A 72,089-nucleotide genomic window follows, 5' to 3' on the forward strand; every position below is an offset into this window, starting at 1 on the left:
AGAAAGAGTGCAAATAAATTCCTTAATGATAGAACTCAAGAGTCTGGAAAAACAATAACAAAGTGAGACCAAATCTAGTTGATGGCATTAATTGATTAATTAATTATTAAAATCAAAGATTAAATTAATGAAATAGAAAACACTATTTAATAAGCAATCTAAGATCTGGTTCTTTGAGAAGATGAACAAGATCAGTAGACCCTTGGCTCAGTTACCCAAAAGAAAGTGATGACCCAAATTAACATGATCAGAAATGAGAAAGGTTACAAGAGTTGTGAAAAAAATGCAGACTATTATAAGGGAATACTTTTAAAGCCTGTACTCTTTAAGTTAGAAAGCTTAGAAGAAACAGGCCTAATTTCTAAATATACCCAAGCCACAGATATTTTTTTTTATTAACTTGAGTATTTCTTATATACATTTCAAGTGTTATTCCCTTTCCCGGTTTCTGGGCAAACATCCCCCTCCCCACTCCCCTTCTTTATGGGTGTTCCCCTCCCCATCCTCCCCCCCCCTTGCCGCACTCCCCCCAACAATCTAGTTCACTGGGGGTTCAGTCTTAGCAGGACCCAGGGCTTCTCCTTCCACTGGTGCTCTTACTAGGATATTCATTGCTACCTATGAGGTCAGAGTCCAGGGTCAGTCCATGTATAGTCTTTAGGTAGCCAAGACACAGATATTAAATCAAGACAGGATAGCAATTTAAAGACTTCATTAGAAATACATATATTGAGACTGTTAAAAAGTCACCAGATCAAGGAAAGTCCACCCCTAGATGGGTTTGTATTATAAGAGAATCCTTTCAGACTTTCAACAAAGATCTACAATGAATATTTAAGTTGTGGTTGTTGTGTGTGTGTGTTTCAAAGAAAGAAAGCAATAGAAGGAGCTCTCATAAACTCTTTCCACAAAGTCAGTGTTACTCAAATAACAAAAGCATTACATACACACACAGACACAGACACAGACACAGACACAGACACACACACACACACACACACACACACACACGAGAGAGAGAGAGAGAGAGAGAGAGAGAGAGAGAGAGAGAGAGAGAAAGGTGAGGAGGAGGAGGAGGAGGAGGAGGAGGAGGAGGAGGAGGAAAGGAAAGGCAACACAGGAAAGACTAATATCCATGAGAAACATGAGTGACTTAATCTAGGGTTAATCTGAAGGGCTAGTTCAACAAAGACATGATAAATGTAACAAATTATATAAATGAACTTAAAGACAAAAATCACATGATCATCTCAGTAGGACAGAAAACATCTTTGTCAAATTCCATATGCTTTCATGAAAAACAGTTGTAGAATGTGAGTTTGACTGGAGGGAACATGCCTCATGATGATGATAAAGGCTATGTGTTATAAAAATAAAGCCAACATCACCCAAGATGGAGAAAAACTTGAAGCAATCTCATTAAAATAAGTAATGAGTCAGGGATGTCTACTAGTTCCAATCCTTCTTAATAGAATAGTCAAAGCACTAGTTAGAGCAACAAAATATTAGAAAGAAAGTATAGGTATACAAATAAGAAATCAAATTATCCTATTTTCCAGATGTTGCAATATCATATTTGGGAGATCTCAAAAGTTTCAGTAGAAAACATCTAAAAAAATGATCAAAGATTTAAGCAAATTGCAGGATACAAAATCAACTTACAAAACTCAGTTTCTGTATACCAATACAAATGAAAATGAGCATGGACACATTATTAGTCATTACAAAAACATATATACCTAGGAAATGCCAGGACATGCAAGATCTACAGTGAAAACTTTAAACATCTGAGAGAAGAGGCTGGAGACATTGACTGAAAAATGAAAAAACTCCCACCATCATGGTTTCATAGAAAAATAAAATAATAATTAAAATTTGGAGGTAAATGGATACAACTAAAAAGCATAATATCCTGTCTGAGTAACCCAAATCTAAAAGGACAAATAGTGTATGTTTTCTTTTATTTTACATGCTAGCATTGAATGACTGCTGATACAAAGAAAGTAAACTGAATCCATGTGAAAGGAACAATAGAGAAGAGAAGAGGTGACACAATTATTATAAAGAGCAAAACAGGAAAGAAATGTAGAGAAGTATTTACCTGGGGAGGTGGTAATGAAGACAACAATGAGGGAGAAGGAAAAAGGATAAATACCACTAAGTATCTTTTAACAAGCAACAGGGAATTGTATTGTTATTTAAACTAACACATAATATAAATTTGTTTGTGTTTATGTTTATGTGAATTTACACCATTCAGGACAGAATGAATGCTTCCCCAGAAAACTATAGAGTATGGACATAGAACTATCTGAGGACCCAGTTATACCACTCCTGAGCATATAACCAAAAGATGCTCTAACATATAACAAGAACACATGCTCTTCTATGCTCATAGCAGCCTTTTTTTATAATAGCCAGATGTCCCTCGATAGAGGAATAGATACAGAAAATGTGGTACGTTTACACAATGGAGTACTACTCAGGCATTAAAAACAAGACTTCGTGAAATTCATAAGCAAATGGACAGAACTAGAAAATATCATGCTGAGTGAGGTAACCCAGTACACAAAAGAACACACATGGTATGCACTCACTGGTAAGTGGATAGTAGCCCAAAAGCTCAGAATACCCAAGAAACAATTCACAGACCATATGAAGCTCAAGAACAAGGAAGACCAAAGTGTAGATGCTTTAGTCCTTCTTAGAAGGGGGAACAAAATACTCACTCACTGGAGGAAGTACAGGGACAAAGAGTTGAGCAGGGACTGAAGGAAAGGTCATCCAGAGACTACCCCACCTAGGTATCCATCCCATATACAGACACCAAACCTAGACACTACTGCTGATGCCAAGAAGGGCTTGTTGACAGCCTGATATGGATGTTTCCTGAGAGGCTCTGTCGGAGCCTTACTGATACAGATGAGGATGCTTGCATCTGACCATCACACTGAACACGGGGACCCCAATGGAGGAGTTAGAGAAAGGACTGAAGGACCTGAAGGTGTTTGCAATCCCATAGGGAGAACAACAATATCAACCAACCCCCCCCCCCCCCAGAGCTCCCAGGGACTAAACCACAAACCAAAGAGTACACATGGACAGACCCATGGGTCCAGCCACACATATAGCAGAGGATGGCACTGTCTGGCATCAACAGGAGGAGTAGCCCTTGGTCCTGTAAAGGCTAGTTTCCCCAGTATAGGGGAATGTCAGGGTGTTGATGTGGGAGTAGGTGGGTAGGAGTATGTGGGTGGGAGTGAGAGCATCTTCATAGAAGCAGGGGGAGGAAGAGGGGGAAATGGGATAACATTTGAAATGTAAATACATAATATCCAATTAAAAGAGAAACACACTAACAAAAACCCTAGTGTAGATCAAGAGGATACCTCATTTCAAGCTAGGAGAATTCAAAGTACCCCAAACAATTAGGTTATTGACATTGTCTTTTGTGTCTTCTAGAAAAAGAAGATAAGCCCCTATATTTCTGAAGACATTGCATACCAGATACAGGATTTAGAAGAATAGATCCATGTCTGACCCTGAAGCCTCTGCACTGAGGGCTAACTCCCAAATTATCTGTGGGAAACTGCCAAGGAAGAAAAGAAAACAGTAGTCCTGTCCATTTGGATCAGCAAGGAACCCAAAGAGTGACCAGCACAGGCACATATTGCAAAAGGTGCAGGTAGCAACACTTAAATTCTGAAGTAACCAACAGCCATTTAATTGGACTTAAATTTCATTCCTGACAGTGTAAACTTAACCAACCACCCATGAATAACGTGAGGTAATGGTTTCTAAAGAAGAATTTATTACTGCCAGTTTCCTAAACCAGCATACTTTCTATTTTGTCTTTTTTTCCCCCAGAGCTGAGGACATAACCCAGGGCCTTGTGCTTGCTAGGCAAGCTCTTTACCACTGAGCTAAATCCCCAACTCCCAGCATACTTTCTAAATGCATCTAAATACTTATCCTTATATTCTCAGATAAGTGCTGTTCTTTCCCCTCCATCAAAGGACCTTTTTTTTTTCTCAGCAGACAAGCATCTTCACAGAAAGGCACAACTGCTCAAAATTAAAAGATCAACAGACCATAGAGCTCTGGTCCCTAATTAAGATCTTTAGAACACTTACATTTAATGCTGAGGGAATATTATTAAAGAGGAGAGGGAAAACTGAAAATGGTAAAGTACCAGGACACTTGATATGATATAGACTTTCTTCAAAATAAGAAAAAGTAAGGTTGGAAGGAGGGAGGGAAGAAGGGGGGTTTGGAGGGAGGGAAAGAAGGAAGGAAGAAGTAAACAAGAGGTTAAGAAGGAGATTGATAGTTGAGATAAATTGGAGGGAGTTGGCTGTAGAAGTGGGGTGCACATGATGAAAATGTACTGTGTATTTATGTCAAAGTATTAATAAAATGTGTTGTTAAAATCATAAAACTATAAAACTTTTAGAGTTTCTATAGGTTTTGTTTTCCAAAACATTTCTAATATTTTGAAAGTTTATGGTATCCCTGTAAATCCAAAGCCCTATAAAATAAAAACTAAATTATATACTTCCTTATTCTATAGGGAAAATCTTGGCATACAAATCCAGAATCAAGTTATGTGGGTTCGGAGCCTGTAGCTCAATGTTGAGCATCTGCAACTTACTCGTTGTATAACATTTGTGCTCAAAATGACTTCAGACAATCCCATGTCAGTAGCTCTCCCTTCTGCAGCATACATAGTTGTCTCACGCTTCGGCCAGCTCCACTTCCCACTTGCTTCTATCCTGGGTGTACATCTCACTGTTCTGGCATTTCCAATATCCTGGGTTCTTCATTGTAACTGTGAATTCACCTCCATCAATATTCTTTAAGGACTTCCCTACCAGTACTTAGCCTTGGTCTCCTACTGGGTGCTTACCCTAATGAAATACTTCCCAGAAGATGTTTTCCTCCATGTTGCTAATCTCTTAGTAATCACAGCAGGTTTTTGATCAGCATCCATTGTCCCAAAGATACACAGGTTGCACTTTAATAATAATAATGCACTTTAATGACCTCTTGTTAGGACAGCTTTTTCTTTAGCTCCAGCTCATCAGCAACCACAGATTGTTAATCCAAAATATCACAAAAATAGGCCCAATAAATCTTTGTCCTCCCCACCCCGAAGCCTCATAACTAAGGCCTCTTCAGTTCACATTTTTTCTCATACAATAGCTCATTAAACTCCAAGCATCTGATTTTCTTTTACTGCCAAAACCTCCAAATATCCTTCACAATTCAACAAAATAGTCCAAAGGATTAAAAAGCCACATGGCCAGGTCCATCACAGCATTAGCACCATTTCCTGGTGAAAAATTCTATTCTAGTTTGATTTCTGTTGTTGTGATAAAAGCATTTGATCAAAAGCAACTTACAGACTTAAGGCTTTATTTCAGTTTATCATCAGTCCATCACTCAGACATCTCAAGTTCTGAACTCAGTGCAGGATTCTGGATTCCAGAACCATGGCCAGATCTTCCTTGATGCTTACTGCCTGGCTGTCTCACAGCCTAATGCTTTGGTAGCTTTCTTTGTTTTTATAGATGTATTATACTTTAATTATATGTGTTTTTGTGTATCTGCCGGGAGGTATGTACATGTGAGTACCGCTACCTGTGCAAGTCCTAAGTGTCAGAACCTCCACAACTGTAATTACCTGAAGTTCATGCTGAGAATCAAACTTGTGATTTCTGTAAGAACAATATGCTGTCAAAAGGGTTGAGCTAGGACCATTATACAGAACTTTGTGTCAATGAAAGTGGGTGTGCCCTCTTACAATCAATGATCAGGACAATGCTCACAGACTTGTCCATGTAAGATGGCCTCAACTTATTGTAGCTAGCTTTTAATTTGCAATAAGAGGCCACAAGCAAAGAAATGTTGGCAACCTTCAGAAGCTTGAAATGGTAAGGAAATCGGTTTTCTCTCAAGCCCGCAAAAGGGAATGCAACTTAACAATTTTATCTTAGCAGAGTAACAGTTGTCTGACTTTTGAAAACTAGAAATGAAAGATAGTAAACTTGATTAAATATTTAATTGCATTGTTTATGCTGTTAAGTCCATATGGGTTTGTTATACCAACAATAACAGACTCACACTATAATGATAAAATGATGTTTAATAACATTTACTATATACCTACAATAAGCCAAGTACTATTCTATACCTAGAGACAATAACTATATAATGATAATAATCAATTTTTAGTAATGTTTTAAAATATGCCACACATTTGTATTGGTTACTTTTCTATTACTGTTGTAGAACACCTTGACCAAAAGTAACTTAGAGGACTTAGGGAAGACATTATTTTAGTTTATGGTTTCAGATGGATAAGAGTTAAGCATGGTGCAGACAATGGCAGCTGGTGGAAAGTTTGCACAGGAAGCTGAGAACTAATATCTTCAATTTCAAGCAGAAATTATGGATATATGAAGATTCAAAGGCTGCCTCCAGTGATAGACTTCCTGCATCACAGTCACACCTCCTAAACACCCCCAAACAGAGCTATCAGGGAGCCAAGTATTCAAATCACCAAGCCTATAGTGGGCATTTCTTATTCAAGCCATTACAGCATAATTCTAAAGTTTTCACATAGCCTGTTTTACTTCACCATTACCATAACCTGATAAAAGTGATATCATTATTGGTATTTTATGATTATAGATACTGATTCAAAACAAAAAAAATTGTAAAGGATCACAAACCAGTGAGAAAAAAAGGGTGTAATTAGATTCCAGCCACTCTTTTCAATATTAGATATTATAAAAAATAGAATTTATTTTTGAGGACTTTATATACAAGTACTATATTCACATCATTTCCATCTCATCCTTTCTCTCTCTAGTTCAACTCCTCCTATACTCCCCACACTCTCTCATGCTCATGACCTTTTCTTCTATAATTATTATAAAAACCTACTCCCTTTTTACCTTTGTAATTGTATTATTTTAAAATATTAAGTCATGGGGTATTATTATAGTAACAATAGAAGACCAATACTATGGTGTGTGTGTGTGTGTGTGTGTGTGTAACCTACAAGTCACTTTAGTGTTGATTGTATGTACTACTGACCTTTTGTCAACTAGACACACAAATGCATAACTATTAAGCCTCAACCCTGACTTCCTTGTTCATCCTCAAGATCTAAATAACTTTAAAAGCCCCACAGTCTTTACAAATTCTTACATATTACAATTTCAGTCTCTTTAAAATATCCAATCTATTTTAGAATTCAAAGACTTTTTTACAATTTAAAGTTTCTTAACTGTGGGCTCCACTAAAATATTTTCTTACTTCAAGAGAAAAAAGTATCAGGGCACAGTCACAATCAAAAGCAAAATCAAACTAACTGTCTAATGCCTGGAATCCACTCACAATCCTCTGGGCTGCTCCAAGGGCTTGGGTCACTTCTCCAGCTCTGCCCTTTGTAGCACACACCTTGTCTTCTAGGCTCCTCCAGCTGCCTGTCCTCCACTGCTACTGCTGTTCTTGGTGGCCGTCTCATGGTACTGGCATCTCCAAAACACTGCTGTTTTCTGTTGAAACTGGACTGCACTTTCACAAATAGCCTCTCATAGGTTCTTTTCAGGGTGCTAAGTTTCAACTTCTCTGCATGACACCTTCAGTCCTGGGCCTTCAATTGTCACTGAGGCTGCACCTTCAACAATGGCCTCTCCTGGCCTCTCACAGTGTCAAGCATCAGCAGCCACCCCTTCATGTTTTAAAACCGGAACCACTTGGGTGACTCTTACATGCTACTAAGTCTGGCTGCCAACATGAGGTACAACTGTAGCTGCCTCTGGAACATAGCCTCTCTGTGCTCTCAGGAAACACTTCACAAAAGATTTCACCTTAGTGATGCTGGTCTCTTCTTCATCACTGTTAATTTCTTAGCTCCAGCTAACCAGCATCAATCATCCCTGTAATGCAAAGGTTTTGCTTTAGTAGTTCTAGTATCTTGTTAATCACAGCCGATTTTTCAGCCTCAGCTAACTAACCAAAACCACAGAATCTTCACAATTAAAACAGCAACAGCCATTATCAGTTTTTAATCTTCCCTCTGAAATTTCACAAACTAGGCCTCCATTGTTTGCACTCTTCTCAGCATTATCTTCAAGCTCCTACAGAACATCCAGCAGAGTTCTTAACACTGAATGGTTCTTCTATCCCAAAGTTCCAAAGTCCTTCCACAGCCCTCCCTCAAACATGGTCAGGTTGTCACAAGAACACCCCATTATGTTGGTATCAATTTTTCTTAGTCAGGGTTTCTATTTTTGGACAAAACAATTTAATCAAGAAGCAAGTTGGGAGGAAAGGATTTAGTCAACTTACACTTCCACATTGCTGTTCATCACTAAAGGAAGTCAGGAATAGAACTCAAACAGGTCAGGAAGCAGGAGCTGATGCAGAGGCCATGGACGGATGTTTCTTACTGGCTTGCTTGGTTCCCCTTGATTGCTCAGCCTGCTTTCTTATAGAACCCATGACTACCAGCCCAGGGATGGCACTACCTACCATGAGCCCTCCCACCCTTGATCACTAAATGAGAAAATGCCGTACAGCTGCTTTTCATGGAGGCATTTCCTCAAGGAAGGCTCCTTTCTTTGTGATAATCAAGTTGACACACAAGCCAGCCAGTATAATCATTATGAATGAAAAATTATATTTTTATCTCCATGATTTTAATCTTGAATATGTTGGATATCTACATTTCAAATATGCAGTATCTAGGTCTGGTTATTGGGGTTCTGAGTCCTCTTGGCCACAGGGCTCAGGCCCCTCGGGGAGGTAAGATGCGGGAAGATGACTGCACTTACCCTGTCACCTGGCTGGTGTCAGGCCATAGGGCAGCCATGGGACACCGCTCTGGTGGTGGGAAAGTGCAATCTGGGAGCAGGTCACAGCTGGAGCTGGCTCGGAGGTTCTCAGGCTGGCAAAGAGGCTGGGGTGTCAGTTTCTCAGTCTCTTGGGCATCCAGGCACTGCTGGGATGGCGTAGAATAACTGAGAATGGAGTGGGGGGGGGCATGGGGCTGGATCTAGCCCAGGGCTGAGGGGGAAAAGGGGGGATTCTGGTTTGTCCCATGGGGAATAGATTTTTGGCTGCATGGTGGCAGTCTTGAGATTGGTGGTCCCTGCTGGGAGTGCAGGGAGGCCTTCTTAGGGAGATTAGATAGTGGCTCTGTAGGCAAAGGCTTTCTCTGTGGCTCCCCATAGCTGATCCTGATAAAAAGAGACAATCCATGGTTTTAAGGCATTTATTGTCATGGCAGAAAGTGGATGAATAAAACCGAACTCCACTTCTCAGGGTGGGGCTGAGATTGAACACCTTTTGCAGGGAGGAATGTCTGGGAAGAAAAGGTGATTGGCTAAGCCTCCAGGCCTTTAGTTACCTCATTATAATGGAGATCTGTCTTGTCACATCCTCTACCCGTGGAGGGGCAATGGATGTCGGTGGGTTAGTGACCTGCCTGGTTTCCTGGGAGTCAGGCGAAATGTCTATCGTCCCCTTTCAGGATTTCCAGGGTTCCATCATCCTCAACCGGGAACCAGGGTGCCTTTCACTGTCCCACATCTAGGAAATGTGAGACTTACATAAAACAGAAAGATGAGTCCAATAATATAAGTTAAGAACTCAATTTTGTTGGGCATCGTGGAACATGTTTATAATCCTAGTACTTTGTAAACTAGGATAAGAGGCTCAACAGTTCAAGACGATCCTTGTTTACATAGTGAGACCCTGTTGAGTTATGTGGGAGGCAACAATTAGATATTATAGTCCTAGAGGCACATCAGACCTGGGGCCACCACTGCAAGCTGACCTCAGCTTAGTCATTCGTTGTCATTATGGCAAATATTGATAGAGCATGTACAATATGCCTCTGTTATAATAAGTGCAAGGATGTGAGTCATCTTATGAACAGTTTTTATTTTTGTTTTACTAAGGTACAAACAGGAAAACTGATGTGAGTTTTAAACACAGGTTTATATATAGCAGCCAGAGACAGGACTGAAAATGAGTCCATTGATTTCTCATGTCTGTGTTCTATCTCCTGAATAACAGACAGTTGCCGTATTGGTAGATTCTGGAAGGGAACGCGGCAAAGACTGAAGAGTAGTCAGCAGTCTTTAAATATTGCTTTATGAACATGTTATATCATTATGTTCCTAACACTTCCATGCTGCGTAACATAAGGATAGCTGTTTAACTATTCTCCTTTATGACTAACCACTTAAAAATGAATGCAGTTCTCTCTGTCTTCTCATTTACTTCAATTAGAAATCAAACATGAAAGGTTATCTATGGAAAAATGAGATGATGCTAAAGGAAAGATACTAGACAAATGAGGTTAGTGTTAGTGTATTTAGGGTTTGTCTTGGAGTTTATTTGTGTCTAGAATGGCATCTGTCAAACTTGTTTGCATTAAGAAACATTTTGTTGCCAATGCAGAGACTCGGGGCTGGTAAAATTGCTGTGGATTATTGTCTATGAATGTTCATTCTTAAATGGTCCATCTATATCAAGGTTCCACAATGTTCAGAAAACATCCTAGAAGAAAAAGTAGAAAGAATTGAAGAGCTATATAGGATGGGAAGAGAGGGCGATGGCATGAAATGTTATCTTCTGGTTATGACATGGCTCTTTCACTCATGAGCTCACAGCAGCTGCAGTTATCTGCCCAAGAGTCAGATTAAGCCGATTAAGATTCCAGCATGGGTGGGAGAGAAGCTCACAAGACTCATTCCTAACTACAAAGCTCTCAGCAGTTGGTACTTGCTGGAAGAGTGGGCCCAGGTAAAGTAAATTGCCAATGTCTTAGGAGATGGCTCCATACCTATGCATAGATGGGCAACACTATGTGGATTTAGTAGGTTAAAAAACTTAAAAAATTAAAAGTAACAGAAAGAAAAGAGTGCAATGCTGGGAGGGAGATGTGTTTGATCCTAGGGAGTGTGTAATAGATGAGAACAAGATATATCTCTATATCTATCTATCTATCTATCTATCTATCTATCTATCTATCTATCTATCTATCTATCTATCTGTCTACCTGTATCTATCATCTCTCTATCTATCTCTCTATCTATCTCTCTATCTATCTCTCCATCTATCTATCTATCTATCTATCTATCTATCTATCTATCTATCTATCTATCTATCTATCTGTAGGAGAAACACTATTTGAGATGCAAGAAAATCAGGAAAGCCTTTTTTAAATTGGTAACATTTAAGAAGAAACTTGGAACATAATAATAACAGCAGACTTCATTGTACATAGAGGGAATGGTAATTCTAAAGGCCCCAAGGTGAGAAGCATGCTTGAGATGATTCATAGATAGGCGAAAGTGGCCAGGATGGTTGTCACAGTAACTTAAGGTAGAAGAATTGCAAGTAAAAAAGGTTACAAGGAACCTGACACCACAGCAATTGAAGGACATGACTCACCCTGTTATTACTGCCAGCTGCTGCTGGTAGTGTCAAAATGTTTCCCTCAGTCTCTCATTATTCCCCTGAGGTGAGAGACCCCTCTGTGGTCTTTAGTAACCTGAAAATTTTAGTTCATTTTGAGATAACTATAGATACTAACCTTGTCAGAGAAAGGGTACTATATTAATGTTTCCCAGATAACTACCACTGATATCTTTGAATAGGGAAGATACTTTGTTACTTCAGCATGGTAGTAAATGTTCTGTTTTTTTTTCCCACATAACTTTCACTGAATCTGACAGGGCAAGAAGTGAGAAGAATGCGCTTTAGCTACCCACCAAGATGAAATCCCAGCCTCCACTGATACCTTAGTGATATTCTTAATGCAATGTAATTAGTGACAAGTTTCCAGATTACATTTGGCCTTGTCTGGCAGCAGCCTGGTAGGAAGGAAAAGTGTATGTCATTTTAGGAGTAAGGATATAAGGTTAGACTCTCACATCACACTCTTACTGGCAAGGGTAGGTTACAATAAGAGCATTCTCAATTTGGCTTAGGTCATAGAAAAATAGCTTATGATGATGCTATTTGCCCCTTTCTTTACATTTTCCCATGAACAAACAAACAAACAAACAAAAAAACAAACAAACAAACACCAGGCTTTCCTTGATAGCTTTTAGAGTCTGTCCTCATTGAAATTTGTATTGTTAACTTTTCTCCTACCCAATCTTTACCTTATAATCAGCATGGATGGATTAACTGGATAAAAACTATCTTTCCTAATGGCTGACATTGGAATATTTCTGTGGAATATGTTTAACCCTCGGGGGCATACAGGCTTGAGTTAGAGTCTCAGAACATCTCTTAAAGTATAATCATCAGAAATTCATCCCGTTGAAGGAATCAGAGAAAGAACTGGAAGAGCTTGAAGGGGCTCGCGACCCCAAAAGTACAACAATGTCAAGCAACCAGAGCTTCCAGGGACTAAGCCACTACCTAAAGACTATACATGGACTGACCCTGGACTCTGACCCCATAGCTAGCAATGAATATCCTAGTAAGAGCACCAGTGGAAGGGGAAGCCCTGGGTCCTGCTAAGACTGAACCCCCAGTGAACTAGACTATGGGGGGAGGGCGGCAATGGGGGGAGGGTTGGGAGGGGAACACCCATAAGGAAGGGGAGGGGGAGGGGGAAGTTTGCCCGGAAACCGGGAAAGGGAATAACACTTGAAATGTATATAAGAAATACTCAAGTTAATAAAAAAATAAATAAATAAATAAAAGAAATTCATTCAGTCTGTAAGAATTTAAGGTTCTTTTCTTTGTAAGATGAAGATTATCAAGGGCAAGTACTAGCTAGAACTCTCATGAGGTTTTTGTGTAATAAAATACATGGTATGGATGAATAAGACGGTGTCAACTCAGGTAAGAGAGCCTTACTGGTTGTTTGGATTTTTTTTTCCTTCTCTTTTTTTAAATCTCTGTGGAAAGCACCATGACTAAAAGGATCTTTTTAAGGAAAGGGTTTGTTTGACTCAATGTTCAGATCTATCATTGAGGAAAATCAAGGCAGGAGTAAGTAGAAACCTGGAGGTAGAAATTGAAGCAGAGAACATGGAGGATAGCTTTTTATTGATGAGTTCTCCATGCCTTACTCAGTTTGCCTTCTTCTACACCCTGGACCTCTTGCCCAGGAGCAGCACCACCCATGGTGAGCTAGGCCCTTTTACCTCAACCATTAATCAAGAAAATGTCCCACAGTGTTCTCAAAGTCCAATCTGAGGGAGAGGCTTTTTCTCAATTGTGGTTCCTCATAAACTGTCTAGACTGGGTCAAGTTGACAAAAAATCAATCAGTATGCCAATCGGCACATAGTAATGTTCCATCCTCCTCCACTGTCACTGTACTACTACTTACAAAGGAATGGAATCGGCTACCACTAGAAACCACAGGACAAAAGTCATGCAGTTGAACAAGTTCCCTAAATAGGAAGCCATTTTGTTCAGACAAACAGCATCTGAAATCCCAATACTCACATACACATGATTTCTCAGTCCCTAAAAGGCTAACTTTTAGGTATACAGAAACTTACCAGTCACACTGTGGACATAACTAAGGAGTGTTACTAGTCCAGAAAAATGCAAGTGTCCCTAGCCACTAATAAAATGATTAAGAACCTTCTAAAAACTCCGTTTGATGCCGTGATGACTTTATCGCTGATCCATCTGTTCAGAGATCTAGTTTCATCCGTGTCCTTCTAAGGTAGTGTGGGAGTTCGTTGCCCTGTGAGTAGCACAAGCACACAGTGACCTCAACTCCAGAGCAGACAAGGCTACTGTTTACATATTAACCATTTCTGTGCCTCCATCACTATGCATAAACTTATTGATTTACTCTTCCTCACTATAACAGTATTCCTAACTTTAACCAAGTGAGAACTTAAGACCTGGTAAGTCTTATCACACCCTGAAACAGAAGAATCTCATCACAGTACCATTTAACTACTTGTAATTGCCAACCAATCAATAGTTTGTCCATTGATCATGCTAATATGCCTTACTGTAGTCTATACTGGGAGTTCCTTTGCCTAACATCTCTTTTCATTGTTCAATCCTGAGATTGTAGTGACTTCCCCTGCTATTCCTCCTTTGCTCTGAGTGATCTGCTTAACTCATCTTCCTCTAAGTTCTTTCAACATACTCCCCCTTTGTCCTTCTCTCTGGCTATGTTGATAGTTCAAAAAGAATAGAACTGAACAAGTCCCTTTTTACCCTGAAGTCAGTAACTAATGTAGAAAAGATAGAAGATGAAGGGAGGTAAGGAAAGAGAGAGACAGGAAGAGGAGGAGGAGGAAGAGAGAGAGACGGGGGGGGGGAGGGAGAGAGAGAGAGAGAGAGAGAGAGAGAGAGAGAGAGAGAGAGAGAATAGTTATACACTCATGCCAAGCAATGAAGGAATATGGAAAGTGTTTAATTTGACCAATCACAAAGTGAGCTCAGAGATCAGTGATCAAGAAATATATTTTAACAGCTTTATTGAATATTTTTATATAATAAAATTCATTCATTTCCAGTATGCCTGTCAGCAGTTTTTAATAAATTTACTGAGAATTGCAACTATCATCATAACAGTTTTTCTTCTAAACAAGATCACATATGACTGCTAACATTAGTTGTTTCTCTTGTACTCAGTACCAAGAGACCACTAATTTACATTCTGTCACTATTTGCTTACATTCTGTAAACATTTACTATGACTGCAACTATACAAGATGTGCTTTCAGGTACCTGGATTCGACAACTTAGTATGATTTGAGCTTGAACTCTGACATATCAAGTATCATAACTTCAATTATTTTAATTGTTTAATATCTTATGTTTTATTACAACTGGTTTATTCATCAATCAGTTGATGACAATGGGTTGCAACTGTAAACAACTGATTATTATAAACACTGTTTTAAAGAGTATAAATGTTCATGTTTTTAATTATCTTCATCATATATTGATGAGTAGAATTATTGAACCATATGTCAACTGAAGCTTTAAATTTTATAAGAACTGCCAGACTGTTTCAAAAAGGTCATGCCATTTTACAATCCCACCGACACTGTATGAATTTTCTTTTTTTTTCACATCCTCGTCAGTATGTATGTCTATTACGATTAGCCAACATTTGAGATAGGAAGAAATTTAATTTGCCTGGTTTTAAATAAAATTATAGTAGTGAAGAACATTTCAAATCAAATGTTGTCCCTTGAATCTAATAACACCATAAACAAAAATACAGATCAAACAATGGCAAAGCAATGTTCTTAAGAGGCAATCCTACAGATTCTCTAGTTTGTATATGTATGTGTGTATGTGTGCAGGCATGCATGCATGTGTGCATCTATTCTTAAAATAGTATGGTCAAATGGAAATGTGCACATATAAATTACAAGAGATTGGTTCATACCTTTAAACATATGCACACAGTCTGAAGACTTTACAACCCTCCTTAAGAATTGTAAATTTAGGCCTGGGAGTGGAAGCACAACACCTTTAATCCCAGCACTTGGGAGTCAGAGTCAGACAGATCTCTGTGAGTTTGCAGCCAGCATGGTCTACAAATCGAGACCAGGACACCTAAGGCTGTATCACACAGAGAAACCTTGTCTCAAAACAAAACAAAACAACAGAAAAAGAAAAGGATTATACATTCAGAATACAAAAATGTCTGGTGGGTCTGTAACCAGACAAGATACTAAATGTCATAAACAATTGAAAGCAGGAGAATGTAGACTATAACTCAGATCTCCTGGGTGACTAGTCGGAATTGCCATAGCCCTGGTGCTACACCCAATGATTAGAAACACATTTCTTTCTGTACTGACTAAGCAGACATACAAAACAACTGAATGAGTCACACCAGTTCTCTGAAAGCAGAGGAATAAACAAAGCATCTGGATGTACTTCTGTTTATTGATTAATATGAATTGTTTGCAGATTATCATAAACCAAACACAACTTGTCAGGATCCACTCATGCATATGGCTCAAAATTTAACAAAATCTCTATAAATAGCTCATTTTAAGGAAAACAATAATTAAAACCTGCCTCCATTAAACAAAAAACATCAAAGACCTTGGCAATAAATTGAATGAGGGGAATGAGGGTGACATCTCAGTGTGCCAGGACTATGTGTTGGTAAAAGTGGTGTAGTGTTGACATTTTTACTTAATCTAATATTAACGACCTTAGGGAAGAAAGTTGATCTCTCATACTACATACCACCTTTCAAAATTCCAGTGACATTTTTAAGTGGAGGAAAAAGTGAACCCTGAAGCCTGACTCACCTCCACTAAATACCTACCTCTCCCTTGTAAACAAAATATTTTCTGTTGCTAGTTCAAATATGTAAAACACAACTACTGTCCAGGCTCAGAGTTATGTTATATATATTTCTCAAGATATCTTCAAATAGAAGACACATAAAAGCATAGTACCCAAAGTGATTCCACTTTAAAAGGACACTACTTGAGCAAATATGCAAATGTAAAGTAAGCCAAGGCCACATACCAATTACAAAGAAAAAAGAAAACCAGTCTTCACTTTGATTATTCCCAAGATGCCATAGAAAGCAAAGCAAAGCAAAAGTTCACCTTCCTTGAATTACCAACTCAAACTGGTCAATTCAAGAAAACTGGAAGCAAAGCCATTCTCAGTATGAATGTAGAATGACCTTGCTATGTATAGGCACAGTGAAGCAGGGTGCCTAGGTCATTTAATCACTTTGTTTTTGCTGTCGTATCATCACAGTCCTTTTCACTGAGAAGCGGTGGTGTACTGGAGTTTGAAGCAGTGCCAGGCACACGGTGACCTTTCTGCAGCTGGAACCTACTTAAGCTGAATCCACCTCAGATTGGGTGCTAGTTCTTCTCCACCCAAGTATAGATATGACTAATTAAAGTTGGTGAGATAAGCATAAACTGTCCCAGAAAAAAGTACAGAGAGCCCAAAGACCAAGGTCTAAACCTTGGCTCACACATATTTGCTAATGCTTGCATGAGACCAGGTTGCCTGGTACAGACTTGTGATTCAATTGCTTCTAATCCCCTGCCAAGTACAATGGGACCTTTTAGCATTTTGTAATTTTGTGCTTTTAATACTTATCAGTGGTTTGACCTTAAGGCCCTTAATCAGTGTTTGTGGATGAGCCGTTATTAAAGATACACTTAACAGAATCTTGTGGAGAATACTCTCTGTTAAGGATAAGTCCCCGTGATGAAGTCCACATTTTACATAACCCACCAATCACTTATAGGATAGAAACTGGCTGAGAAGCTTCATAAAGACTTGGAGATAAAAAAGAATAATAGAATCTCTAAGGAGATTCCTGTTTTCTTTGCTCTTGAGATGTACAGGTAAGAGCTAAAGGCAAAATGAATTTTCAAAAAGAACCAAATGGACAATAAAGTATGCATCGAACCGACATGTCAAAGAAATACCCATACCTTGGGGGACCCTTCACATCCTCACTTAGCTAACTTGAAAAATGCTGTGGGTAACTTTGAAGGCGTGGTGCACGGTTGCTTGGGGAGCCCAGACATAGGAAAGGAAAAATTGGCTCAAAAATGTACTGTAGGGTCCTGAAAGATCAAACTTTTGTCTGGCTTTCTGCTGGGGGTAGAGAAAAAGAACGTCAAATATTAGATAAGGCCCGGGAGACCCATATTAAAATTGTTTATGTGTTACACTACAACTCAGAACCACTGCTCTTCGAACATCCATCAGACCTTCCAGCAAACTCACAGAGTGCTATGAGTCTAGGGAATCAAGAAACAAACAGAAAATTATTATAAGCAGTGTTTAAGAGCTAAAGGCAAGAAAAACCTTTTAATATAAGATGACCTCGTGTGATATTTTCCAATGGAAAACTCCACGACAGCCTCAGTAGCACTTAGCCAATTATGGAATCTGGTACATTTCTTGGTGGTGGAAATGTTTTATTTTCTTCTTTACTTCCTTTCTTTTCCCCCCTCATCCACCCATCTCTTTATTTTGCAATGCTAGGATGGATATAATACCTTGATCATGCTAAATGCAAGTACTCCAACACTATCTAAATCCCTATCCCTTGTGTTTCTGAGAGTCTTACAATGCAAGGGCAGTTTGCTTCCAAATTCCATTACTTCTGCTTCTGCTACCTTGATATGAGAAGAATACATGCCCTGCGCTTCTACCTTTTAAGAGTCGGCAGTGTCAAATGAGGAAAAATGACTAAAACCATTCAAGCCTTTCTATGCACTCCTACTGCACTGAGCAACCCCTGCACTACCTATATCAAAGTTTGTGCACTGAGTCATGGAGAGGACATCTATAATGTGAATAATGCAAAGTGCAGCACGGACAGCTTTAGTGCATCTTTACATCTTTGACCCACAATAACTGTGTGTGTCTTCAATTTGTTTTTTAATAAGCTAAATCACACCAGCATTCAGGATAGTATATATAACTCCCAAGATCCAGTTGCTTTACTCATTTAAGGACTTTTTCCCATTGAAACCTGAACCACGATGAGGGACTAGGCATCAATCCTAGTGGCTCACTTTGAACATGCAGGCATAAGTAAAGCCAATACGGGATAGTCACATCTAAGTCCTTAGGATCACATCTGACATGTTCCACAAAAAGAAAAAAAAGGAAGAAAAAGGTTTCAATTCATGCTGAGAAGCATGTAAAACTGGAGGTTTAGGCTTAAGAGAAATAGAAAGACTATTCTCTAAGCCAAGAAAGCACCAAATGGTCCCCGCAGTTCCACAGGGCACTACTCCTGCACCTGAGAAACTTCACAGTCAGCACCTGACTATGAAGGGGGAAAAGGTAAGAATATTGTAGTAATAAAAATGAAAAGAAGTTAAGGAAACAACAATCTAAAAAAAATCTAGGAGACACTAATTTGTATCCCCACTAGAGAGTATTGATAGCCTGTCTCTGAGAATGAAAGGTCTAAGAAATATACTGGCTGGACAGTGTCATAGCTGTAGAAGTCTAGGATATGATTTGTAAAACCCAGGCTTCAGGCCTGTCCTTGATATCTTCCTCATTATCCCCTCATTCTGTGTACATGTTTGTGTGTGTGTGTGTGTGTGTGTGTGTGTGTGTGTGTGTGTGTGTGTGTGTGTGTGTATAGGGGAGGGAGCGAGTCAAAACAGAAGGCTAAAGGGGGAAGTATTTCATTTTTCTCTTCAAGGTGGTAGGTAAATGCCAACATAGTTCTGTGTACTCCTTTTTGTAAATCAACTTGTTAAAAAATATAGGCAGGAAACATACAGGCAGGAGAACTCTACCTCACTCATTGTTATCCCCCTCATTTCTATAATTAATTAAAGAGAAAGAACAGACCCAGTAGTCCCATGGCTACGGAATCTGGATCCCCAGACTAGAATAAGAAAACAAAAAGTGTTCAAAGTCAGTCATTGGGGAATCAATCCTCTCGTAGTGTGGGGCTCTGTATACCCCATTTCGAGTGCTGGTTATTGCAGGACCTACATCCCAGGCTCCTGCTACTGTTGTTGAATAAAAGAGGAGCAGGAAAGCCCAGCAACAAGCACTGGCAAGCTTGTCAAGAGTGAAAGAGACCTAGAAAGAGAGCAGACAAGTTAGAATCCTACGATACAAACTCATCACCCTCCTCTTCCTTTTCTCTAAAGGTTAATGGATAGACCAGTAAAGATTAACATGTAATAGCAGAAATACCTCATCCAGCTACAGAGATGACAAATCTATAGTATTACAAACTAGTAAGTTTTTAAAAAAAATTGGATTACGTTATAAGCACCATGATTAAAAACAAACAAACAAACAAACAAAAAACCACACAAAAAAGTGGTATTTTCCAGACAGATGTTGTCTTCAGTTTTCTCAGAAGGCAGAGGAATCAGAATAAAACCAGAACCCATAAATGAGTATGAGATACAATTATTCTTTTTACAGTTGTGAGCTCCTGTTCACTGCAACATATGAAAAAGAACTGCATAGTTTTTAAATGAAGAAATAGATTGAGAATCCTTAATCCAAAATTGAAAAATTCAAAGTCCCAAAAATTTTCAAAAATTTATAACTATTTCAGGCTCTATATGTGTTCTTCTTTCCTCAAAGATATTTCACCATATATGTGTGTGTGTATATATATTTTTTTGTGTGTGTGTATGTATACATATACACATGCACACATATATGTTATGAGACATATATTGAGATATATACATATATATTCATATTCAGTGATGAAGTTGAACGAGTTCTATAATGGGACTGCTAATCCTGGGTTCTCGTTTATTTCTGAGATTGGGTTGTTCTGTGATTTTAAGCAAATCTCGTTTCATCTCTGTTGCTTGATTCCTGTTTCTTAAAATGAGGTTAACGTATTTCTTATTTGTCTACAACAGAGGGATGACATTATGAAGTTCAGAATCAAATGTAACCAATATAAAAGGGATTTCTAATTTGTGACTATGCACGGGTAAAGAAAAAAAAGGGCCTAACATGCAGACACTATAAAGGGCACTTGCATATGCTTTCAATCAATCCTCAAGAAAACGTATGAGTGGAAGGCTCTGTGTCTGAAAGAAGTAAAATGATTTGCACAAGTTCAGAAAGCTATTCAGGAATTGATATTTCTCAGAATATGGAGCTGCGTACCTTTACAGCGTTGTTCTACTTGTACACACAAAAGGAGAAACCTGAATATGATTAGTTGATAGTGGGATCTGAAATTGGCCTCATGTCATCCTGCCTGGTTTGCAGACAATTGTCCTAGAAGTCCAATGTAAACTTAGCTCAAAATTTAGTGCCCCAACTGTTGCCTCTCCAACCTGGTTTCCTGATGTTCTTCCATCCAAACCTTATGGAACAATAGAACCCGGTTTGGAAATTTCCTGAGGGTGGCCCACACCTTCTGGACCTTTAGCCCTATCTTTTCAGCTCACCTTGGTAGAGTTAAAGGCTGGGAACTTCAAAAGGTACATAGAGGTCCAGCCTGTCTCCTGAGTGTTCAGCTGTGTTCTCTCTCAAGGTTTCAGCTCCAGGACAGGGGACAGAGCTGGAAAACTTTTGCAGGTCCAGCTCTGTACATTCAATGGGGGTATGGACCCACTGAGAATGGCTCTCTGAGGCGCAGGAAGCCATGGTGAAGGATTCCTGAGTGGGGAAGCCGCGAGTGGAGCTGCAGTCATCATCCAGGATGGAGTTAAGGGGCTTGATCTCAAAGATGCTCCCATTTGCTGGAAACTCAGGACTGGTCTCCTGGCCAGGTGGTGTGGTTAAAAGAGAATCCTCCTGCACTGCCTTTTCAGCCTCATATTGCAATGAACCTCCTGCAACTCAAAGCAGAAAGCCACTGAGTCATCCAAAGTCAGGGTCTCTTTTCAACAAGTTACCTTTTACTGAGCACAAAATAGGGAGCGGGTGAGAGGATGTAGGAGACAGAGTTTCTGTTCTCCTCCTGGAGAACCAGAGCACCTAAAAGTGAGCTAAAATGACACATTTCAAAAACGTATTTTCATTGGGGTATCACATTAAACTTTAAATGCTGGATTAGAGAAGACGAATGTGTTCAGATAGAGATAAATGCTTGGAAAAGAGATTGTAACACGTCCCATTCTTCCATGATCTATGGATTTTATGAAATATAGTAAAGGGACCAGACAGAATTAAGGTAGTACATGTCAAAATAGGAACATTATCTTGAATTATGCACATGGGTTCATACACCTCTTAAAGCTAAATCATAATATTTTTATTCCATGCTTAATGATAAATATTTTAATTTACTTTCATTTTTTCTAGTTACTAGATGTATTCTTAGAAGATTTAGAAAGCAGAAATGACACTAGAGAGACGTGGCACAAAACAAAATCAATATACCATCCCTAGTTTTAGAATTAGAAGAGAGCTATGAGCCAAAGGAGATGATCGTCCTCTAGAGCAGTGGTTCTCAGCTTTCCTAATGCCATGACCCTTTAATACAGTTCCTCATGCTGTGGTGACCCCAACCATAACATTACTTTCATTGCTTTGTCATAGCTAATATTGCACTGCTGAATCATAATGTAAATACCCATGTTTTCTGATGGTCCTGCGTAATCCCTGTGAAAAGGTCATTTGACCCCCAAAGTGATCGCAACCTACAGGTTGAGAACCACTGCTCTAGAAGCTGTAAATGACCTTCAGCAAGAAAATAGACCTTTAATCTTATAAATACACGAGGAAACAGACTCACATATAGTGTATGGAAAGAAACACAGTCCTGCTAAGTTTTTGATTCAGGCAGTGTGAAGACCCAGGGAAGCCTGCTAAATTTCTGAGCTATGGTAACTGAGATAAGCCATTAAATATGTGACAATTTGCTAAATCAGTGATAAGTAACACCTACATAAGTCTGATTCAATATGAGGTTACAACCTGAGTGTGTATTCATGATTTCTCCACTGTGGATATGGTTCTGCTGTTTGTTCAAATTATTTGTGAGTTAATAACAAAGTTTCATCCAAAATTAGAAAGTTCTGGATTCTTTGAAAATGTGGAAGGTTTTGCAGTGCTAACAATAAGGAAGAATTGAGTAATGGAGTTTTGATTAGATAGGAGATGGTCTTTCTAGTATGCCACAATCTTATTCATTTTTTCTGTATCTACATGATTTAATTCACACCAACATGACCTTCAATTACACAGCCCTAGCAAGTGTGTGTAAGTCAATGAGTACTGATAAATGGTTTTCTCATATGAAAATCAATGGGAAACTACCTGTCCTCATGCTCCCGGAAGGGTACTACAATTGTATCTTTAGTCTAGAGAGAGCTTCTCATTTCTTCTTTCCCAAGGAAGGAATATGGAGACAGGCAGTTGCCAGATGTTTCATCACATTCACATTCTGGGACCCAAACATTTCATTACCCATGATCCAGGACCAGGCAAGAGTTCTTATTTCATACACCACCTTTGAAAGTCTGCATGGTTAATGAAACAGAGATACTGCAGTCCACCATTATCTTAAATGTCTGAGCTTTCAGTTTAGTCCTAAGGAAATTGAAGTAGAGTTGAAGAAGAGTCATTTAGAATCAGAAGGGGGAATACTACACCTCATGAAATTCTAGATTCATCTTTGCTTAAACAGAGTACACACAAATAAGCTATTGATAGGCTCTAGAATGAAACTAAGCAAGCTCCTCCATCTAAGGATCTTTTCAGCATTGAGTAAAGCTAAAATAAACAGTGTTGCTTCAGTCCCAGTATCCATTAAATTAAGGAATCCTGAGAGTCCTTGTATCTAGTAAACTCTATCCTTTCCTTTACTAACATAGATCTACTTGTTAGTCTGAGTTAGGTTTTTTTTTCTTTGTTTTGGTGGTGTTTGTCTTTATTTTGCTTTGTTGTTGTTGCTCTACCTGCTTAGTTCACAGTTCTCTTAATTGCACGGACACTGCATTGGACACAGGTATTCTTGTCTGGAATTATAATGTCTTAGTCTTGATGATCTCACCTCTTTCATATTTGTCCCTTAGTGAACTGTACTTTCTGCCTTACATTATTGGTTGGTAGATGAAGTTGAAAACAAGTAAAAGTGTTGTCAAAACTTTAAACATGATCATATCTCTTTATTTTCTCTATATAGCCATTTCACATGACTTTGTCTGGATTTCCTTGGGCAGCAGCATTTTGGATAACAGAAAAGTATAAGAATTTTAAGTAAACACTATGCTTTCTGTTATCCTATTTTGGGAAATTACTATATTGACAGAATTTATTGTAAGCCTCATCAACTTTTATTCCTCATGTTTTAGGTATAGCTAAATCCTCTTCAACTCTGATGTTTCAGAATCTATTTGTATATACATATATACACATATATTTATATATATGTAATATGTGTAAATATATATAAAATAAACAATGTATTTAATCTCATCCATAATTTTGAAGATTAAAAATAAGTAAACCTAAGAATCTAGATAACTTGTGTTAGACGATGATTTAATAGTAATCTGGATGTTCAGTCTTAGTTTCCTTTACCAAGTGATTTCCCCTAAAGGGAAATGCTCCATGAACACTTAATACCCAATAAACTTGTCCATTCTACTTCTAGGTAGACTCTAGCCCTTTTGGCTTCCTATATTTTTTATAGCATCCCCGATAGTTCCCATAGGACAACAGAGCATCGTGGCTGGGATTGTCCAGTGTGGCAGGGAAGGCACTTTATTATGCAATCTCAGAAAAATTTCCCTTTTACCAAAAACAAACAAACAAACAAACAAACAAACAAACAAATACACATTTTAAAAAGGTGTCTTACTTCTGATTCATGTCAATAGACATACTTACCACACTGACAATGTCTGTTGAATATTTGCTTGCAATAAAGGAAGAAGAGTCCAAGGAAGGCCAGGGCAAAGACCACTAGCAGACTTCCTACCAGTGCGACAAGTGTGGCTTCCTTAGGAGGAAGAGTGTGTGTGTCTACCTTCACTAAGCTCAGCTGGAAGGTACCTGTGGAACCACAACAACAAAATAATGGGTAAGGCCGGTCAAAGTAGACAATTAACTGTCATTCTGACAAGGGCCCTAAAGTTCTGTAGGCCACATCTTTTCCTTTAGGCCATCTGTATCAGGCCTCCTATCTTCATATTTGAGAATAGGTAAAATTATAATAAAATAAAGCAGAGGTCATATGCTGCAGGCATGGTATATGTTAGCATCACTAACCAAAAAATTCCATATTGTGCTTCACTCATGCTCTGTTTGGTAGTATAACCTAAAAACAAAGATTACTCGATTAAAATGCTCATCAGTGAACACTGGATCAGTAAATCGTGATTTTTCTAAGACGTCATAAAAGACCTTTCATTGATTAATATAAATAACCCAGTGGAGCAAAACAAAGTGAAGAAAGGATAGCTTATGACCTTTATAGAAAATGTTGTAAAACACAAAGTAATAACAAATATTGTCTAACAATATGAATAGATGTGAAGTAATACAAACATTTAAATAGTAGCGGAAAATAAGGCAGAGAAATATGCCAATGAATTCACCACACTCTGTATACAGGTTTACAGTAAAGCTAACGACATCCACAAAGTCCCAATGCACTTTGAGTAAAAGCAATGCCTGTCACTTTCACACTGAGTCAGTTAAGAGCTGATACATCTTAACCACTTCTCTCTGTGATAAGGAACTGGACACTAAGTGGCCTAGCAATCATAGGACCATGATGGGAGAAGGCCTTTTCCTTATGAAAAGGAGCATGGGATTTATTTTTTTTAACCATAGGATAGCCTAGCAAAAAGCTTCTTAAAATTTAAGAAAAGTGTTTATTTCTGTGGAGGAAAGGACAGAAGACTCAGAAAGGATCTAAAGGGAAGTTTATTATGCTTGTTGTTTAAAAAAATCTGAAGGAAATATACAAAATTGTGGGATTAATTATCCAGGAATCTCAGATAATATCAGATTTTACCTTTTATATTTATGTTCAATGTCTGTTTGATGTGTCATGACTGTTATGAAAACACCAATCATTTAAAGAGTATAGGAGAAGATAGACAACAATTTAGAGCATCCGGCAAATAAGTAAATGTCTCGTGACACAGGATAGATTCTAAGTTCTGTTTTCAGCTTCTAATGTGGTCTAGGATCTTAGAATTTCCATATGCTATGTATATTGACTCTGATAGCAATATTGACTCTAATAACAATCATGTGCAGAAATGTTATTTTTTTAAATACACTGTATCATTCATTAATCCCTAAAACCTTGCCAGGTAGCTCACAAAGTGTGAACACAAATGTTTCCTCATTAGATAGATTTCTTAAGACAAGGAAAAGGAGGTTTAATGATTCTGAATGCTGAGAAGTTGGGATTTTATCCTAGGCCACTACCTTTGTTTAATATGCGCCAAAGGAACAGGTGTCAAGGAGTATTTTCCTCCTACAAGAATCAAGAACTTTCTTGATTCCGTTGACAAACAGAAGTTTGTGAAAGAAAGGAGAGAAAAAATGGATACGCACACTGAACCTCAGAAGAAGGAGTCTGCTTTGTACACGGGATGCATTCTTGGTCCTGCAGGCCCCCAATGCGTGTCTTTCGGTAGAACCTGTGATCAGAGCAGAAAGGAATGGCAGAGTGCTGAGACAAGCAATTGACTTGTAACAGCCCTTCCTGAAATGCTAGAAAATGTCTATGAGTCTTTCCTTTATGGGAGTGCCTACCCTCGTGAGATCTCTGCCAAGTGTGATTCAGTCTCTATTTTTCCTGATTATTACATGATGCCAACTTCCTCATGATTGCACATGACATTTACTTTAAATTTTAGGCAGAATATCAGCATGATTAAAAAGCTTCTAGGTGCTCATCTGTATTTGAAAATTCCCACATACTTTGTATAGATAGATCTCGTTAGGAAGATATAGATTCCCTATTAATGAGGCCTAACTAGAGCAGAAAACTGGTCTTTAGAATCCTTTGACTAAGAGGTAGGATGATAAAGGGCATCAAAGAATGTTAAAAATTCCCAGAAGGACTTATACAATTTAGTAGGTTTACCTGGGCAGACAGTCTCCACAGATAGCATTAGAGGTATTTGTGCAGTTGGCCTTCTGGACCCGATTGATGACAGCACAAGTGATGCATGTCTGACATCTGTGATGTCCCCAAGTGCTTTTATACTTTCGAGGAGGGCAGGCTATGCAGTACGCATCTCCACCTTCTCCATAACCACAATCCTGAAATATAGAAGGTGTTCATAAGAGCTAGGGAGAGGATCTGTTGTAAGTCAAGTGAATACGATATAAGACACTATTTTTTGAACTACAAGTTTTATTAAATAAATTTATCATATGTAACCAGCACTGAAAACTGAAATTAACTAAATAGAATAGTGACATAAAATGAAGTAAACCTAAGTGCGTCAATAAAAATAAACAAGACTACACTATGGACAAAATTTCCAAATTTTAGTTTATTTCTTACTAATACTCTGTTTATTAGAGACTTAATGAGGGTTGGGGCCTAGATTAGCTACAATGGGGCATCCCATACATGAATGGTTTCATTTTGTGCTTGCATGATAGGAACATCAAGTAAAAGAGAACATTTTGTCCCCAAGAAATAATACACTTCACTTTCATCGTATAGCAGAGGCCACACATGACAACTGATTACTATTAAGTATATAGCATACGAGAAAGCCCACTTTTATAGTATATCAAAGGGTGCATACTCGAAAATATCTGACATTAAAGAATAGTACCTATTGTTTGCACTGAAACTGTCACAGATAAAACACATGTTTGTATATGTTAGGTACTGATAGAAAATTACTTCTTATTCTAGGTCATTGTAAAAACATTTTAATATACGCTGGGAAATGGATATATCTGACTTTTGCTTTAGGTCTGGTATCAATGTATTGGTACTAGGGCTATTACTGTAAACACATTCTTTCTATGCATAAGAACTGAATACATGAAGAGATTGAAATAAATGTTCTGCAAAGGTAATTTTACCTCTTTTACTATGGAAACCAGTGTGGCGGTTCCTTAGGAAGGTGGGTATCGATCTACTTCAAGAACCAGCTATATCGCTTTTGGGGATATACCCAAAGCATGCTTTATCCTACCACAGAGACACCTGTTCAACAATGTGCACGGCTGCTCTATTAATAATAGCCAGAGTTTGGAAACAATTTACATGTCCTTCAACAGATGAATGGAGAAAGAAAATATGGTATGTTTTAACAAGGGAACATTAATCACCTGTAAAAAAAATCTATGGGAAGGTAAGCAGATAGAACAACAACAAGAAAAAAGGCCATAGTAAACCCAGAAGGACAAATATGGTATACATTTGCTAATATGTGGATATTGTCTGCTAAGCCAATTATGGGTATTAGAGATGGTCAAGCAGGGTAGGGCAGGGAAGAGAAAGACGGGGTAGTGGAAGTGGGGAAAAACAACTAAAATTATGGGTAACATTTGAGCATAGTTTGAACTATTTTGGAACATTTGATATAGTAGAAGTGTCTTAAAGTGTATTCATACATGAAGGCAATCTAAAGGAATTAGCCAAAATAATAGGGGCAAACAGATCCCCCAACTGGATATCTCTTGTTACCAAATTAAGCCTCCAGTAGTAGAACTGGGTTATATTTAATTGAGTTAAAAGGGGTCCCATGGAAACCCCCAAATAACCCAGGCTGTGGCCAAGACTATAGGTTGTTTTCCACAAACTGATGACAAGGCCCAATTCCTGAAGAGAATACCTACACAATTCACTAAACATGGAGAACTCTAGCAGGCCTATGGAGAGAGAGACTTCACCCATAAGTACTAGTGTCCTTGGTATCAGAAAGTACTGTATATACTACAAAAGGACGAGAAATAAGAACACCATCCCAGGTACAAACAAACTCTTTAATCTAAAATAGTATCCTAATGTGAGATATGCTAAGACAATGATGGCCCAAAGCTTGTGTGGGAGTAACCAATCTGATTTGATTTAAGATCCACTCCAGAAGATGGAAACCATACCCAATACTGCTTGGAGAACCAAGAGAGTGAGTCTAGATACCCCCGGGACCTTGGGAAAAACCAAATACTATTGTTATCGTCATGCCTAGTGCATAGTAATTCTCTACTGTTGTGTATTCTGAAATAATAAGTAGGCCACCGGTATCAGAAGAACATGACATGAGTCCTTTTCAGCTCACTCACTAGAGAAACAGTGATGGAAATTAGCAACACGCAGTGACAATAATAATTATACTGATTGTTCAGAATTGTCCTTCATTGTACTAATTAATTTATATAATATTTATTAAGAAACTATTATATATTTTGATTCTGCCATAGGTATTATGACTAAATGAATAAAAGTATCAGAGTGAAAAAAATCCCTGCCTTCAGGGACTTTTATACATGTTTATTCACCATAAAAATTTCTAAGATGGCATTATCATCCGTATTTTAAAGGTAAGAAATTTTTGTGTCAAAAGAGTTGGCTAGCTTATGACGCTTCAACATGCACAGAGATACTGTGCTTCAGGAGACACCAGCAACAGGGATACTGATATGAGTATCCAGTCCAACTAGCCTCTTAATCTTGTGGAACTAAGAATGCTACTGCATAAGGCTGTATGGTTGAATGTATTACAGACAGGTAATCTCCACAACTCAGAGACTTCTTTACTTCACAAGAGATGGAGAAATTTCTCAGGAAACATCTTTCCAAATCTCACATAGTCTAGAAGAGTACTGTAAGACTCAGCGGTACTAAGAACCAATAGAGACCAAATAATGCAGGGATACAGAAAATTCGTCTTTTAAAGTGACATCCACAAAGAAGGCCAGAACCTGTATGTTAACACAGCCTGCTAAATGAAAGGCTTTAGTAAGACTCCAAGTCCCCTGAAAATAATTATCAGATTCAATGAAACAAACATCAGACACAATAAAACATACATGTTAACAAGAATAAAAAAAAATCGTATTCGTGAAAAAAAGACAATCAGCAGATACCACTAGCTAGATGAATCAATTATTAGAACTATTTAACAAGGATTTAAAGCACCCCAAAAATGCTTTGACAAGCAATTAGAAAATACATTTAAATATGAGAGAAATTAAAATATCACACCACATGAATGGATTTTTTGGGGGGGAAATTTGGCTTTTAAAATAATGTCTCTATAGCATTATTTGGCCTGGAACTCATCATGGAGCACAAGCTGCCTTCAAGCTTGAAGTAATTTTGCTTCTGCCTTCAGAATGCTGGCATTAGAGCTGAAAGTAACCATATTTAGCTTAAAGAAATTGTTTTTAAGAGCCAAATAGAAGTTATAAAAATAACTAAATAAATGAACAAAATTCATGGGTTGTGCTGATTACTAGAAAATGAGAAAAATCACTGAACCTGAAGATGAAACAATAGAAGGAATACAGTTCAAATAGCAGGACAATTAGACTAAAATAGACAAAAACAAGAAAATGATTGGAGAATTTCGGGGCTAATATCAAGCAATAAAACTACCAAAAATCACAGGAAATCCAACAAATAAAGTGTGTGGCAGGAAATAGTCAAAGAAACAAAGGTTAAACTTTTTTTTTTAGATTTGGAAAAATAATCATCAAATATGATTACCAAATCAAACAAATACACATATGTGTAGAAAGAATCTCTTGCATACTGTACAGAGCTGTCAATAAAATGCTAGTTGGCTTATAGACTTAGGCAGGAAATAGAAGTTACAGCATCTGGTACAATGATTGAATTCTGGGATAGAAAGAAAGGGGAGAATGCACCTGGGATATGAAAGAGGAGACTCATGGAACCTGGAAAGAGGTTGCCAGCCACGTGGCAGAACTTATATTTGAATAAGTGATACATTAATTCATGAGCTAGTTGGGGAAACATGCATAGCTACATGGTCTAGGTATTTACAAATATATTTGAGTCTCAGAGTTGTTAATTTTGGGAACAGGGGCATGAATTGAAAAACACCCCACTATACACATGTATTTATATACTCCATACATGTTTACCCCATGACATACCCATACATATGGGTGTGTGTATATATATGTGTATATATTTATATACACATATATATATGTATAATAAAACTGGAGATTATATTATGTGTATATAATGAAACTTCTTGGAAAAGGTCAGTATTAAAAATATTCAGGAAAGTATGACACTAACTCCAAGACAACAATCAGTGAAATAACAGTGAGCTTTTGTCTGAAACTTTGAAAGTTTTTCTTAAGCCATATTTTTTAAATATTGAGAGTATATAACTGCCAAGTACAAATTCTAATATGCAGTGAAACTTAAGAAAAAAGGTAAAACGAAGATAATCTTCAGGCAAGAGAAAACTCCCCTGTTGCCGGTAGACACAATAAAATAGTAGCTACCAGAAAATTTCAATCAGAAAGGAATGATCAAAACTAGTAGCTTTTAAAGCTTCAGGAAATATGAAAAATATTGGAATCATAAAAATACAGTTATAATAACTGAGCTCTTCCTCCCACTCCCTTTCAATACTGTAAGTGCCAGCCAGGCAACTTAAGGCCTGGAAAGGAAACTAAAGATATACTAATTAGGAACAATAAATCAAACTATCTCTATTTGTGAATGACATGATATTATATGTTATAGATCACCAATATTCTCCAGAGGACTTGTAGAAACAAGCAAATATATAATCTACCAATACCAGCACTAAACAGAAAACATAGAAAGAGATCATGGGTAGCCTCTCATTCACAACAGTATCGAAGAAAGTTAAATGCCCAGGCATAAACCGAACCAAAGACATGAAGAACCTATATGATGAAAATTGTAAACCTCTAAAGAATGGGATAAAGATAGTGGAAACACAAATCATGCTTACTGATTAGTAGAATTAATATTGTGAAAATCAATGAGTATTCTAATTAGTATTGTGAAAATTGTGAGTATCCTATCAAATGCAATTTAGAGTTTAATGCAATCGCAATCAAGATTCTATCTTATTCTTTACAGAAAGAGAAAAGAAATGAACTATCCTAAAATTCATGAAACTCCAGGGGCAAGACCCATTCAGGTTTTAATACATATTACTAGGTCAAATAATGAAAACAATATGATAATGGCACAAAAATAAACACATTGACCAAAGAAACAAAACAGATGATTTAAACACAAGTATGTATAACCACATCCATGTAATATTCTACAAAGATGCCAAAATGTACACTGGTGAAAATACAGTATATTCAACAAATGGTGCCAGGAAAACAGGATGTTTACATGTAAGAGAAAGATAGCAGATCTGTATCTATTACCCTTGACAAAAATCTAAATCCAAATGGAGCAAAGACCTAAGTATGAAATATCAATGGTTAGAGCAAAATATACAAAGTACTGTATATAAAATAAATGTAGGAAATGGGCTTTCTAAATGGTATTGCATTTGCTCATGTATTGAGAGTAATAACTGATCATAGAATTAAAAAGCGAAACTCAAAAAACTAAAAGGCTTCTTTACAGCTAAAGAAACAATCCCATAAAGAATAAGATCTTTTGGGGCTGGAGAGATGGCTCAGCAGTTAGGAGCATTGACTGGTCTTCCACGGATCCTAAGTTCAATTCCCAGTAACCACATGGTGGCTGACAACCATCTACAATGGGATTTGATGCCCTCTTCTGGTGTGTCGGAAGAAAGCAACAGTATACTCACATATATAAAATAAATAAATGAACCTTGAAAAATAGAATAAGAACTTTTGCCAGCTACATATCTGAAAAGGATTAAGATCCAAAATATGTAAAGAGCTCAAAAATAAAGAGAAAAACAACCCACAAATATTAGTAAGAAATTAGGCTTAAGATCAGAACAAAGGGAAGCAGCAAGGTCCAAATGATGTGATCAGGGAAATTTGGAAAGAGAGGCTCAAATTATGGAAGGGAAATAGAGATAAAAATAGAATGGAAATGATAAAATAATAGCAAGCATGTCTAAAAAGGTCATACAATTAACTATTTACTTTAAAATTTATTATATATAAATTTATGTATAAATATTCATGTATCTTCAAATAAAATTTTCTTATCTGGATTGGCGATGCTTCCTCCAAGAACCAAAGAAAATCTAACAAAAATGCAAAGAGCAAGCATGGGAAATCCTATTTTCAATTTGTGCACATGGCTGTCCAAGGAACTTCAAAAACAAGTAGCCTATGGCTATCAACAGTGATTGCTCTCATAAGTAGAAGGTAAGTCTCTGTTTCTATACACATATGCACTTCAAGGAGAGGATTCAGAGGACTTGTTACTAGAACTCGCTTGAATACCTTCTCCATGAGGACTAATTTTAACAATACTAGAAGAGGCCATGGGACAATACAAGCTTCCAAAGGAAGGATACAACTAACACAGTCCTACCCAGTTCTGATATAGATGAACCAAAACAATGAATACCATCGCACAATAAGCTTTATAGGTACAGCCACAGCACACATACTTGGTGATAATCAACATCTTTCTAACTTCACTTAAGACCTGCTCAACAAGAGGGATACCATGTCTGTTACAGGAAACCTTTTCAACCACCTAGTCCTAGTACAGTCACAAAACTTGGATCTAAACTACTTATAACTACCACTTTACTAAACCACCAATATCCCTAATCACATTCTATATGATGCCTTTATAATCATAGCACAGTAATAGTGGCTGTCATTACCCCTTAGCTAAGATAATTATCTGTGCCACAGGAGACAATTACAGAAAATGAGGATTAATCAAAATTCATTGTTGTGATGCCGAGCTCCAGTGGATACATCTACAAAACCACTCCTATACCTAGAAGTCAATGAATATTGTGAAAAGAGTATAAGAATCTGAAAATGAGCAAGTTTGCTGTGAGATTGTGTATCATAGTAATGTTGGAAAGACACCCATAATCTTAACAGCATGAGTGCCTAAATGTGGGCTGAAAAAGAAGAACATGGATATGTTAAAGTTAATGGGGAAAGCCAGGAGACTTTAACCATACAAAAAGAGCTTCCCTCAACTAAAGAATGCTCAGAGTGCCATCTTGTCAAAAACGATCTACAGATTCAATGCAATCCCCATTAACATTCCAACTCAATTCTTCATAGAGTTAGAAAGAACAATTTGCAAATTCATTTGGACTAACAAAAAAACCAAGATGGTGAAAACAATTCTGAACAATAAAATAACTTCTGGGGGAATCAACATCCCTGACCTCTAGCAGTATTACAGAGCAATCATGATAAAAACTGTATGGTATTGGTACAGGGACAGGCAGGTAGATCAATGGAATAGAATTGAAGACCCAGAAACAAACCCATGCACCTATGGTCACTTGATCCACGACAAAAGAGCTAAAATCATCCAGTGGAAAATAGACCACATTTTCAACAAATGGTACTTGTTCTACTAGAGTTCAGCATGTAGAAGAATGCAAATTGATCTATTCTTATCTCCTTGTACAAAGCTCAAGTACAAGTGGATCAAGAACCTCCACATAAAACCAGATACACTGAAACTAATAGAAGAGAAAGTGGGTAAGGACCCTAAACACATGGGCAGAGGAAAATTTCCTGAACCAAACACCAATGGCTTATGCTCTAAGATCAAGGATCCGCAAATGGGACCTAATAAAACTGGAAAGCTTCTGTAAGACAAAGGACACTGTCATCAGGACAAAATGGCAGCGAACAGACTGAGAAAAAAATCTTTGCCAATAAAGAACTCAAGAAGTTAGACATTAGAGAACCAAATAACCCTACTAAAAATGAGGTACAAAGCTAAACAAACAATTCACTACTGAGGAATATCTAATGGCTGAGAAGCACCATGAGAAGAAATGTTCAACACCCTTAGTCATCAGGGAATTGCAAATCAAAACAACCCTGAGATTCTACCTCACACCAGTCTGAATGACTAAGATCAAAAACTCAGGTGACAGCAGATGGTGGCAAAGAAGTGGAGAAAGAGGAACACTCCTCCATAGTTGGTGGGATTGCAGACTGGTACAACCATTCTGGAAATCAGTCTGGCAGTTCCTCAGAAAATTGGACATAGTAGTACCTGAGGACTCAGCTATACCACTCCTGGACATACACCCAAAAGATATTCCAACATATAAAAAGGGCACATGCTCCACTATGTTCACAGCAGCCTTATTTATAATAGCCAGAAATTGGAAACAACCCAGATATTCTTCAACAGAGGAATGGATACAGAAAATGTGGTACATTTAGACAATGAAGTATCATACATTCATTTTAATAGTTAAAAACCCTATAACAATATTAAAAACAATAACCATAAAATTCTAAGGCAAATGGAGGGAACTAGAAAATACCATCCTAAGTGAGGTAATCCAGTCACAAATGAACACACATGGTATACACTCACTGATAAGTAGATATTAGCTCCAAAGCTCGGAATACCCAAGAAACAATGCACAGACCACATGAAGCTCAAGAAGAAGGAAGAAAAAGGTGTGGATGCTCCAGTCCTTCTTACAAGAGGGAACAAAATACTCAAGGGAGGAGATATGTGGAGCAGAGACTTAAGGAAAGGCCATGCATAGACTGTCTCACCTGGGGATCTATCCCATATACAGACACCAAACCCAGACACTATTGCTGATGCTAAGAAATGCTTGCTGACAAGAGCCTGATATAGCTGTCTCCTGAGAGGTTCTGCCAGAGCCCAACAAACACAAGAGTCAGATACTCTCAGCCAACCATTGAATTGAGCACATGGTTCCCAATGGAGGAGTTAGAGAAAGGAGTGAAGGTGCTGAAGGGGTTTGCGGCCCATAGGAAGAGCAACAATATCAACTAGATCCCCAGAGTTCCCAGGGACTAAACCACCAAGCAAAGAGTACACATGGAGGGACCTATGGCTCCAGCCACATGTGTAGCAGAGGTTAGTCTTGTGGGACATCAAGCCTTTGGTCCTGGGAAGGCTGGATGTCCCAGTGTAGGAAAATGCCTGTACAGGTTTTGGGATAGGGTGGGTAGGTAGGACAGTACCCTCGTAGAAGCAGGGGGAGGGAGTATGGGATAGGGAGTTTCTAGAGGGGAAACCAGGAAAAGGGATAACATTTGAAATGTAACAAATAACTATCCAATAGAAAAAAAAAGAATGCTCAGAGTAGGAAAAAGAGTCTTACCTAGAGAACACACCAGTACCAAGGAGGAATACATGGTAATGATTGTAGGGAAGAAAGGAAATGAAGAAAACTCATGTAATCGTTTTAATTTTGAAAAGTATAAAACATCTTTTAAAAAAGTCTCTTTCACAAATTTTATAAATCCAGTGTGGTGATTATAACAAAATATCACATCTGATATCTATGACAATTATATGCATACATGGGTATAATGGCACAAATAAAAATAGCCTCCATATGCTCATATATTTCAAAGTTTAGTCATTAGAGAGTGGCACTACTTGAAAAGGAATAGGAGGTGTTGGCTTCTTGCAATAGGCATGGTCTTGCTGGAGGAAGTGTGTCAATGAGGGAGTGAACATTGAGGTTTCAAAAGCCCAAGCCAGTCCCAGTGTCACTCTCTCTTCCTGGGGCCTGTGGATCTAGATACAGAACTTTCAAGCTACTTCTCTAGTACCATGCTATCTTCCTTCCATGCTGATAATAGACTAAACCTCTGAAACTGTAAGCAAGACCCAATTAAAATTTTTTTACAAGAGTTTCTGGGAACATGGTGTCTCTTCACAGCAATGGAACACTTACTAAGATAATGGAAAAGGAAAAGCAATTAAGTGGATGTTTCAATACTCATAATGGGGAAAAGTTGAAACTAGCAGATCCTGAAAAGTCACATGTATGTATTTTAGTATTTAGAACAGCTAAGTAAATAATACAAAGAAATACAATAATATTATCAAAAATACATCCAGATGAAGTTCTAAATTATAACTTTGTATAACCAACAGGAAGGCAAGAAAAGACAAAGGAATAGGAACGGAGAGCACAAAAATAAAATAGTAGCCTTCAGCCTTATAGTGTCAATCAATAGCAATCTTAATGTTAAATCATCCAAGCAAAGCAATTAAGGCAGAAATTAGCATTGTAGATAAAATCAGATACTATCAAATTACCCCCAGTAGCCATTTCTTTCACTGATGAATGAATCATTTCCTAAGAATTAAAAACATGCAAATTATCATTTAAAACTCTTGTTGAGAATCATCTTTCATAGTTAGGAGGCAAAAAGAGTTTTGTTTATAAAATGATTCAGGTTTCCAAATGCTTTTACTGCTAATCAGTTTTATAACCAGGAAACATTTATCTTAATTTTATCATGCTTTCATGATGATGACAAAATTTTAATGCTGATCATGAAGTATAGTTATTTCCTTTTAAAAGTTGTTTATATAATGTACAAGAACAATTAACTAAAAGTCATAATCAAGAATGGTTTATGCTAAAAATATACAGTATTTAACTTTAAGAATTTGTTACTATATTATCAAATAAACATGATAAAAAGAAAATGTATTAAAAGTACATACAAAATAATGAAATAAAATAAAATTTAAAAACATTTTGATTTTAATATATTTATTATATAAAGGATTAAAAACACTTTATTTCATAACTTCTGTCTACTGAAGTAAAGTACTTGAAGTTGAATAAACATTGCACTAAGGAAGAGTTTACAAGTTAGTATGCTTCCCGGTCAAATATTTGGAAAGTAAAAATAAATTCTCAAAGCTTCATAAATTAATAATTAATATTATAGAAGAAAGCATAAAAGTAACAGATGATAGAAATATGCATTATTCATTTTTGGTTTTGAATTTTGGGACATGGGAATTTTATGCATTATTGAAAATACATGCAATTGTAATGGAAATTAGTAAAAAAATTCAAGAGTGGTACCTATTTATATAGTACAAAAATATTAAAATTGTATTTAGCTTACAAATTATACTTCTAGAAAAATATCCCAAGGAAGTACTGTTAATTTTCTCTAATAATTTGTTTACAGTGATATTTATAATTCATGAGTGAAATATAAAATTGAATAAAGGTAACTGAACAGAAATGTTGTCTTGAATGTTGTTAGCTACTTAGCCAAACATCACTGGCCTCCCTTAATAATCAATTGCTCATTTCATTCTAAGTAGTATAATGACCAGGCTCAAAAATGGTTTAATTTGTTCAGCAAACCATGACAGAATCATTCTTGTTTGCCAAATATACATTTCATAGTCACCCTTCTAGGTATACAGAAATGTATTACCCAGTTTTGTATCAGAAGATGCAAAGAAAAGTCTTTTTGGAAACTTTAGGAAAATGTATTTTCCTAATATAAAGCTAGTTCTTTTGCCTTGTCTCCGCTTCATGACTGTTGTGGTACGCAGATGTGATGCTTTAGTTTTCTGTGGACATAGATCTGGTTTAATTATTCTACAAGTGGATATCAGAAACATTTCTTGGTGCGGTTATCTTTTCTTAAGGCATAGTTCGAAAGCAGCGTTATGAAAAATCGTATTTGGTTGTAGCTGTGTGGGCTTATGTCTAGGTCCTATATTCTGATAGGACCCATCCATGTGTCCTTTTTGCCAGTCCAGTGTTATTTTTATTACTATGGTTCTGGAGGACAACTTAAAATGATGTGTGGGTATATTTCATTTTTCTTTTTCCTGGAATTGATGACCCTATCCAGGGTCTTTTGTGTTACCAGATGAATTTATTTATTTTTTTCTACTTTTGTGAAGAGTGGCATTAATATTTTGAAAGGAATTATATTGACCATGTCGGCCTTTTTGGTACTATATCTGTTTTCAGAATATTATGTTCTCGTTTGTGAATATCAGCAGTCTTTCCATCTATCTTAGAAAGGTTTCTACTGCTGTGGTAAAATATTATGACCAAAAGCAACTTAGGAAAGAAAGGGTTTATTTCAAGCTTGCAGTGTTCACATCATAATCCATCATCCAAGGAAGTCGTGGCAGGAATTTGGAGACAGACACTAAAGCAGAAATCCGGCGTACTGGTTTTCTTATTGGGGCCTTTTTTTTTTTTAAATAGCACCCGAGATCATTCACCGAGGGGTAGCACCATGAAAGTGATCTGGGGCTTTGATATCAATCATTCATCAAGAAAATGCACCACTGTCTTGCCCAAAGACTAATTTTGGGGGTCATTTTCTCATTTCTAAAATGACTCTAACTCATATCAATGTGACATAAAATTGACCAGCATATCATCTTTTTTTCTTTTTTTTTTTTGAGCTGGGGACCGAACCCAGGGCCTTGCGCTTGCTAGGCAAGCGCTCTACCACTGAGATAAATCCCCAACCCCATAGCATATCATCTTCTAGAGTTTTCCTCTTTCTCTATTGAGTGCAAGTGGAGGGAGGGTGTATTTTTATTCCTAATCCTAGTGGAAATGCCTGGGATTTTTTTTTTCATTTAAGACGATGTTGGTTTTAGGTATGTTGTATGTAGCTTTTAATATAGTGAGGCATTTTCTTAGGAAAGGATGTTAGAGTTGTCAAAACCATTTACAACTCAATTGAAATAATTATATATTATATCTTTATGTCTACATATGACATAAATTATGTTTGTTGATTCAAATATGTTGGGACATTTCTACATCTCTGTAGTAAAAAAAATTTGTCCATGAATGTACTTTTTGCTGTGAATTGAATTAAGTTTATAAGTTCTCTTTGCATTCTATGGCAAATTGAATAAGAATGGCCTCCATCAGCTAACATACTTAAATACTTGATCCGCACCTTGGTGAAACTGTTTGGAAAGAATTAAAAGGTGTGCTTTTGTTATAGGAGGTATGTCATTGGGATGAACTTGGGGGCACCCAACCCCTTTTTCTCAGTATCCCCAGAGCTCTTTTCTTTTCTATTGGGATTTTAAGATGTGAGCTCTTAGCTGCTGCACTCACCGTGCTTTTGTCTCATCAACATGGGCGCTAAGCCTCTGAAATAATAAGCACAATTAAATGCTTTCTTCTATAAGTTGTCTCGGTTATGGTGTTTTATCATAGCAATAGAAAAGTAACTAAGACACGTGTGCTACTGAAAAATTCTATATCTATGTTCATCAGGCAAACTAATCTATAATTATCTGTTTGCATTTTTCTTTAGGTTCTTTACCTTTTTGCTTTATGAAATATTTTAATAAATCTTTTAGTTGTAAGATTATTGTTATTATTATTACTGTTATTGTTGTTATTATTATTATACCTCCAATCACATTGCTCAGTTGCTCAGTTTAGGACTGTTTAAGTTGTTTAACCCACCTTGGTTTAATTTTAATATTTCATGTGTTTAGTGATTTATTCATTTCTTTTAGATGTCGTGGTGGATGTTTTGAAAGCTTTTTTGAATGCAGTTGGGATTTTCTGAAAATTTGGCTTTTCATTTTTAATTTCGATAATTTGGGTTTTCTCTCTGTTTCTCTTGAATAGTTTTTGTAAAAGGACTTTTGATTTTATCTTTTTATAAAACTAACTCTTTGTTTCATTAATTACTTGTTTGGGGTTTTCCATTTTCTTACTTTTTCAAAGCCCTAAGGTGTATCAATAAGTGATTTATTTGTAATTTCTCATTGTGTGTGCACACATGTATGCAGAAACACATACAAATCATGCACCTTCCACAGTAGCTTCAACTAATTTTTTGAGGCAAAACCTCTCACTGAATCTGGAGCTCAAAGATTCAACTAGACAAACTGGCAACTAAATGACGCTTTGAGGTTCTCTTCAGGTGCATGCTGCCATGTGTGAATATTGCTTTTTTTTTTTTTTTGCATGGGTGCTAAGAGTCTAAACTTTGCTTCTCCTGCATTGAAGCAAATATTTTATCAATAGAGCCATGTCCTCAATATAACTATTCTGGATTTACTTGTCAGGGAAAATTTTTGGTGATTATACCAAAGCCAGTATTCTGTGGGAACTTATGAAGCTGGTTCCCCTCTACCAAGGCAACCATTTTCCTGATCACTGTCAGAAGAGACAAAAGGCTATCTGTGGTGCCTATTAACCTGCTAAATAGCATGAGGGCCTAGAGGCTCCTTCACTATCACAAGTACCTGTTACATTTCAGAGTCCATACTCGTATCCTAGCTCTATACATCCCGTTCTTTACCCTAATCCTCCTTCTGCTTTCTCAGTTTTCCTCATAATCATCCCTCTCTCTCTCTCTCTCTCTCTCTCTCTCTCTCTCTCTCTCTCTCTCTCTCTCTCTCTCTCTCTCTCTCTCCTTCTCGCTCTCTCTCTCTTTTCCTTAGTCTTGTTCTCCCTTTACCCATACTTTCTTTGTCTCCTCTCTTGCTTCTCCAGCCACTTTTCTCATCACCAACTTCAGTCTGCTGGCTATGTTAAGTCCACCACTTTCTTTCCCTGCTTTGGATGGTTCCAGGTACCTCGAGCTGTACTCTCCGTTATATCTACAATAAAACCTTGCATTTAACCACATTTTTAAAGGTCATCCATCAGTTTATGCAATAGTAACTGATTTCCTAATTACTGCCTTTCATCAGCTCTTTAAATACAGCATTGCATACTCTTCAGACTTTTAAGGTATCTCTTCAAAAATCTGTTAGAATTCTAATAGATTTGCGGTTAATACAACTTGGTGTTTTTTCCTTAAGTGTTATCTCTATCTATTATCTATCTATCTATCTATCTATCTATCTATCTATCTATCTATCTATCTATCTATCCATCCATCCATCCATCTATCTATCTATCTATCTATCTATCTATCTATCTATCTATCTATCTATCCATCCATCCATCCATCCATCCATCCATCCATCCATCTATCTATCTATCTATCTATCTATCTATCTATCTATCTATCTATCTATCTATCTATCTATCTATCTATCATGTTTGGTACTTAAGAAAGATCTATTTTCAGATCTTTCCCATCTTGACTGACATGCTTCCTGAGCCTGGATAGCCATTCTGTTAGTCTAGATTTTGAAAGTTTTTTTTTTAAATAAAGACAACTTCCTGAGTCCATTTAGCATTGTTTTTATGTTTATGATTTCAGGGTTGACCACTTGGTATTGGATAACCAATTAAGGGGCTCATCCTTCAGTAAGTCAAATTCTCTTTTTTTCAGCAATTTCTAAATTGATTGTAGTTCTTAATCTTAGAGTGGGGCCCTATGATATTTCTCCTTCCTGGCTTCATACATTATTTATATTGTCACTATTCAAGTTGTGTCTAGGCAGCCATATCACTGAGGTGTTGTGGTTGTAACTTCACTGTCTTTTCCAAAAGCCACAATCTCACAGCAGACTTCCTGGTCCTCTGGCACTTACAAATTTTCTGACACTCTCCCAATGGTCTATGGTGTTCTCTGAGTCTTAGGTACAGGAGTTGTGCTGTGGGACAAAATCAGTCTTTCAATGGTACCCATAGAATTCTATGTTTTAGTTAAATTAACTCGTTATTTTATCCTTGTTGATGTCTTTAGTGTTTCTGCTTCTGTCTCTAGAATTCTTTCTTCCACATGATCCATTGTATCATTCAGGCTTTCAATTGAGTTTCTGTGCTGACTTTTACATAACCAAAATTTTTCATTTAATTTTTTCCATATTTCTATTTCTTCATTGAACCCCAGTTTTTATATGCTAAATTAACTTTCTTGTTACATTCACCTGTTTACTCTTCTTGAGTTCTTTCAGGATTTTATTTCTCTCCCCTTTCATTAAACAACTGCAGCTTTCTGAGACTTTATCTAATGCACTCTCACTGTGGACCAGTACTATAGTTTCCATGGACAGAACATCATTCTTCCTTGATTTGTCATCTTTCTTGTTCTATTCTATTGAGATTTTTGCATCTGGGTTATTTTATTGGTTGTGTTTATCAGATATTTTCTTGTTAAAATACTTTCAGTATTCATGTGATAGAATTTATATGTATAGTTTAGAATTTAAACCCCTAGTCATGTACTAAGGGAGCCTGGTACAACCAAATATTTGAATATCAGCTGTAGAATCAACCACAATTGCTGGATAGAAGGCCTATAAAAATGTCCTTCTAGCCAATTTACAGTGATCCTTTTTACTCTAATAACTATTGGAAGTTTAATAAACAAGAATAACATGATATATAGTGGAGCATCATCAAGATTACAAGCAAGCAGATTGTGATAAGCATAGGAATTAATGTTAGATCTATTGGAAGAAAATTGAGATGCGAAAAAATATTGGGAGGAAAGAGTTGGGAAAGTATTAGTGTCTAATAGTTTAACCGTTTTTAAAGTTCTGGAGGGCTAGAGTTCATAAAAGAAAGAAGAGGGACAGGGAAGACAAAATAAAAAAGGAAGTGGAAATTAGTAAGAAAGTACATGGGTTGAATGTAGGAAAAAGAATACAGAATATATAATAGTGTAATGGGTTAGAAAAAAAGCAAAACAGTCATGGAAACTAAGCAATATATGACCTAAAGCAAGACACTTTCAGAATATTTTTTCAAGAATTAAGATTGAAAAATGAAAAGAAAACATAAAAATTATCAAAAAACATTGACAGTAGCAAAAAGGACAAAGTATAATAAAAAAGAAAAGTCATGTCCGTTAATATTTCTTTCATCTTGGAATGGGTTTTGAATTCTTTCTTCTCCCTTCAAAAGTTTCCTCTGGCAAATTGCACTAATGGGGGAGATGCAATTTGTTTCTTATTCCAGTAGAAAGCTGTAAAGCCTGATTTTGTGTATGTATTGTCCCATAGAGATTAGATCATAACACTTTGGATTGAGTACTTGGCACAGCTGCACTGAGACGAGCAGTGTAGTTCTCAATTCCCATCTTGATACTCTGTGTAGTTTGGCATCACTGTGCTGGAGAAGCCAGGGTGGGATCCCTTGCTGTGGGTTCCCATAGAGTATAGCCACAAACTTGGGATAAAGAGGGTGTGAATTGCACTATCATATTTCAGCCCCTGGACCCACCCAGGTTTTGTGGCAAGTCTTTCCTCAGGCTGTGCCACCTTGCTGGTGTATGAGGAAGGGAAAGAAGGTGTAGGCTTTGTCCTGCAAGTCTCACTTAACCTCAACCAGAGCCCTGCTGTGAGAACGAAGCTTTAGTTCCAAGGTTTCATCTCCAATTGCTATCCAGTCCTTGGTTATGAGCTAACTGTTACTGCAGTGCTGCTGAGTGTGTGTGCTGTAAAGTGCCTCCCCGTGGTTTCCAATTACCTCACCAGAGCCAATTTGTGCAGCTAGGCACCAGTTCACAGCCACTCTTGTCTGCATCCCCACAGAGATCTCACTTGGCTTAATAAGTCCATTTACAGCTACTGTCTCTTGCAAGAATAGAGATTATCCTGTACTATCCTGTTTTCTTTCACTGAATTGCATCATAAGATCTCTAATCTGCCAACTTCCCTTAAATGCCTATTCTTCTTTTCTTGAGTAACTTCCAGGCAATTTTACAACACGGCTTCATTCTTACCATAGTGTAGAAGCATTCTTTTTTTCTTACATCCTTCCCATCATTTTTAATCAAATTAAACATACCTTGCTTTGCTTAACAGATTTCTTTAACATAAGAAGTCTAGAGATCTGCATTGAAATATCTCTTCATCAGGTGCCCTAGTATCTTGTTAAACTCTTCCCTGCCTCTGAGTCTACTTGCCTCAGTTCTTGGGAACAATGACTATTGTTTCATACTATTTGCATCTCATTATATCTGCTGAACTGAACTAGTCATAGCTGTGATTCACTGTATTGCTAATATTGCCCTTTCTCAGATCTTTTATCTTTTTAAACGTTCTTTATTCCTTTCACAACACACATACACACACACACACACACACACACACAAGCACACAGATCGACAGACAGATGCACACACACACACAAACACACACACACACACACACACACACACACACACACACACACAAATGCACACACACTTCCAGGTTCCTGAGATTTAAAAATATAAATACTGATCAAAAGCTTTTACCTTAGAGAGCTCCTGTCCAGGGCCACATTGTTGGCAGGTGACACAGCGCCCCCATTGGTCCCGGTACTCATTTTCTTGACAATCCATCATGAAAAAAAAAAAAAACTGTGGGTACAAAAAATAAAAATAATTACTAGTGATCTTAAAGAAACATTTAAAGTAGTGACTTCCCTGACATGTGGCTTCTGTGTCTTCTTCTGAAAATGACCAAGGAGGCCAACCTAAAGTAGCTAAAACTTTAGAGTACTGACAATATGCCCAGAACTCTCTAAATGCTTTCTATAAGGCAAAGCATTCTTATCCAAAAAGATGTCACAAATTACTGTTCATTTCATTTTACAGGTAAGTGAACTAAGGCAAAGGGACAAACACATTTTCAGCTTGTGGTTATATCAGGAGCTTTACTGGCAAAAATTAACAAATAAATTAGATAAACCATTGGTTTCTTCCTACTGGCTACAAATATGTGAAAAGCTCTTTTTTTTTTTTTTTGGAGCTGGAGAGACCGAACCCAGGGTCTTGCACTTGCTAGGCAAGCTCTCTACCACTGAACTAAATCCCCAACCCGAAAAGCTCTTAAAAATCACCTTTACACTTAATGAATTTGTCAGTATTTTCAATATTTTCTGACTCAAGCAATATGAAAAATATAATCCTTGTTTGTGAATGAAAAATTTGAAACATGATTTTTCTTTGCCTAAGTAACTGATTACTTGAGCTGGGTCATTCCATTTCAACTTACAGTCTTGTATGGATTACTAATGGCTACAGTTACTTAAACTGAGGAAATTTTACAGTGTGGCCCTAACCTACACTAGATAGCTTAAGAGGACCATTTGTGCTGTGTTTCTTCAAGTCATCATGAAGATTTCGAAGAACTATACAAATTAAAAAGATAGCTATGGAACAAAGGCTCAAGGAATATATACATTATACCTGGTGGGACAATTTGTCATTCCTAATCTTATACAAGACTTTATTTCAGGTGGATTCTCCACCCAGTGAAAGTCCTTGATGTATATTTCTAATTATAAGAGAGGTATGTGACCCCAAATCATCTCTGCCAAGGTCACCAGTAGAAATCAGAAGATGTCCTGGCTGCATTTTTCTGAAGTATAACTTTTCTCATAACTGTCCCCTATTTCTTCACTCAATAGAAGGTGGCCTATGAAGTCCACATTTGAACAAAATGGACACACTTTCTCCTCTGTTGTCAAATTGTCACCCTCAGAAGACAAGCTTCCCCTCTTTGCTCTCCATCTTGTCATTGAGGGAAAAACATTAGTCGTCTCAACCTTCACTGATAAGGGAATCCAGTATTATGGCAGCAAACCCCACATAGATTATCTAAATAAAATATTTCCTGTATAGTTTTCTTTCCCAGAAAACAGGAAAACATCGATAGGTTCTACAAAGCAGAAGTCCTTTAGAGATAAATTCTTAACATAAGCACCTGGAATTTTGTGGAAGCTGCTGCCTGTGAAGCATGCGTGAGGCCCTATTTTCAGTTTGGTTTCCAAACTCCAATTCACCCAACAGGCATTAAATTGCATGAAACTTAATGTCCTCTTTAATCTTGGTTTGAAATGGTTTTCTAGGTAGGTTTCCTACCAAATACACATACCAGGACACAGTAAATAACATGGAGTCTCTTTGTCTCTCCTTTTTTTTTTTTTAAATCAAAACAGTTACCCAAAACATAAATTAAGTTGAATTTGAATTGGAGTTTAAGAAAACTTTTATTAACAAAAGAAAACATGTACTCTGGACTGTTTTGAAGAATCCTGGGTATACAGCTAAAAATGCCTAATAAGCAATAAATGTCATCACTCATATGAGGCCTTATACCCTGTGAATAGCAATACCCTACAGCAGATGTTAATTTCTGGTAAAAGTACAGAAAGAATACATCTCTGTTGCTGACTTTGTCTTTCTACAAAGTATTATAGAAGATGTACTTTTGGAAAAGTTAGCAATTCACAACCAAACATGTGGATTTTATAGTGAAGAATGGTTGATGCTCTACACCAAGTTAGTTCCAAATGGTAATCCAACAGCGCTTGCTGTTTGTTATATTCTGAGCATGCTTACTTTCCTTGCCTACATATATGTCTAGCTAGGAAACTTAAGATTGTTTTACTTTCCAATTTTGCCTTCCAGACAATGCATCATAATCCCATGTCAAGTATACTTGCGTCTGAATCACAACCCTGCCATTTACTAGCTTTCAGAAATGTTTTCCTTTTCATAGCATCATTCCTTTCAGCCATACATTTGGTACTTTAACAACAGGTACTTTCCACAGTAGCTTAGAAAGAGATAGATATAGCAGTATAGGGTTAAAGTATCTACTACAAGAGCACGTGTTACTACATGGTACTTGGTAGATTTGTCCCCAATTTACAAGAGACTTTTCAGGAGTGTGAATAATTCAAGGGAATTCACATTTGTTATTCCTAGGATTTGCAGGAAAGGAAAGAGAAAAACACATAAAATACTTGAGTGGCCCACTGTATCAGGAGCCTGGACATCATGCCAAGAAACAGGTGTCTCCAGAGCTCACACCTCCTCAAAAACTGCTCCTCCCAATAACCTGAAGCTGAGAAACAGTTTTCCCTCAATGTGTGCAATGTCTAAATCATCTTGGCTCAACTGACCCTTGGTTTGGTATTTGTCGAACATGTCTTCTTGGGATATTTCTACATAGAATTAAGTAGACAAGGTTTAGAAATTTTGCAAGGAAAATTGTTTCTTAAATGGAAATGGAAAGAAAAAAATACAAATTAATTGGGGATGATATTAGAGACATTACTGAGCATCAGATCATTTCCCACAGATTAATCACTCCCATCGTCACAACCTAACTCCGGCTGATCCACAACCTGGGACTATGTTCTTTTTATATCATTACATTAGTGGAAAGAGGGGAGATGAAAGAGCTTGTCAGGCATCTCTTATCTCCTCTCCTGGAGCACGACAGAGGCTAGGTGAGCTTCTTTCTGCTTCTGTCAAAGGTCACAATCCTTTCCACTGTACTGTACAGGCCACACTCAAAAATCCTACCTTCGCCTTGAGCAGCAACAAAGGAAGAAAAGTGTAGGCAACGAAAACAGATTGACATTGAAAAGAGTCCAGACGCAGTGCACAAAGTCTGGGGTTTGTGACAGGAAACATTTTCCAGGTAAAGATGTAGAACCTTTATATTGCCTACTCCATTCCTTTCCCAGTAAATATGACCCCTTCCCATAGGTTATTGCCATTCTCGTTTCTGTCATGTTTTCCCTGTCATTTAATATCACAAATTTAACTCCAAATATAGGACATAACATTTTTGTGTCTATTTTATATAAGTTTTCTCATAAGAGATGTTAAAATGTATAATTTAAAATTGCTTTCATCAAACAATATGAATACACTTTTTTATCTTAGATTATAGTGGGAAGATAAGTTATACTTAAACTTAGTACTTAAAAATTCAAAACTTTTTTTTTTGTCTCAAAGTGGGATTATGAGACAAAGAAAGAATCTCTTCTCAGATCTGAGTGATCCAGAGTCCCAAAGTACAATTGCACTTTGGTCAACATGGAGCAGGGAGCTAAGGAACTGAGACCCTGGTAGTTTGTTAACCAAGCACCTTTAGAGTATGAGAAGTTGCTGTCAGTTTTAGATATGCTTGCCTTCTGGAAAAAGAGTGCACACCCCAACACAGACCACAGACCAACAAGCATCCATAACTATTTTCAGAGTCAGAAGAAACTGAAGTTCTATTATTCTTGTTGTTGGTGCTGCTATTATTATTATTATTATTATTATTATTATTATTATTATTATTATTATTATCTGCTAAATCACGTGGGTAAAATATGAGTAAAAAATGGGAATCATAGTGCATTATGTCACTTCTTGAGTATAGTGGGGGCTACTGCTCTCAACAGATTCCTACCCTTTCAGAGAGCATCTCTCTTCTAGCCAGAGAATATGATTTGCAAGGGAGTCCCACACAATGCCATTAGGAAAACCTGGTACTCCAGGAATGCCCATGACTTTTAGTGAAAGTATTATGTCCTGCAGTGAGTAACCTTCTAGTCTCAGCTTCCAGTGGCATCTCCATCCTGTCCACCAACAGTGTCCCTGATACTACCTTCCACCACAGCCTCTTAACACCTGAAATGGTACCAGTGCCCAGCATGCCTTCTCCTGAGGCCCGGGCTACTTTCCTCTCTATGGGACAGATGCTATTTCTCAGAAATTCCTATAACTTTTAGATTATTGTGGTTGTTTTGGATGATTGTGGTTGGGCCCCAGTGGTGGCTGACTTTAAAATCTCAGACTCACTTGCGAACAAACCTTACTGCCAGGAAGTTCCTCTTTTGTCTGAGTACACAGAACTCCACAGAGTACATAGAACTTCAAGGGGCATCCAAGAGGAAATCCTCAGTTTGAAGGCCTTATTTCTGCCAGTCTGACAACTGTGGGAAAGTATATACCAAACATTCTCACTTTATCAGTCACCAAATATAGAGCCAAGTAAGAAGTCCTGCAAATGTAAAACAATGTACATGGTCCTTTCTCTGCCTTGATATGCTTGAATGTTTTCACGTGAATATACTCTAGATACTGACCTCATAAATTAGATGAATATAGCTGACAGTTAGTGAGATATAACCATCTAGCTAACACCAAAGGATTCATCAGTGGATTCCAGTTTGCCTAGAACCTCAGTCCAAACGTGGAGGTTTTTTACTCCTAGCCAGAATCTTTAGATAATTTTCTTCCTTTGGCTCTCTAACCCCTGACCTCACTGTCTCAGACCAGCTCATCTCTTTGATATGTAAAATTTAAGTGGAGGAACGAGTATCAGGATGTGATATTCAAGCCCAAATCAAACTATTGACCCCATCGGGGATATCTCAAAACCCACAAAACTAATCTCTGATGCTCTCATCTCTCAGAACCACCTACTCTACCTTTAGCCAGATGGATAAATGGAACTGAAAAATGGCCTGGAGAAAGGGCTTTTAAAGCCACATTTCATTTCATTATCTTCTGGAAAGTAACAATATGTGTATTTGACTAAAATGAATATTTCATATGTAACACAATAGATTCCCTCTGGCATGAATACCCACATACCCAGAGTTTCTATACCTTCCCACTAAACTTAAATGGAATTCTGTGTCATAGGAGATGGGATCTGGGATCTGAAATTCTGTACAGCCACTGACTCCCAAACTTGTGGGACAGATAATATTCATGGGTAAAATTTGACTAATGGTTAAAGGGTGAAGGAGAGAACTAAGAAGGGAAATTCTGCCCTTCTTCTCTCAGATTTTAATTAAACATTTCTGAAAGGAGTACAAGTGACCAATAAACACATGAACGTGTGTTCAGTAGGAATGCAAACTAAAACCACAATTAAATATTTCATTATTCCCTGTAACAATATATTTTTCTTAAATATGAATAAACAACTGTCATGGAAAATGTAAACAACTAGGATTTCATATAGTTTTGTTGAATGTCTAAAATACTGCAACATTTATCGAAAATGATTAAACATTTCTTCAAAAAGTAAAGCACTGTGTTATCATATGATATAGCAATTATTCCTAAATATAGATTCCTAAATATATATGCCAAGAGGTGAAAACACATGTTCACACAAAACCTTATACATAAATGTTTCTAGAAGCTTACTCATAATAACAGGAAGTTAAAAAAAATCAAATGTCCATCAACTCGTAAACAAAGATGACAAATAGAACTTAGTGTGTCTGTGAAATATAATATTTATCTAGAAAAAGGAATGAAATACATAATGTATGCTATAATGTATAATCAATCTTTATTATGACTAACAGAAGTCGCAAGACAGGAAAGGCCAATAATGTGATTTTATTTATATGAAATGTCCAAAATAGATAATCCACAGAGACAAAAGGCATATTTATTATTTGTCATAGGCTGGGAGGAAGAGACAATGACCAATCAGTGCACAATGAAAATGACCTGGAATTACATGGTAGAAGTTTGTGAACATATTAGATAGCATGACATTGTATACTTGAAATGGTAAACTTTATGTTATATGAATTGTTTCAGTTTTTTGGAGAACAATGATCTTCATTTTTTAATACTTGAAATATCCCACATTTTCCTAGTGAATATTGCCAAAGTTAGCCCCAAAATTAAAATAATATTTAAGGCTGCTGTAAATAGCCATGATCCAACTGATTGACTTCATTCTACCTTAAAGCCAAACTTCGTAATTGATGTGTATGAACACATGTGTGTACTTAATGTTATAGTGTTCCATTAATATTTTATTAAGTATATGCACATACACATATTTATACAATAAGGCTGGAGCAATAACTACAAAAATGAAAAATGCTTCTTTACTTGTCCTATCTCTGTCATCTGCATAATATCTGAACCTGTTCCCATTGTCTTAATTCCCCAGAAAATAATGTAGAAGAAAGTCAATACAAGCAGACAGGAAGGAGAAAAGGAATGACGTAGGCATTAATAATAATCTCACCATTAGCTCACTGTTCCCTGAATAAATGATGTTGGCTAAGTTTCTGCTGGATGTAAGTCACTCACGCTGCTGGGTATGCAGCTGCTTCTGGCCACCCTTTGTGGCTGCTGCTCTTCTCAACTTGCAGAAATGCCTGTGGCATGAAGCATGGTCTCTCTATCTAGGATGGGTAGAACTTGCAGGATGACAAGTCTAAATTAAGAACTCAGGACTTTAGGCTATTTGCTTTGCCTGGGCAGTACAGAAGTCCTGAGATTAAAAAAGGGTGATGAAGATAGCAGCTGGCCCATGCCCTACCCATTCCTCTCCAGCATGCTCAATCACCATCCATGAGCACAGGGTTGTCACAATCAAAGCAGTTGCTCAGCTGGGCCTTGAGAATAAGTCTTTCCTTGAAAATCCAGCTTTCTAATCGGTATCATGCCCTTCTCAATTCCAGATGTTTAGCCTGCAGTTCAGATGTTGCTCCAAACACTTAGATACTGTCTCTCTGTTTTCTCTTTTTCTGGTCTGGTCCGATCCACTTCTAGCACAGCATTCTCTTGTCAATTTTCTATTTCCATATTTTCATACCATCTTTCTAGCTCACTCTTTGTAAAATTTTATTTATTTTACTTATAGTGAATATGGTCCAAAATATAGCTCTGCCAAAAGCATCAGTCATACTCACTGCTGACTCAGGCTACACAATCATCATGAAAAGGATGATTATGTTAAACACTTCAGACCAGTGGTCTTTATTCTTAGTTATATTTTGGAAGCTCCAAAATATATTGATACCTGGGTACCACGACTGAATTTCTGATATAATTAGTCAAAGTCTGACCTGGGCGTCTGGAATTTATACAGTTTACCCATTAATTCCCAAGTCCAGCTATTCTAAATAACAGTGTGGATGCAAGAGTTTCTTTAGCTTTCTGTGTTGCTTGAATATAAGTCACAGTCAGCAAAAGGGAATTCTTATTGTTCCATAATCAGAGGTAATCTTCCCATATTTTCTTCTTTATAACAGAATGAGAGGTGAAAAAGCAGAAAATAGAAGAATGGATCCTTTAAAACATATTAGATTACATCCTTTTCAACTCTCATTGGCTTTCCCTTTTATTCACAAGATATCTGAAGTCCTTCTAATGGCTCATGGTATTTTATGTAATCTGGCTACCTAATCTTCCTCTGTTATCTCTAGCCACAGGCTCCACTGTTCTTCCTCTCACTCCATTCACTGCAGTTATAGTGTTCTCATTTCTATTCTTCAAATTAAGCAGGGATATTTTCGATAGAAGGCCACCATACCTTCTCAAGCCAGCAATCTTCTCCTGAACACATACAGTTGATTACTTCTCTATTTCTTCAGTTATTTATTATCATACCATCTTCTTATAGAGTTTTCTGGCCACTATTTTAAATTGGAATTTCCCTAATCATTCTATCCCTTCTCATTTCATTATTCTCCATAGTACTTGTGACCTTTCTTATATGTTATGGTTTTCTTATTAACATTTGTCCTATTTTTCTCCGATTAAAGTAGAATCACTATGAGATCATTATACCTATTATGTTTACTACACCATCTAAAATATTTGAAACAGTGCCTTGTTATACAGTAGGCACTAAATAAGTATTTATAGTTGCAGCAAATGGTAAAAAATCTTTAGAATAAGTGATAATATTGATATAGTAATAATGTTTTGATACAAGCATGGGAAAAAGGGCTAGGATATGTTGTTTTAATTTTGGTTTGTGTAAATGTATAATTTCATTTAGCAAAATAGCTCAGTGAGAAGGCAATGGATTTGTCATGAAAGGCTGATGAATGGGTTTGACCCTTGGAACACATATTTATAAAGTAAATTGTCTTTTTATGCTCAAATTTGTTAAAATATATGCCTAGAATAAAAATAATTGAGAGAACATGGTTGCCTATTATAGTTTTTCATTGGCTTCTTTTTATATTCTCTTAGTGGGTGTAGAATTTTCTCTATCAATGATATCAACTTCAGGAAATAAAACGGAGTTGTATTTAGTTAAAGACTCACTGGTTTACTTTGTCTTTTATTCCAGTGCACACAGCAAGAGGTGATGGTCCATCTGAGGTAGGCAGAAATATCTGTTCTTTTTCAAGGCAGTTGTCACTGTAGAGATAGAATTAATATTTGAATGGGGTCACATCTACTTATCCAAAGGCAAAAAGTAATAATATGGGTTAAATTTCGGATTGTGTGCCTGCACACACAGTTACCACATAAAAAGACACAAATTGCTCAAAAAGACAAATACAACTTAGAAAACTGTAAATTGACCAGAAGAAAAGGCCAAAATCTACAAAACCAGATAGATGTATGATTTATGCAAGCATTAATGAAATTAAGACCAGTCAACTCCAGGCTGACTTTAAGGGGAAAATACTCTTGATTTCTGCTGAAATAGTCATCCCAAGTAAAAGGGAAGGCAGAGAATACTTTGGATTATGTTCAAGGGAAAAATGAGACAATATGTGTGAAAGTGCTCTGGAAACTCCAGATTGTGCTTCCCATGTGAAGAACTGCTATGACTGTTGTTAGTGTCCCATCCCAAACAGAAGAGCAAAGGTCGTGGAGAAAAGCCACAGACCACGTCAATTTTGAGCCAATATTTAAAGCCTCTGATTAGCTCTATTGTTACAGAACCCTAAATGAGTCACTGGTTTGTGCATTGACTACCATAAGACAGCATGAAATTGTGCCATGAGCAATAATTAGTTATCTGCCCATAGAGTGCTCAAAGTAGAGATTCATTAGCTAATCAAGGAAACTGGTGGAGTGTCCAAGAAAACAATCAAAATTATGATATTATTTCTTTATGTAGGTGACTCAGGAAGTATCCTCTAATTTCTGATTTCCCTTACCATTGTTTGGTCTTGCATCATATTGTTTCTACTCTGTTCAGGTTACCAAGCACTCTAGAAGAACTGGACCACCTCGAATCTATCGGTCCTTTTACCTAACAACAATCAAACATGCCATCTCTCCATCACAGAGCCAGGGAATAAAATATCCTACAGAAACAGTGGGACAAGCCAGTAGGCACCTGTAACACAATGAATGGCAAAACTATAAAATAAGACTGAGAAAAATCAGCCCAGAGATTGAGACCTATTTGTAGAAAATAATGCTCCATTGCTAAAGTAGTTCCACCCCCTTTTAAAGCCATGCCCAAGAAACAGGGAAGCGTAATTTGAGGTGAACATAAATAAGAAAGATTGATATACACTTATAAAAATGTCACAGTGAAACCCATTGTTTTGTATGCTAACTAAATAAATACCTAGAAGAAAAGAAAATGTGAAAAATGTCCATGAAGAAGACAAAATATAGGGCTTGAAAGAGTTGGCATTAAAAAAATATCTGGTAAAAACAAACCCGTGATTTCATATAATTATGCTCTGTGAAATAATTTTCAGCAATAATTTCAGATTTTGAAAATCCCACACAAAAAAGGTCATCTTTTTATTGTTTAGAGGAAATTACCATCTCTATTTGACCTCCTTAATAATAGGCAACTCGGTATTCACAATGTGTTTTCATTATGTTTCTTTTTCTCCTTTTTCCACAACTGGATAAAATATAAGTTAAAAATAATTGGTAAAGGCATGAAATTCTACAAGGGTATATCAAGATAATCTCAACCCCTAGCATTCAAGTCCGAAAACTGGAACTATGAGAACAAAAGCATTTCCTCAAAGTTATATAGTTTAGAGTGGAATCTAAGTTGCTCAGGGCTCAGTGCTTCGTCTCTTTCCCATACACACCAAAAAGCAGGCTATGTTACCGAGGAGCCAGCTTCTCTTTTCCTCTTACTCTCACAACAGAGTATTGGCTCAGTAATCCCTCAACCGGAAAAATTCCAAAGGATAGACTGGTTCAGGGAAAGGTAGTTCATGAAAGGGAAGTAGTACGGCCCACTCTTTCTGGCTTAGTCACAATAGTGACTAACAACCTCCTGGAAATAATGACATTTTACTGTTTGATTCCATCATATATTACATGGAAACCACTTCACTTTTTCAGCGTGGGTTGATGTCTCTTAGGGATACTTATAAAGAGTAGCATTAGATCCTCCAGGGTGGATGGCTAGTCACTAACTACTCAGTTGATAATTAATTTTCGAAGCTAGGCATTCTGTTAGGACTTAGTCAAAAGAGAAAAGGCCACAGTGGAATGAAGAAGGCTTATCATCTATAAGAGAACCAACCTAGAGAAACACTGAAAAATATAGTTAATTCTAATCTAAGGCAGACTAGAGCCATCCTTATATCTCTCATATTTATCTAATAATAATGGTCCTGCTAGTTTAAAGAATGATGAAAGTGGCCAGTACTCTTCCCATTAAGCACCTTAGGGGAGAGTATATGGGTGGAGCCCATCTTCTAAAGGAAGCGGAGAAAACTTGCTTCTGCTTCACAAGCTTCAGCTCTGAATAAGGTTTCACTGCAGGGAATAAATCAGGCAGCCAACTAAATAAAGGAAGGCTATATGGCCTGCCTGAGGTTTCTACACTGACTTACTATTTGTTTTTTTCTTGGGTCTAGGGCCTTTTTCTCCCTGGTTTCCCTTACTGAAAGATTTCAAATACAAAATAACTGGTACAGGGCAATTGAATGATTATCTTCCTCTCTAGTGTCAGAATTAACCTACCTAGCCATTATTTTATGTACAAACAGCTGTAGAAAATGAAGAAAAAAGTGAATTAGAAAAAAAAATGTGGCTTGTAGTTATGTCTCAGACACATACAGACCAAACAATCTCGAGCAGGTTTCATTTTCTCTGAGTACTCTCTATGAAGAAATGATGAAATTAAAGAATTGAAGGAAATAATGCATTATAAAGAAACTTGTTACAACCCCCCCATCTTGTTTTTAGACAGTTATTGCTATCTCTCTGAAGTTGTTAGCACTCAACTTTTGTATAATTCAAAACTTCAGATTCACATTTATTTAATATCATGCCAGACGAGAAATGAAAGAAACCCAGCTGCTTTACCAGGGAACAGAATATGAGGAAAATTTAGTCAATTATCTTCAGATCTCTGAACTTTTAGAAAAGAGAAACAGGTTGGTGTAAGTATCCCCAGCGAACACTACTAGAACATCTGACTACAAGTCAGAGGCATAATAAATGCAGCCGAACAAAAGAAAGAACTTCCAACAGTTCAGGATTTCCCCCGCACACAGATGATGGGTTCTTTCAGAGAACAATGCAGGTTTTTCCTCTAGAAATGTTCAGTCAGAGATGAGATGAACTCTTAAAGGTGAACTCAATTGTTGTTAAAGGAAACATATGACTCACAGAAGCCTGCTATTCATCAAGTATTGGGCTATGTCTTTTGCAGAGATCATTTTTAATCCTTCCAATAAGTGGGAAGTATTTCCCATTTTCCAGGAAAACAGAAGTTTAGGGAAATTTTAATTTTTAAATCATGCTTACTTGTGAGATATATATATATATATGGTTGTATATATTCTTTGGTATATACGACCAGTGAGTACTAATGCATCAAGAAAATGTTGAGGACAGGATTCCAAACAGCAGGTAAATCAACCCAGGATTTAAAAGCATCTGTCTCTAATTCTACTCATAGAGATGGGATGAAAATATGTATTCTTTCAAACCCCGAGAGACCTAACCCTAAGAGAGACCTTCCATCCTTCCCTTTTTAAATCCCATGTAATTCATCAAGTTCAAATTTCTGAACAGTCAAAGTTGGTATGACTTGATCAATAATACATTATATTGCCTCCTTTCTGTTCTCATAGCCACCACATGAGGTCTAGGGCTTTGTGTACTTTTCATTTGTCCACTTTTGTGTTTTCCTATTCAAGGCCAGCTTATTCACATTTACTCGAAGCATAGATCTGACTTTTTCTTCAATTCTGCAGCAACTGGGGTATAAAGTGAATAAATAAATAAATAGGGAAAAAAGAAACCACAGTGGCTCTACAATCATCTGTCCTAATAAACAGAACCTCAAGCATCCAGTCTTGTGTAGTTGCCCATCAATCTAACTTGTACTTTTCCCTAACGATACTAAAACACCCAACTCAACTATTGTTCCTTTCTGTGCTCTGAGTTCCTTGCTGCCAGACTGTTACTCATGTTTTCTCTACTTAAAATGCCTTCTCTCCTTTTTCCACCTGTTGAAATCCTATCTGTGCTACATAAATCTATCTTAAATAATAACGGCTAACATTTATTGAATACTTATTTTGCACTGTGCTAAGGGTGTGCATGTAGTTTACATGGATTATTTCATTTTATCCTCATAATAACTCGATGATGTTGGTACTATTATTAACTCAACTGTTGCCTGTAGTAAAATGAAGCTCAGAGAGGGAGAAATATTCCTTTACTCCAAGGTCACACAGTCAGTATGCGGTGGAATGAGATCAGAATACAAATACTTTTGCTGTCTAACAAGTAAAGGTGTTAGGATTGAACCACAGTCAGCTTGGCAGAATAAACACACACCTATACTTACAGCATTTAGGAGCTAGAAGCAGGGAGATTGGAAATTAAAATCCTTCTCAACTAATATAGAACATATCATTTGGTCCAGCCTTACCTACATTGGACTCTATCAGGTCCCAAAGAAACCTGAGACAAGTCTCCCTCAGTGCCTCTGGTGAAAAATCAAACACTCAAAAGCTATTAAAAACATACAAACAAGCAAACAAACAAAAAGAAACAGACCCCCCCCCCTGTCTTTCTCTAGCTCTAGTTGAAATGATCCTTACTTGAAAATTTCAGAGCATTTTGCTTGCATGTTTAAAGCTCATCTTGTGCCATATTGGTTGTTTTCCTATCCTCAGGATGAGTCTGTTAAGGTCCCAGGGTTAACAGCCTCTATATCTTGGATGGCTTAGTACCTCAAACTTGGTGATAGAGGGCAAATATTCAGTATGTATCTTATGTTGGATGAAAGGTAGGGTGGGTCAAGTGGGACAGGAACGTTACCTGGATTGAGAGTTCCACAATTTACTACCTCTTATTGCCCTACACGAAGTTGGCTAGCGCTGCCAAAACCTGTCAAAATGAGATCTTACAGCCTGTTTTCCCAGCCTAGTCTCTGGCAGGTCCCTTTCTCCTTTCACCCTGCCAGTTCTTGCAGCTGTCTGGGCCTTGGCCAGTGTTTGGGGTGAGGCCGGATCAAAATATCACTGTCCTGGGCTCGGCTTCCAGCAGCAAGTGATCAAATGAAACTCAGTCGCACTGGTGACGAGGCTGGATTGAAAGCCCCCATACACAGTGCCAAATTGCTTTTTACACAGGCCCGGACTTGCCCAGGCACCACGTGGGTGGGCTAGTAGTTCAGCTTTCCACAGGATGCTCTGCGTGTCCAATCCGTTCCCTCCTCCTCTCCAAGAGCTAACTCCCAGGCTTCTTGTCTTCCTTATCTCTAGATCCCAGATGCACAGGGCTGTTGGACAAGTCCGGGCATATTCCCAGCGGCCATCTGGCCCCAGTTCGAACCTGCACAGACAGGAACTGACTTCTCAAAGCTGTAGGGATAACAGCCTAAGTTTCTGACATCTCGGAAAGTGCCGTCAGGGCACAAACAGATAGAATGACTGATAGTCACAGAATGCCTTCTTCCCCCGAGTCATGCTGACTTTGTAGCACTCTTACAAGGACATCTGATATAGTCCTCTGGTCCTCTATTTCCGTCCCTAGGTGCCACAGGTTCCAAGTGATTTACCACAGGAAGGATGTTCCCACACTTAACTCTGTCAAGATCAATGGATGGATATTACAATGGGATTCCCTGAACAAACGCATTCGAGTACAGAACAGACACCCTGCCCAGCAGCCTCCCCTCAGTCCCCAGATGGCATACCGTTCTCACAATAGGTGGAATCCGTTGCAACCAGTGTTCTGCTGGAGTCATTTCACTTCCACGTGTGGCAACAACAGATCAAATCCATCCTCTATTTCTTTCATGTTATGCCTATCCCCCTTCTCTCCCCTGTAGGGAATGCAGGGCAGCTATTGGATCATTTTATATGTATAGGAGTGGTTATGCAAATTAACTCCGCCCCTGAAAGGACTGTGAGAGTCTGGCTGGTAAACAATGGCCAAGTCACAAGTCTGGCAAGAGTTACTAAAGCTCCAGGAACTGAAGCTAGGCCTAGGGAGGGAAGGGCCCAGAGTTAGATCTAGCCTAATCTGTGGGGAGGAAGGGAGGAGGCAGCAAGGTAAATGCAGCTCAGTTTTTAAAGTTCTGTGCATCGTTTAGCTGGCGTGAGGTTACAGGGAAAATCAAATGTTGAAGAAGTAAGGATTCTCAGACACGAGGAAAAGCCACTTCCTGGCTCTGGCTTTGCATTTTTATATTAATAACTTCAGAAGATTAAGATTTTTAACAGAAAATATGAAGCTTAGGAAAGACCACTAAAAATGAAGAAAAACTGAATCCTCTACTTCACTTTGAATTTAAGCCATCCTTTCACCCCTGTTGGGTCTCTGGGTCTCTCACTGCACATACTGATATGGTACACACACACACACACACACTCACACACACACACACACACACAAGTATATATATAATAGTAAATTAATTATATATATAAATAAATTATATATATATTTTATTTCTAGCAGCTAGTGTATATATATATATAATATATATATATAATATATATATATATGCTTTTCCAACAATGACACTTTCTCAGAGTCTGATTTCACAGATTTCACAGACAGAAGTAGGGGATGTCCTGGAATACATTATAGATAGGAAGAAATGGAAGCTTGGTCAAGGTGTAGAGGAGAGAACCAAACAATGTGCCTTGAAAAAAACTAAGAAACCTCACCTGACCTGACCAGTGCATCAACAGGGATTCAGAATCAAGTCTTAAAGTCTGAAATCCTTAGAGGAAAAGAGCAGAATTGGATTAGAATATTGACTAGAATTTAGTGATATACAAGTGTATTTTGAATATAAATACATACATGTATACTAATATATACATATAATATGTACATGTATACATATACACGTATATACATATATACATGTATACATACATGCATACATACACATATATACATATATACATGCATACATACATACATACGTACATACACACATATACTGTGGAGCCAACTGACGTCATTTCAGGATAAAATGAAGTTTTCTAACCTACATAGCTAATTTTGTCCTGAGTAGGGAGGAGGGATGACTAATAGAGGAAGAATCTGCCTCTTCTCCCAGAGAGGGCAACTTTTTCTAAAACAGGGCCTCTCTGATTTTCATCCATCCTGTACAAATGAGAATACCTGCGCTAGCTGAGTTTTCAGACTCCATTGTAGTAAAAAAAAAAAAAAAATGCCGGTTTGAGGATTAGGAGACTTGACCAAGCCAAATTCATATGTAAATTCACATAATGTCTCTCAGTCTTGCTTTCTGTATTTGAAAATTTCACAGGTCCTTAGCCTTGTTGCTTTTGAAGTTTTAAAGTGGTGCTTCTCACAGACCAGGGAATGCATACCGTCACATAGGGTTTCTGATAACGCACAGATTCAAACTTAGTATCACCAATGTAAGGCTGAGACTGGTTTTTCTAGTAGCATCCCATTTGGTATAGTTACATTTGAGTCTCAGACAATGCATTTAATAACAATGGTCTAGATGGTGGACAGAAGCAACACTAGCTGCTCATCTTTGTAATCCAGATTCTATTACAGCAATGAACAACTTGTGAAAAAGACAGGCTTGTTGGGGCTCACAGTATTGGAGGTTTCAGTCCATGGCTGTTTTCCCCTGTTGATTTTTGGTCTCTGGTAATTTAGTTTATCATGCCAGTGGCACAAAGCCATTTACATGATGGCCAGAATTCTAAAGAGAAACCTTTCAAATGATACAGGTCTCAGTATCTTCTTTAAAGATAAAGCCCCACTTACCAATATATCTCCCACTAGACCTGACTGCTTAAAAGCTTTAGCAGCACCATGGGCTATTGTCCAAGCTGTGGACAAATGGGCCCTTGGGAGATATTTCAGATTTAAATTAAAACAATCAGTTGTGTAGTTTGTGCTATTTTGTCACTAGCAATCGTCTTTCAGTCGCTTTTACAGTCAAAGTGAATCCTAGTCTCCATGATGATGTCTGGAAGAAACCTGAGAGAAAAGTTGAAAAAACAAACAAACAAACAAAACAACCAGTGAACTGAAGCTGCTGACCCCTGTGGTTGAATTAGGGAAAAGCTGGAGGAAGCTGAGGTCCTAGGAGGGCAACCCTGTGGGAGGATCAGCAGTCTCAAGTAACCTGGACCCCTAAGATCCCTTAGACACTGGATCACCAACCAGACAGCATACACCAGCTGAGATGAGGCCTCCAAAACATAGACAGCAGAGGACTCCTAGGTCTGGGTTCAGTTAGAGAAGATGCACCTAACCCTCAAGAGACTGGAGGCCCCAGAAAGTTTAGAGGTAAGGTGGGGTGGATACATCCTTGTAGAGACATGGGGGGTGTGGATGGAGGGGAGAAGGTATGGGATGTGGAACTCTGGTGGGGGGGTGGACCAGGCAGGGAATAAAATCTGGAGTGTAAAAATTAATTAATTAATTAATTAATTAATTAATTAATTAATTAAAAAATCCCAAACCTTCAGAGTCCTTAAGTTATTGACATATTATTTGGAAAATGTGTCTAAGCAACTATTCCTCCTTCCATAATTTGTCTAATAATAAAATAATTGTTGATCTTCACTGAGAACTTGACAAGCATTCTTTAACACATTTTATCGATTAATATATTTATTCTAACAAGTAATGAGATCACAAATAACAGAGTAATCTCTGCCTTTAATTTTTAATAACCACATATATAATTCACTAGCACTTTCTGCCTTTAAAATTCATTCTAAATAAGTTCTTAACTCAGAACCTTTACTTCAACGGTAGCCATCTGTTCTCCTTCCTTTTGTAATTCCCCTACTCTAGTCATTTCTTAGCATAGCAGCCAGATTGGCCCCTTTAAAACGTTACTAAAGCCAACCATTCTTTGGTGGCTTTCTTCACAGTAAAAAGCCAAATGTATTTTTTTTTTGGTTCTTTTTTTTTTTCCGGAGCTGGGGACCGAACGAAGGGCCTTGCGCTTCCTAGGCAAGCGCTCTACCACTGAGCTAAATCCCCAACCCTAAAAGCCAAATGTATTAATTGTGATTTATAATAGTTTATAATCTACTCTACTCCGGTTTGACTACCACCATCTGCCATATATCTTTGATCTAATTTACTATTCCATTTTATGAATATGCTCAACCATTTTAGTATCTTTGGTTTATTTCTCCTAATACTTGGTATTTTAAGCACTGGTCTTCTTTGGCTATGTGGTTTTTCAGTGAAAACATTTCTTCCACAGCCATCATCATATCCCCAGTCATTATTATGACTCCATCACTTCCTTTAGTTCGCCATTCAAATATTTTTAGATAGAATTACCAAAAATACCCTGATATAAGCTAATGGAGTTGCTCCTGCATTTTGGACTCCAATGAATCAGCTTTTCTTCAGCACTAGCTCCAAGTACCCTAGGTACAATGTGACATTGAGTCAAAGTAAAGCTCTCAACTATTTTTCTGTATATGGAATCTATTTGAGACCCATGGGCAATGGAAACTAATTTGGGTCACTTCAAATCTTTGGGCTTCCCAAATCCTGGAAGTTATTTCATGAGAACAAAAAGTATAATCCTAGTTTTACTGATTATGTGCTATTATTAGACCCTGCCTTATGTATCTAACTGGAGGATAGATAGGTCCAGCCTCCCAGATGCATGTATATGGCTGCAAATAATAGGCTCTTCTTGGACCACACACAGAGATTTAGGGCTCTTTTAATGCCAACTTTCAGATAATCCTCATGCCACTTAGGAGTATTAGCCCTACTGAATTTTCTAAGAAGCCAGGATAGCTTCTAATTCAAGGGTAAAATGTAGTTAGAGTGACTTATTATAATAGAAAAGTGGCTATTAAGTTACATGAAGGTTCTTTCAATCTGTAGAGACTGAAGAGTGCAAATGAAAGTCACAATTGTTGAATCATGGGAGAGTGGGAACTATAGAGTTGACCCTTTGGTTTCTAGTATGTCTAGCAGCATTCCTGACTTACACATTTTTTATGTCTATTAGCATGTGTAATATGTAATATGCAAATAACTTTGTCCATAGCTGTCTCACAGAAAGGCTTGGGTCTTCTAGATTAGAAGGCTAGGGTATAAAACAATAACTTTTATCAATGTGATTTTTCAAACTTCAGCTAAGTTCTAGCATAGTTAATTAGTATATTCTCTCATCCTGAATCACATTTCTTTCCATTTGCCAAAAATAACTATTTCAAGCTCACTCCTCTTAATCAGGACTCAAATGCTACTCTAAGACACTGAATAGACCACTTCATTTTCAAGAATAAAAGAGCAGTGACCTCTCCTTCCTCAAACTCATGCTGTTATCACATTTAAGGGTTTCTTTTTGCCTCAAAATGATCTATCAGCATTCATTCCTATTGTCTGTTATTTACTATTTCTCGTGTATCTTTGCAGTCATATTTCCCTCAAATGCTTCTGCTTTTTTGTCTTTCTAGTTTAAGCCAAGATGCTGCAAAGGTTTACCGTAGTAATTAGTTTTATGTAATCACATTTATTTCTTCACTTCTTTTTGTTTGTAGTTTTGGTTTGTTGAGACAGTGTCTTATTACATAGGCTAAACAAATCAGGAATGTATAACCCTCCAACCATAGAATCCATAAAGCTGGCTTTAAAGATATAAACAACTATATCTGGCTTGACCTCTTCATTTTTCTTTAACTCACTATATTCCATTCTCCTTAAGATAATTTTCTGTCAAACTTAGAGACTTTTTCTGACTTATTTGAGTTCCTTAGAATATCCAGAATTGTGGGGTGCCTTTCTTTCTTAACTCTCATAAAAATGGTGACTCCTGTTTTCATTCCTTCGACTATACTTTCCTCAGGATTTGTCTTCTCTATTTACCACTCAGATATTGGAATATCTGAGAGTTTATTCAATTGACCCTCTTCCTTGACTCTAACTTGTTTCTCTGGAATGTGGACCTGTGTATCAAGAACCTATTGTATCATTTCATTGTTTGATTTCCAGGTACAAAATAGCACCGGAGGCATATGTTTTGACAAATTGCCTAAAATCTCTTAGTATGTCTTTAATAAATGAATTAACATATGAATGGATGAGAAGTCCAAAGGTTCAAAACTATCAAGTTTAAGTTGATCTTTGAGACTGACTCCCTTGAGGCCTCGGTTACCAGCACACACGGTTTTCAATAATCCTCAATTTAAAAACAAAAGTAAACATCAGAAGTACATAATAAATAGTAGTGACAATTAAATTTTATCACTTCATCAATTCTCCATGTTAGCTCCTGTGTTAAATGTTCTACATGCAAGATTTTGCTTTGTGACTGAGAAAATTGAGGCACTGCCGTGCTAGGTAATTCTCCATAGTGCCACAGGTAGCAAGTCATCCAGAACACTTAAAAGAAAGTGAGCCTTGAATTTTTTACTGCTATATTTAAAGACAATCCATTTTTTTCCTTCCTAAAATGGACCATCTTATCTGATCTAGAAAACTTCTCTTTACCTCAAATCCTTCCTTAAATTTCCTACTCAGAACTGAATTTTCAGGTTAGAAAATAGACTTCACTCTTTTCTGTCAAGAACACCTGGAAATTTGTGTATTTCATACCTCCGCTTCCTTCACTTAAATCCATAATATTCATGACCTTCCCTCTAAGAAGCATGAAATAATGAGCTTGAAATGGTTATTTTTGGCAAATGGAAAGAAATATGATTCAGGATGAGAGAATATACTAATTAACTATGCTAGAACTTAGCTGAAGTTTGAAAAATCACATTGATAAAAGTTACTTTTTTATATCCTAGCCTTCTAATCTAGAAGACCCAAGCCTTTCTGTGAGACAGCTATGGACAAAGTTATTTACACATATTACACATGCTTCTTCCTGCACCTGTGAACGTACACCATTAATCATCCACACCTTCACTGGTATTGCTATTATTTTTCTTCTTTATTTTGTCCACACCCTCTACCCACAAACACATTTGAATCCTCCTCCCATTATAAAGTTAAGTTGAACCTAGATCTATGTTGTCTCCTCCTTAATAAACAAGTTGATTTCTCTTCTTAAAGTTCTAACCAGATGCTGGGTCAGATACTATAAAATTAAACAAAAGCCCATGGCTAGAGAAGCCATAGGCCCCAGTGGGAAAGACAGTGCTTTTGTTATGATAAAGAGGCATAATGTACTAAAGAATCAATTCTGAGTAACTATGTTTAGGCTTATAGATGAGTGCTGCTGTTCGTTTTCATCAAAGAAGCTTCATTTTGGAATGGAAAATGCAACTAAAGAGATGTGGAAGTAGAAGTCCTGCGAACAAGTAGTTATTAGATGCTTGACTATGAGTTGAACATCTATATTCTCCCTCCAAGGTTCAAGAAATAGCATGAAAGTGGGGGAAAGAATGTAAGAGCTAGAAACAGGGGAAAGAGCGTGGGGAACAGTGTCTTTGAAAGTTAATGTGGATGATGCACTCTTGAATTGAAAACAGCCACCATTACCTGCATAAAATCTGCACAAGATTGGACCTGTCAACACTTCATCATGAAGTAAGGAAGGGATCCTGGGTCTAAACTTTGCCTGAAAATTTATAGAGTATGAATAGAACAGGAACAGTTGATGGGGGAGACAGTTTCCTCAACAGTACAGCCACTTAAAAGGCGCTCATAGTCCTGCCAACAACCCCTCATCAATGCTCCTGTAAATATATAATTTCAGTGAAACTCCTTGAATCTCTTCTCCATCACCCCCGCTACCTCTCTCTGTCTCTGTCTTGTCTCTCTCTCTTTCTCTGTCTGTCTGTCTGTCTGTCTGTCTTTCTCTCTTTCTCACACACACACACACACACACACACACACACACACACACCACCACCACCACCACCACCACCACCATCATGAATGTAGAAGGGAGCTAGTTAGGAAGATGGAGAGGAAAAAGAATGGAATAAATCAAGGGTCCTGCGAAGGTTGGACCCCCAGTGTAGGAGATTGTTGGGAGGGCGGTACTGGGGGATGGATGGGGAGGGGAACACCCATATAGAAGGGGAGGAGGAAGGTTTCCTGATGGACAGGAAGCCAGGAAATGGAATAACATTCTAAATGTAAATAAGAAATACCCAATTTAATAAAAATGGAAAAAAAGAAATGAATGTATGATCAAATTATATTGTGTACTGGTATGAACATGTAAAAATGAAGCCATCACTATACATAGTTCATATATACTAGTAAAATTGTTTAAAAATTCTGACCAGAGAATTCTATACTTACTATTTCTATATCATCATGTATATCAATAGCCTAATACATGGTAACCAGGCTTCTTATACCATGTGCTCTCCTTTGGACTACAGAAAAATTGTTCCTACCCACTATTAGGGAACATTTTTGATAATTTTCTTCTTTATTCACAGCTTTTTCCAGTGTTGGTCAGTTTTCTTCTGGAAACATTCTTTCGTTGGAATAAAATTTCCATCTCCTGTTTTCCTTTTATTTCTCAAAATGGTTCCTCTCAGATAATGTCATAGAAGTTTCTCTTGTCCTTTCTCTACACATATTTGTTAAGATGAATTTTCTCAAAATATTTCATAGACATAAAATTAACAGGTAGACATGATCTGTCTACCTGTTAGTCAACCATTTGTTATATGTATTCTTTTCACTATTTTATAAAGTAGGGAACTCAAAATCAGAGAAGTAGACTGAAATGCCCAAGGATGTAAAGTTGCATAAACTCATTGCAGAAAGAAAACCAGAATCTGATTTCAAAGATGTCATATTCTATTATACTTCTCAAACAAATATAATTATAACTTAGCAATACACCTGTATTGTAGTTTTGACCCTAAAATGAAGTTTATAATCTCCCACTAGCTTACATGTGTGATTTTGAAACATCCACTTAAACTTTTATGAACTTCAACGGCCATGCCCATTAAAAAGGGAACCAAGCTGAGAATTTTAGAAAGATGAAAGGGGAGCATTTATAGATCCTTTTATGAGTTTTGAGCAAAGGAATTCAGTAACTGAAACTATTACTGTCACACTATAATGATAGACGTGAGTATAGGTACTAACCATTTCCTTCTTGCTATGGTCTAAATGCTTATATCTCCCCCAAATCTCATGTGTTAAATCCTAAATTCTAATAGCAGAGTATTTGTAGGTAGCCCTTTAGAAATGACAGAGACGGCCCAGGAGCGGCAGGACCCCTGCCACAGACACCGCCGGACCCTGAAGGAAACAGACCGGATAAACAGTTCTCTGCACCCAAATCCCGTGGGAGGGAGAGCTAAACCTTCAGAGAGGCAGACAGGCCTGGGAAACCAGAAGAGACTGCTCCCTGCACACACATCTCGGACGCCAGAGGAAAAAGCCAAAGACCATCTGGAACCCTGGTGCACTGAAGCTCCCGGAAGGGGCGGCACAGGTCTTCCTGGTTGCTGCCGCTGCAGAGAGCCCCTGGACAGCACCCCACGAGCAAACCTAAGCCTCGGGACCACAGGTAAGACCAAATTTTCTGCTGCAAGAAAGCTGCCTGGTGAACTCAAGACACAGGCCCACAGGAACAGCTGAAGACCAGTAGAGAGGAAAAACTACACGCCCGAAAGCAGAACACTCTGTCCCCATAACTGACTGAAAGAGAGGAAAACAGGTCTACAGCACTCCTGACACACAGGCTTATAGGACAGTCTAGCCACTGTCAGAAATAGCAGAACAAAGTAACACTAGAGATAATCTGATGGCGAGAGGCAAGCGCAGGAACCCAAGCAACAGAAACCAAGACTACATGCCATCATCGGAGCCCAATTCTCCCACCAAAACAAACATGGAATATCCAAACACACCAGAAAAGCAAGATCTAGTTTCAAAATCATATTTGATCATGATGCTGGAGGACTTCAGGAAAGACCTGAACACACTTAGGGAAGCACAGGAAAACATTACTAAACAAGTAAAAGCCTACAGAGAGGAATCGCAAAAATCCCTGAAAGAATTCCAGGAAAACACAATCAAACAGTTGAAGGAATTAAAAATGGAAATAGAAGCAATCAAGAAAGAACACATGGAAACAACCCTGGATATAGAAAACCAAAAGAAGAGACAAGGAGCTGTAGATACAAGCTTCACCAACAGAATACAAGAGATGGAAGAGAGAATCTCAGGAGCAGAAGATTCCATAGAAATCATTGACTCAACTGTCAAAGATAATGTAAAGCGGAAAAAGCTACTGGTCCAAAACATACAGGAAATCCAGGACTCAATGAGAAGATCAAACCTAAGGATAATAGGTATAGAAGAGAGTGAAGACTCCCAGCTCAAAGGACCAGTAAATATCTTCAACAAAATCATAGAAGAAAACTTCCCTAACCTAAAAAAAGAGATACCCATAGACATACAGGAAGCCTACAGAACTCCAAATAGATTGGACCAGAAAAGAAACACCTCCCGTCACATAATTGTCAAAACACCAAACGCACAAAATAAAGAAAGAATATTAAAAGCAGTAAGGGAAAAAGGTCAAGTAACATATAAAGGGAGACCTATCAGAATCACACCAGACTTCTCGCCAGAAACTATGAAGGCCAGAAGATCCTGGACTGATGTTATACAGACCCTAAGAGAACACAAATGCCAGCCCAGATTACTGTATCCAGCAAAACTCTCAATTAACATTGATGGAGAAACCAAGATATTCCATGACAAAACCAAATTTACACAATATCTTTCTACAAATCCAGCACTACAAAGGATAATAAATGGTAAAGCCCAACATAAGGAGGCAAGCTATACCCTAGAAGAAGCAAGAAACTAATCGTCTTGGCAACAAAACAAAGAGAATGAAAGCACACAAACATAACCTCACATCAAATATGAATATAACGGGAAGCAATAATCACTATTCCTTAATATCTCTCAATATCAATGGCCTCAACTCCCCAATAAAAAGACATAGATTAACAAACTGGATACGCAACGAGGACCCTGCATTCTGCTGCCTACAGGAAACACACCTCAGAGACAAAGACAGACACTACCTCAGAGTGAAAGGCTGGAAAACAACTTTCCAAGAAATGGTCAGAAGAAGCAAGCTGGAGTAGCCATTCTAATATCAAATAAAATCAATTTCCAACTAAAAGTCATCAAAAAAGATAAGGAAGGACACTTCATATTCATCAAAGGAAAAATCAACCAAGATGAACTCTCAATCCTAAATATCTATGCCCCAAATACAAGGGCACCTACATATGTAAAAGAAACCTTACTAAAGCTCAAAACACACATTGCACCTCACACAATAATAGTGGGAGATTTCAACACCCCACTCTCATCAATGGACAGATCATGGAAACAGAAATTAAACAGTGATGTAGACAGACTAAGAGAAGTCATGAGCCAAATGGACTTAACGGATATTTATAGAACATTCTATCCTAAAGCAAAAGGATATACCTTCTTCTCAGCTCCTCATGGTACTTTCTCCAAAATTGACCATATAATTGGTCAAAAAACGGGCCTCAACAGGTACAGAAAGATAGAAATAATCCCATGCGTGCTATCGGACCACCACGGCCTAAAACTGGTCTTCAATAACAATAAGGGAAGAATGCCCACATATACGTGGAAATTGAACAATGCTCTACTGAATGATAACCTGGTCAAGGAAGAAATAAAGAAAGAAATTAAAAACTTTTTAGAATTTAATGAAAATGAAGATACAACATACTCAAACTTATGGGACACAATGAAAGCTGTGCTAAGAGGAAAACTCATAGCGCTGAGTGCCTGCAGAAAGAAACAGGAAAGAGCATATGTCAGCAGCTTGACAGCACACCTAAAAGCTCTAGAACAAAAAGAAGCAAATACACCCAGGAGGAGTAGAAGGCAGGAAATAATCAAACTCAGAGCTGAAATCAACCAAGTAGAAACAAAAAGGACCATAGAAAGAATCAACAGAACCAAAAGTTGGTTCTTTGAGAAAATCAACAAGATAGATAAACCCTTAGCCAGACTAACGAGAGGACACAGAGAGTGTGTCCAAATTAACAAAATCAGAAATGAAAAGGGAGACATAACTACAGATTCGGAGGAAATTCAAAAAATCATCAGATCTTACTATAAAAACCTATATTCAACAAAATTTGAAAATCTTCAGGAAATGGACAATTTCCTAGACAGATACCAGGTATCGAAGTTAAATCAGGAACAGATAAACCAGTTAAACAACCCCATAACTCCTAAGGAAATAGAAGCAGTCATTAAAGGTCTCCCAACCAAAAAGAGCCCAGGTCCAGACGGGTTTAGTGCAGAATTCTATCAAACCTTCATAGAAGACCTCATACCAATATTATCCAAACTATTCCACAAAATTGAAACAGATGGAGCCCTACCGAATTCCTTCTACGAAGCCACAATTACTCTTATACCTAAACCACACAAAGACACAACAAAGAAAGAGAACTTCAGACCAATTTCCCTTATGAATATCGACGCAAAAATACTCAATAAAATTCTGGCAAACCGAATTCAAGAGCACATCAAAACAATCATCCACCATGATCAAGTAGGCTTCATCCCAGGCATGCAGGGATGGTTTAATATACGGAAAACCATCAACGTGATCCATTATATAAACAAACTGAAAGAACAGAACCACATGATCATTTCATTAGATGCTGAGAAAGCATTTGACAAAATTCAACACCCCTTCATGATAAAAGTCCTGGAAAGAATAGGAATTCAAGGCCCATACCTAAACATAGTAAAAGCCATATACAGCAAACCAGTTGCTAACATTAAACTAAATGGAGAGAAACTTGAAGCAATCCCACTAAAATCAGGGACTAGACAAGGCTGCCCACTCTCTCCCTACTTATTCAATATAGTTCTTGAAGTTCTAGCCAGAGCAATCAGACAACAAAAGGAGATCAAAGGGATACAGATCGGAAAAGAAGAGGTCAAAATATCACTATTTGCAGATGACATGATAGTATATTTAAGTGATCCCAAAAGTTCCACCAGAGAACTACTAAAGCTGATAAACAACTTCAGCAAAGTGGCTGGGTATAAAATTAACTCAAATAAATCAGTTGCCTTCCTCTATACAAAAGAGAAACAAGCGGAGAAAGAAATTAGGGAAACGACACCCTTCATAATAGACCCAAATAATATAAAGTACCTCGGTGTGACTTTAACCAAGCAAGTAAAAGATCTGTACAATAAGAACTTCAAGACACTGAGGAAAGAAATTGAAGAAGACCTCAGAAGATGGAAAGATCTCCCATGCTCATGGATTGGCAGGATTAATATGGTAAAAATGGCCATTTTACCAAAAGCAATCTACAGATTCAATGCAATCCCCATCAAAATACCAATCCAATTCTTCAAAGAGTTAGACAGAACAATTTGCAAATTCATCTGGAATAACAAAAAACCCAGGATAGCTAAAGCTATCCTCAACAATAAAAGGACTTCAGGGGGAATCACTATCCCTGAACTCAAGCAGTATTACAGAGCAATAGTGATAAAAACTGCATGGTATTGGTACAGAGACAGACAGATAGACCAATGGAATAGAATTGAAGACCCAGAAATGAACCCACACACCTATGGTCACTTGATTTTTGACAAAGGAGCCAAAACCATCCAATGGAAAAAAGATAGTATTTTCAGCAAATGGTGCTGGTTCAACTGGAGGGCAACATGTAGAAGAATGCAGATCGATCCATGCTTATCACCCTGTACAAAGCTAAGTCCAAGGTGATCAAGGACCTCCACATCAAACCAGACACACTCAAACTAATAGAAGAAAAACTAGGGAAGCATCTGGAACACATGGGCACTGGAAAAAATTTCCGGAACAAAACACCAATGGCTTATGCTCTAAGATCAAGAATC

At 37.5% G+C, this 72,089-nt stretch overlaps 1 protein-coding gene across 4 annotated transcripts; it reads right to left on the reverse strand.

The window, feature by feature from the left end:
- Nucleotides 1-3,924: 3,924 nt before the first annotated feature.
- On the reverse strand, nt 3,925-59,042 carry Eda2r (ectodysplasin A2 receptor). Of its 4 annotated transcripts, NM_001401114.1 has the most exons (8): nt 58,909-58,988; nt 53,076-53,171; nt 44,499-44,603; nt 26,539-26,717; nt 26,004-26,089; nt 24,321-24,485; nt 20,930-21,322; nt 14,479-19,580 (listed from the first exon to the last, which is right to left on the reverse strand). In NM_001401114.1, the coding sequence occupies exons 3-7, from the start codon at nt 44,586-44,588 to the stop codon at nt 20,940-20,942; spliced, it is 903 nt and encodes a 300-aa protein (NP_001388043.1). In that variant the 5' UTR covers nt 44,589-44,603; nt 53,076-53,171; nt 58,909-58,988; the 3' UTR covers nt 14,479-19,580; nt 20,930-20,939. The 4 variants fall into 4 exon arrangements, with proteins under 4 accessions (XP_063135945.1, XP_038956125.1, XP_063135946.1 ...); XM_063279875.1 differs by lacking the exons at nt 14,479-19,580; nt 53,076-53,171 and adding an exon at nt 3,925-7,949 and having other exon boundaries at nt 58,909-59,042; XM_039100197.2 differs by lacking the exon at nt 53,076-53,171 and having other exon boundaries at nt 14,467-19,580; nt 58,909-59,041.
- Nucleotides 59,043-72,089: the final 13,047 nt, after the last annotated feature.

Source organism: Rattus norvegicus, chromosome X, assembly GCF_036323735.1.
Source record: "Rattus norvegicus strain BN/NHsdMcwi chromosome X, GRCr8, whole genome shotgun sequence".
NCBI lineage: Eukaryota > Metazoa > Chordata > Mammalia > Rodentia > Muridae > Rattus > Rattus norvegicus.

Bases quoted from the DNA above. Each gene is read 5' to 3' on its own strand.
- Eda2r (XM_063279875.1), bottom strand. From the start codon at position 58,959: ATGACTCCAGCAGAACACTGGTTGCAACGGATTCCACCTATTGTGAGA. The intron at 26,718-44,498 runs GTAAAAGCTTTT...TCTATATTTCAG, and splicing joins CTGGACAGGAGCTCTCTAAG to GATTGTGGTTATGGAGAAGG. The intron at 26,090-26,538 runs GTAAACCTACTA...CTCTGATCACAG, and splicing joins TGTGGAGACTGTCTGCCCAG to GTTCTACCGAAAGACACGCA.